The sequence below is a fragment of the Musa acuminata genome, chromosome BXJ2-1 (assembly GCF_036884655.1).
Source record: "Musa acuminata AAA Group cultivar baxijiao chromosome BXJ2-1, Cavendish_Baxijiao_AAA, whole genome shotgun sequence".
NCBI lineage: Eukaryota > Viridiplantae > Streptophyta > Magnoliopsida > Zingiberales > Musaceae > Musa > Musa acuminata.
In genome coordinates, this window is record NC_088338.1 from 35,097,415 (window position 1) to 35,169,503 (window position 72,089).

Here is a 72,089-nt window from a genome sequence, read left to right on the forward strand (position 1 = left end):
AACAATATGGATATTTTTATTTATATTATTCAATTATATAGTTTATTATTGTAAATGAGCAATTCTTGTAATAGGGGTAGATTTTTAATTTCTTCTACAAATGCAAACTCATGTACATAGCACTCACTCTATTAAAGTGTAATTATATTATTGGCTCCCAGGTTCTGATAATGAATATCATATTCGCTAGTTAAATGAACAAATTCTCATTTCAAGTCATAAGAAGGTACCAAGTTGAAACATTCCTCTAAAAGGAAACTATCAACACATTATAAGTTACCTATGATAAAATTGTTAGGATCAAGAGCGGTACTAAGAGGGGGGATAAATTAGTGCAGTGGAAAACTTTCGCGATTTCAAAAGACTTGTTTCGATTAATATTGATTCTGACGAAAATGGTTTCGATTCAATCCGTTTCGGAGAGAATTTGAACTTGAAAGCTTTTGTAAAAGTGCAAGAGAAGATTGAGATATACAGTAATGTATATTGCATAAATGAAAAGCATCGTTTTCGTAAAGTCTTCATATGATTAAAGCTGATCTCGGAAGGTATTTACTTGATAGCATATGTAGGCACAGTAAAAGCATAGTAAGGAGGAGAGGCAGTTTGCTATAAAATAAAATTGCTTAAATTAAATACAAACCGAGTTTTAGAGTAGTTCGATCAATGTGACATACATCTACTTTCGGATTCCTCCTCCGACGAGGTCACCGGCGTCCACTAAAGGCCTTCCTTCAATAGGTGAAGACCGAACACCTCTTTACAGTACTTTCTTCTTTTCCCAAGTTTAGGAGATAACCCTTACAAGTCTCACTCCTCTTTCTTAGATGGTTACAAGACTAAGAGATAAAAGAGGAGAACTCTTCACTTTTACAATACTTTAAGACTCAAGAACTCAATATTATTCCAATAGATTTTGTGCCCTTTCATGTAGAAAAGGATGGGGTTTTTATAGGCCCCAATGGCTTCAAAATTGGAGCCAAAAAGTATCACATCCCTAGAATCCGGGGTACTGGCGGTACCACTGCCATTACTATGTGGTACTACCACCGCTAATATGACACTGGGTGGTACCACCACCAAACAGGGGCAGTGCCACCGCTGGCCATATTTTCAAGGGCTGAATTAGGTGCTCAATTCGGCCCAATTATATCCTATTAATGGCCTAATTGGCCCATAATTATGTTAGTGGGATTATCTCCCAATCCTAACTTAATTTATGCTCTAACTACGATAATTAAGATACAATTTACAGTGCTTCTTGTTTCGATGCATTAATTGCTCTTCCGACGAGCTTCCGGTGTACTTCCGGCGAACATCCGACGAACTCTCGGCAATGTTCCGACAGACTCCCAGCAAGCTCCTAGACTTTACGATGATCTTCTCGGTGAGTTTTGATGAGCTCCTATGGCAAGCTCCTAGACTTCTCGGTTGGTTCCGGTAGAACTTTCGACGAACGTCCGGACTTCTATCAAACTCTCAAACTCCCAATAAGATCTCGATCTTGACTCCGGCACAACACCTGCTTTATGTCTTACTGCTATCGTAGTTAATCCTACACACTTTTTTCAACATATAGATTAGATTAAACAAATTACAATTGACTTCATCATCAAAATCTGAAATTTAACAATCTCCCCCTTTTTGATGATGACAATCAATTGATGACGGAGTTAACCTTAACTCCCCCTATCTATATGTCATACTTGAGAAAAGATATTCTTGAATTCAAGGCCTTTGAATTTAAGAAATAAATTGATAAGATAAGTTAATTAAACTTATCAAATGCACATTATGATTCCTATCATGATCTATCATTCTCAAAATTTGATGCTAAGTATTTTTCAAAATGATGTCAAGGCATGATATCCATTTTCAGGTTATGATTTCAAATATGAAAGATGACAAAGATAGCAAGTCATCATTCTATGGCAAGATATCAATTACAAAATAACAAGTTAAGCTCTAGATATCTTATCATAATGAAAGAAATTTATCAAGGAAACATTTCAAGTATATATGATGAAATACATTGCATACATTTGTCATCAATTTATCACATTTTGGTATTATTTCTCCCCCTTTGTCATCAACAAAAAGGAGAATAATTCAACAATGTAAGTATGGTATAAAAAATCAAGCAAGTTTCAAACTCAAAAGTTCTCATCATTAAATGTTATCAACATTAAAACGATAGATTCCAACAACTTCTCCCCCTTTGTCATCACATTTTACATGAAGAAGAGGAAAGAAGGTAAGGAGGGAATACATTAAGAACTAAATTTGTGAAATAATTTGAATCAAGTCAAAAGTTTTCATTAAAACACGCTTTCATTTTGATAAAGAGGAGGGATTCATGAAAAGGATCGAGATATCCATATGAAATCAAATCCCTATGAAAATTATCACACAAATGCTTTCATTATCATACATGAGAATTCATCTTTCAAGGATGAATATATCCATTGGAATTCCTTCACTTTTCATGAGAAGAATTCATGAGAGAGGAGTATCACATGAAGGAGAAATTCACGAATAAAACTTCATAGTGAGAAGAGCATTACATCAAATCCATTTCTCATTAAAAATTTATAAGAGTCAAATCTGTGAGAGATGCATTTGTCAATTACTTCCATGTATCAAACATTAAGATATGTATAAACACTTCATGCATTTATAAAATGTTTTGTCATAGCCTATCATTACTACTTGTATGAGATAATATCATTAGTACTTGTAGCACTCAAAAGTTAAGAATCCGACGTATGATTAAAACTTCTCAATATTCAATAAAGATCATAATCATTATAGAAATTTTTAGCAAAGTAAACACGATATTGCATCATTGTATGATAATATGTTCATCATTTAAAGAGATCACAACATCATAGAAACTTTCAGCATCAAAGCACAAAATTCCAATATCAAAGTAAACATTTTATTGAAGCACACAACCTTATCATCATGTAAAATTCGCATCATAAAATTATCAGCACAGAATTTAAGTGAGTGATCCAAAGAATCAAGAAAGTCCAAAAATGAAATTTAACAAATTCATGCATTCGGACAAATTAATATTCCTAACTTCGTAAATGATCATCAAATAATGCATCAGGTTATAAGTACCAAAAGTTGAATGTATCAAGGAATTTATTCATTTAAAAGATTTATCAAGTTTAATTCTTAGAGTGATACATTCATCAAAGTAAGCATAGAATTTCACCATCAGAGTAGGCAACATAAGATTACAACATAAAAGAGATTACAACGAAATTTTTGCATCAAAGTAAGCAACATTTTAAGATTACAAACAGCAAGGTAATTAACATAAGATTACAACATAAAAGTAAACATAATACAATAGAGAGATTTCATCCCCTGCTCATTCAGGTGGTGGTAAGTTAAAATGTCTAAACAAGGTATTAAACTATCGATGAATCTACTGCAACTCAGTTAAGATTTGATCTTGGCATTGTTCAAGTCAATCTTGTCGTTGTTCAAAATAATCCATCCGAGTCCTTATGTCATCGATAGATGAGGGAGGTGCTTGCTCTACTAGAGGTGATTCCTTAAAGGGACCAGTTGGAGGAGATTGATTATCCCTAAAAATTGGTGTTTCATGTTCTGGTTCTGGTTGGAGGGGATCAGTCCTTCTAGGCAGTCTAATCCATATTCCATTTCTAAATGTACATCTCATCTATCGAAGTATATTTCTATTTATGATACTAAATCTATCTAGTTTGATAACTTCTTCTTCAGGTGAAATAGCAATATCATAGGCATGGAGTAGTCTTGTGATTAAGCTATCATATAGAAACATCATGTCCCTTTTTGATAGTTCAATCATATTCTGTTGGATTAGGTAACCAAAACAATTGTTATGTCCCTTCATAATCCAATACATAGTACCTAATTCCATTTGGCTTACTTCATCATGATGATATTGCTTTGGGAGAATGATACTTATCAGGATGTGATGAAGTATTTTGGTGCTTAAAGGTAGTAAATGTTCGTAGCTTTTTGGAAGAATCGTTAAATTAGGATTGCCAAAAATTGTTCCTAAGGCATCAACGTAAGTAGTCCTAATTATTTTATCATCCCATTGTCCTTTAAAATAACACTCTCTTTCTTTTATCGGAATTCCTATGATGTTGCAAATGATTCTATCTGTAATGGGTATATGATATCCTAGTAGATAGGTAGATACCCTTTCATCTTCATCTACATGTAAATTGTTATAAAATAGTCTAACAAGTCTAGGGTAGATAGGTTCAACCATTTGAAGAATTAGGAGAATGTCTAGATTTGCAAACCATTGAATAGGTTCCAAATCACTTAATTCGTCTAAATCAATATATTTACCTATATGAACTTGTCTAGACTCTATGGATGAAAATTTTAGGGCATGTTGATTAGAATCAAAAAGTAGAGAGTCATAATTTTCATTTAATCTCCTCTTCCCTTTGTCCCTAGAGGATCTTCTAGAAGCCATGAGACTAAACACATAAATGATGAGAGAACTACACATAAGAGGCAAGATCTATCAATAAATTGAGAGAAGAGGTTTGAGAATTACATTTGCAGTAATCTTCTTGAAAGGTTGAGATTGATCCTTGGATTTGAAGAAGGGGAGGGTTTCCTTGAGTTTCTAGAGGAGGATCAAGGAGAATGAGGGGTGGAGAGGTGTTTAGAGGTGTGAGGAAGGAATGTAGGAGGGCTTAGGGTCGGTTCTACCGCCGACCCTAAGTGCCTTTTTATAGGGCAGAGTTATGGGCGGTGCCACCGCCTACAACCAATGCCCACTAGCAGTGCTACCGCCAATCTGACAATGCCACCACCGGTTCACTGTTTTAAACCCTATGGCTTCTCATTAGAAATAGTGCCATTGCCAGGGCACTGTTTTCCTCAACTTATCGCTTTTCTTTTTAAAGCATTATGGCTTCCCAATAGGCAAGAATTCTTGCTTGCTCTTTCAAGCAGCATCATAGTCATTTTGTGGTGCGAATGCTTGTTCGCGTGAATCTCATACCAAGTCCATTTTCGTAAATGGGAGGGAGAACTCTTATTGAAATTATTAATTCATATAAGATTAATCATATCAATATTCCATGAATCATATTTGTAATGAGAGATAATAGCAAATGAAGACTCATTTTTAAAATGTCAAGAAATCCAAAAATTGTGAGAAAGGAACTCATGCATAAAAATTCTCAAGTTTCAAATATTAAGAGATTATGATCAAGTGTTTATCACTTAAGATTTCAAATAATAATTGCATCATTAAGTCATCAAACATGATCTTATTTTAATTCTAATGATCTTTTCTTTGTGTGTTTCTCCTTTTTTTTGTTTTTGGCTTAGAGAGCTTTATGAGATATTTTGGATCTCTGGTCATAAGCCTTGAGCATCCAAAGTATCATCTCTTGCTCCTAGCTTGTGATGGTACATTTTTCTACAAAAAAAAGGATGATTTTTTGGTACCCATTTGATCTTAGGTGCCTCAAAAATTAATCTACATAGCTTATCATGTTGCATTGAGTCATTTGAGGTTCTTTTAGGAATCCAAATCAATTTATGTGGACTATATTTCTTGAATGGATATTTGTATTCAACATGTCCAAATTTGTAACAAAAGTTACATTTGATGTGAGATGATACATGCAAGGTAGGGCCTTTAATAAAGGTGGTTGGATTTTGGTGAGAGCTACTCATAAATCCGATTTCGTTTTTTCTATGAACGTGACCCTTATTGGCAAGGATCATTTTCAAGGACTTACTAGCAACCTCAGATTTTTTCAAGATTTCTTTGAGTAGCAAGTTTTTCTTTTGAAGTATTTCTAGTTCATGGCATTTTGTGCGGGAAGCTAAACTATCATTGTGCTCAACTTTTAATCTATCAAAATTGTTAATAAGAGAAGCATGTTCCTTTTTTAAAGAGTTATATTTTTTACTCAAAATTCTATATTCATCAAACAATTCATGAAAAGCACTTGAAAGCTCATTGAAAGTTAAATTTGCATCTAATAAACTTGTTACCTCATCTCCAATAGCCATTAGCGCATAGTAAGCAACTCGCTCGGTGTTGGTTGGCTCCTCTTCTTCGAAAGCACTTGAGTCATCCTATGTAGCTTTGAGAGCCTTCTTCTTTGGTTGCCTCCTCTTTGCTTGGGGACATTCGCTTTTGAAGTATCCCAACTTCTTGCATTCATAACATATCACTTGTTCTTTCTTATGTTCAAATTTATTTTTAGTATCATTTTTAATTTTATTTTTTTTAATGAATCTTTTGAACTTATTTGTTAAGAGTGACATATCATCATCAAAGTCCTTATCACTTGAGTTTTCTTTCAAGTGGTCTTCTTATGTTCTCAAGCTCTTCATGAGCTTTATATGTCATTTCATAAGTCATTAGTGACCCAATTAGTTCTTCAAGAGTAAAATTATTTAGATCTTTGGCCTCTTGAATGGTCGTCACTTTAGGGTCCCAACTTTTTAAAATGGATCTTAAAATCTTATTAACAAGTTCAAAATTCGAGAAACTTTTACTAAGTCCTTTTAGACCATTGATGATATCCGTAAATCGAATGTACATGTCTCCAATTGTCTCACTCGATTTCATTTGAAACAACTCATAAGAATATACTAAAAGATTAATTTTTGACTCCTTCACTCTACTAGTGCATTCATGAGTCACTTCGAGTGTGTTCCAAATGTCAAAAGTCATTTTACAAATCGATACTCGATTAAACTCATTTTTATCTATTGCACAAAACAAGACATTCATAGCCTTTGCATTTAAAGCAAAAGTCTTCTCCAAATCATTCCAATCATTCATTAGAAGAAAGACTTTTGAAAGACATTTTCTATAATATTCTATAATTCAAAATCTATTAAAATTAGAAAGCTCATCATTCTAGTCTTCTAATATGTGTAATCTGTCTCATTGAACATGGGCGAACGTGTAATTGAATGGCCCTCTAGGTTGCCGGCAAATGTCATCTCTCTTGGGTTTAAAACCAAATGAGAGTGAACCTTGCTCTGATATTAATTATTAGGATCAAGAGCGGCACTAAGAGGGGGGTGAATTAGTACAGTGGAAAACTTTCACAATTTCAAAAGACTTGTTTCGATTAAAACTGATTGCGACGAAAATGGTTTCGATTTAATCTGTTTCGAAGAGAATTTAAACTTGAAAGCTTTTGTAAAAGTGCAAGAGAAGATTAAGGAGATTTATAGTAATGTAAATTGTACAAATGAAAAGCATTAGTTTCATAAAGTCTTTGTATGATTAAAATCGATCACGGAAGGTATTTACTTGAAAGCGTATGTAGGCATAGTAAAAGCATAGTAAGGAGAGTTCGTTTGCTACAAAAGTAAATTCCTCAAAGTACAAGGTCATCAGCTTCCACTAAAGGTCGTCCTTCAATAGATGAAGACCGAACACCTCTTTACAGTACTCTCTACTTTTCCCGGGTTTAGGAGACAATCCTTACAAGTCTCACTCCTATTTCTTGGATGGTTACAAGGCTAAGAGATGAAGGATGAGAACTCTTCACTTTTACAACACTTTAAGACTCAAGAACTCAAGATTATGCCAATAGATTTCGTGACCTTTCATGCAGAAAAGGGTGGGATTTTTATAGGCCTCAATGGCTTCAAAATTGGAGCTAAAAAGTTTCACATCCCCGGAATCCGGGGTACTGGCGATACCACCACCATTACTGGGTGGTACTACCACCGCTGATATGACACTAGGCGGTACCACCACCAAACAGGGGTGGTACCAAAGCTGGTAGCACTACTGCCGGTGGTACCACCGCCCAGATATCCTGGGGTACTACCTTCCAAGCAGTACCATCGTCGGTCATATTTTTAGGGGCTGAATTGGGTGCTTAATTTGGCCTAATTCAGCCCTGTTAAGGGTCCAATTAGCCCATAATTAAGTTAGTAGGATTACTTCTCAATCCTAACTTAATTTACGCTCTAACTACGATAATTAAGACACAATTTACAATGCTTCCTGTTCCGGTGCGTCAAATGCTCTTCCGACGAGCTTCCGACGTACTTCCGGCGAACATCCTACGAACTCTCGGCAATGTTCCAGCGAACTCCCGGCAAGCTCTTAGACTTTACGACGATATTCTTGGCGAGTTCTGATAAGCTTCTATGGCAAGCTCTTAGACTTCTCGGTTGGTTCGGGTAGAACTTCCGACGAACATCCGGACTTCCGTTGAACTCTCAAACTCCCAATAAGATCAAAATCTTGACTCCGGAACAACACATGTTTTATGTCTTACTGCTATCGTAGTTAATCCTACATACTTTTGTCAACATATAAATTAGATCAAATAAATTATAATTGACTTTATCATCAAAATCCGAGATTCAACAAAAATAATCTTAGAGCATTAGAATATACTCATATTGAAATTTAAGTGGTTGTAATGTCAAAGTAGGCAAAACAAATATTTAAAATATTTTAATAAAATATCAATTTTGTCTTCTTAGATTTTGATTATGTTTGTCTTTTTAGTTTTATCCTTTATACAATTTATTATTAAAATACATCTTTGTTATTTAGCGTGAGGGCAAACAAATTAACACAAAATAAAAGATATATTTTTGTAAATATTTCAAACTCTGCCATACTTGTATACAATAATCATGATAACATCATATTATGACTCAAATTATCATGACAATCTTGATGTTTATTGAAAAGTTTTGTGCTTTTGATATATAATAATGAACGAAGGTCTCGAATAAGTCAAATTGATAATAATTTCATCCATATTTTGATATTTTTAACTTGTACGAAGAGGATCATCAACTAGGTTCATGGAGAAGGTGAACTAGATATTATTCAAATTATAAATTCTGAGAGTGAGAATTTTTGCACCATGTTTAGATTTTCAGAAATTACAAGAATAAAAAATTCATCGTCAAAAAAATTAAGTTGGTTCTATTTTCAAATAAGATTTCTATGTGTGGAAAGTTTAGCACCCTGCCTCGTATACTAACAATCAATTCATCCACATTTTAATATTTTTAACTTGTATGAAGAGGATCATCAACTATATTCCTAAAAAAGGTAAATGAGATATTATTTAAATCATAAATAGTAATAGTGATAATTTTGACTCCACATTTAGATTTTCATGTATTATAAGAATACTAAATTGACCACATAAAAAACTAAGTTGGTTCTCTTTTCAAATAAGAATTCTATGCGTAGAGAGTTTTGCACCATGCTTTCTATACTTCGACTTAAGATGAGCATAACTTATTAAATGACTAAGGTATTACTTCCTAATTCACAAAGTAAATGCTAATTCTTCTTTTAGTTACATTTATTCATTTGAAATATATGAAAAAAAAAATTTAAGTTTACCAAACCATATTCTTAATAGTGTTATATAAAGTATAAATATCATGTTAAAAAATGATTATATTCTCATAAAATATTTACTTTATGGATATAACAAGCATTGTTGATAAATTGTATGAGGGCATAACTCTTTACTCAACTTTTTATACATTTCACTTTTATCAGTTTATACATTATTACATACTAAGGAAGTTGTTATATACAATAAAGATTTTAATTTGCTTGTGTAGTTTTAAAATAATATAGACTTATGCATAAAATTCTATTGACACTAATCTTTAGATTACCTCACTCTTGTGATGAATAATTCATCCATTTAGACATGACGTCAATAATAAAAAATTTATTTTTCTATGAATAATCAAGTGTTAGTTCATCATGTTTTGAAGGCAACTTCTTATTAGCCGAACGATCATCCTTCTCTAAACGATAATGTAATTTTTTGCACTAGCATCTAAAGTGATTGTTCCAACATCATCTTGAGAATTAGAATAGTTGACTAAAATCTTATATTAGTAATAATCATTATTCACTTGCTTCTGATATTTGGAATAATATACGATCAAGCATTATGGTAGTTTCGATGTTAAAACTTAAGATTAATAACACCAAGTTCACCTTATTGTAGATCATATAGATAAGTGGTTTGTGAAAATTTGTCTAGTTTTTCTAATGCCATCCAGAAAGCTTTTTTTTATTAATTTGGCTGTATTATTTAACATTTTAGATAGTATCATATGATTATTAAAATTTATATCTTGTTTCAAAATATTTTACTAACATGAATTCTTATATTTTTTAGTCATTGCTATCAAAGAGGCTATAGTTAGAGATGACATCAAATCTGTTGATATTAAACCTTTAATCACACCTTCACTTTATAATTCAATATACCTTACATCTCCTTAAGCTAATTTTTTTAATAACATTAAAAAATAAATTGTAATGCATTATGCATTGTCATTATCTTACTATGTGATGAATAAAAATTGATAAAATAAAAGTCTATAATACTATCGATAAAATTGATATGGTTAGATGTCAACTTAATAAAAAATGACCCAAATGAAATTATAAAAATCATCTTTGAGCAATTATAAATTATCCATAGTAATGGCAAGTATTATTATATCAAAAAATGCTCTTTTCTATTTCTAGAAATAGAAACAACCAAGATTATATGAAAAGAAGTTTTGACATCACAATTACCACATGAAATCAAGTAAATCATTATATTGCATAAATTTTCCAACAAGATGGATATTTTTATAGATATTATTCCATAAATTTTCCTAGATTTTGATTATGTTTGACTTTTTAGTTCACTCCTTTATACAATTGATTATTAAAATTTAAATTTGTTTTTAGCATGAGGGCAAACAAATTAACACAAAACAAAAGACATATTTTTGTAAATATTTCTAACTTTGCCATGCTTATATACAATCATGATAACATCATATTATAACTCAAATTATCATGACATACTTGATGTTTATTGAAATTTTTTGTGCTTTTGATATAAATAATGAACAAAGGTCTAGAATAAGTCAAATTGATAATAATTTCATCCACATTTTGATATTTTTAATTTGTATGAAGAGGATCATCAACTAGGCTCATGGAGAAGGTGAACTAGATATTATTCAAATCATAAATTCTAAGAGTTAGAATTTTTGCACCATGTTTAGATTTTCAGAATTTACAAGAATAAAAAATTGATCGTTAAAAAAATTATGTTGGTTCTATTTTCAAATACTATGCATGGAGAGTTTAGCACTATGCCTCATGTACTTGATCCTAAAAAGAGCATAAAGTATTAGACAACTAAAGGATTACTAGCTAATTAACAAAAGAGATGTATATTTCTCTCTCAATTATATTTATGCACTCGAAGGATATGGACAAGATTTTTTCCAACTTACCATGCAACAATCTTAGTGTGTTATATAAAGTATAAGCATTATGTTAAAAGATGATATTATTTCTCAAAAATATTTAATTAATAAATATAACAAGCATAGTATATAAATTGTACAAGGTCATAATTTTTTATTTGATTTATATAGATTTCACTTCAACCATGAGATACGTTATTGCATACAAAAAAAGTTACAATATACAAAAAAATTTCAGTTTCTAGATGACCATGGTCAGTTTTAAAGGACTAAAACATTATGTATAACGTTTAATTGACCCTAATCTTTAAAACAACTCACTCTTGTGATGAACAATTCATCCATCAAGATATATTACTTTCAATATTATAATTTTTTTTCAAATAATCAAGTGATAGCCCATCATGTTTCTAAGATAACTTCTCATTAGCTTGATGGTCTTCCTTCTCTTAACAACAACATAATTTTTTCCGGTAGTATCTGATGAGATTGTCCCAATATCATCTTCAGCATTAGAAGAGTTGACAAAAATCTTAGGTCAGTAATAATAATTATTTATTTATTTATAGTATTTGTAATAGTATATAATCCAGCATTATGGTAGTTTCGACATTAAAACTAATGATAAACAATATCAAGTTCTACTCAATGTGGACCATGTAGGAAATCTGTAATGTGAAAAGTTATCTTCAATTCTTTTCATGCCAATCTAAAAGCTTGTTTTTTTACTAATTTTTCTATATTAGACCATAGTTTTTATTGCTTCGTATGCTTGTTAAAATTTAGATATTGTTTCAAAATATTTTACTAACTTGAATTAATGTTGTTCTTCAGCCATTGCTATCAAAGAGGCTATAGTTGGAGATTACATCAAATCATTTAATATAAAATATTTTATCATTCCTCCTCTATATAATCATGTACACCCTATACCCCTCATTTTCTTAATATCATAAAAAATAAACTATTTTGCATTATGTGTTATCATTATTTTACTTCGAGATGAACTAAAAATTATTAAAACATATGACTCTCAAATATTATCGATAAAATTGAAATGTTTAAATGTGAACTTCTAGAAAAAATAACCCAAATGAAATTCCAAATATAAACTTTTATTCATGACAAGCATTATTATAACAATTAGGATATAACTATTACCACATAAAATATAGTCATGTCATTATATTGCATAATTATTCTGATATCATATATTCTTTCTAAATATTATTTAATGATATAGTCTATTACCATGAATTGATAATTCTTGAGAGCGGGTTAGAGTTCTAATTTCCATCACAAAAGCAGACCAACACACAAAATCCTCACTCCATTATAATATAACAAAAGTCTTAGCTCTTATATTTTGATAATGAATAACTTTCTTAATAGTTAAATGAAAAAATTTTAATTTCAAGTCACTGGTTGGTAATTAGTTAAAACATTCCTATAAAAAGAAAGTTTTAATACCTTATTAGTTATCTATGATAAACTAGTATTGAACCATTAAAATACACTCAACATGAACTTTAAGTGGTTATAATCTTAGAGTAGGCAAAACTAATGTTTTGTAAAGTTTATATACAATTGTGAAAATGTCAAAATTGTATATAAACTTTACAAAACTTTGGTTTTGCTTACTCTAAGATTATAACCACTTAACTTACCAAAAAAAAAATACAATTGTGACATTTTAGATTTTTAATATGTTTGACTTTCTAGTTCACTCCTTTTAACAATTAATTATTAAAATTTATCTTTTTTGGGATATGAATAAAAGAATTGACATAAAAGCAAAGATAAATAATTGTAAATACTTTCAGGTTTGCTATCCATAAATACAATAATGTTAACATCATATTTTGATTTAAATTATCATGAGATAATAGATGTTTATTGTAAAATCTTATTCTTTTGATATAAAATAATCAACAAAGGATTCAAACAAGTCAAGTTGACAATCAATTCATCCACATGTTAATATTTTTAACTTGTACGAAGAGATCATCAACTATATTTCTGGAAAAGGCGAAGGAGATATTATTCAAATCATAAATAGTAATAGTGAGAATTTTCACTCCACATTTAGATTTTCACATATTACAATAATACTAAATTGACCACATAAAAAACTAAGTTGGTTCTATTTTCAAATAAGAATTCTATGCGTGGAGAGTTTTGCACCATGCTTTCTATACTTTAACTCAAGAAGAGCATAACTTATTAAATGACTAAGGTATTACTTCCTAATTCACAAAGTAAATGCTAATTCCTCTCTTATTACATTTATTCATTCGAAAGATATGAAAAAAAATACTAGTTTAAATTTACCAAACCATATTCTTAATAGTGTTATATAAAGTATAAGTATTATGTTAAAAGATGATAATATTATCATAAAATATTTACTTTATGGATATAAAAAACATTGTTTATAAATTGTATGAGGACCTAATTCTTTACTCAACTTTTATACATTTCACTTCAACCATTTTATACATTATTACATACTAAGGAAGTTGCTATATATGAAGATTTTAATTTGCATGGATAGTTTTAAAATAATATAACATTATGCATAAAATTCAATTGACCCTAATCTTTAGATTACCTCACACTCTTGTGATGAATAATTCATCCATCTAGACATTACATCAATAATGTAAAATTTATTTTTTCTATGACTAATCAAGTGTTAGTCCATCATATTTCGAAGGCAACTTCTTATTAGCCTAATGATCTTCCTTCTCTTAACGATAATGTAATTTTTTACACTAGAATCTAAAGGGATTACTCCAATACCATCTCGAGAATTAGAATAATTGGATAAAATCTTATATTAGTAATAATCATTAGTCACTTGCTTCTGATATTTGGAATAATATACGATCAAGAATTATTGTAGTTTCGATGTTAAAACTTATGATTAATAATACCAAGTTCACCTCAATGTGAATCATATAGACAAGTGGTTTGTGAATATTTATCTATTTTTTTAATGGCATCCAGAAAGCCTTATTTTTTATTAATTTGGCTCTATTATTCAACATTTTAGATAGTATCATATGATTATTAAAATTTAGATTTTGTTTCAAAATATTTTACTAATATGAATTACTTTTACTTTTTAGCCATTGCTATCAAAGAGGCTATAGTTGGAGATGACATCAGATTTGTTGATATTAAACCTTTAATCGTACCTCCACTTTATAATTCAGAACACCTTACATCTCCTTGAGTTAATTTTTCTAATAACATAAAAAAAAATTATAATCCATTATGCATTGTCATTATCTTACTATGTGCTAAATAAAAAATGATAAAATAAAAGTCTATAGTACTATCGATAAAATTGATATGGTTAGATGTCAACTTAAAGAAAAAATAACGCAAATGAAATTATAAATAGCAACTTTGAGCAATTATAGATTGTGCATAGTAATGACAAGTATTATTATATCAAAATATGCTCTCTTACTATTTCTAGAAATAGAAACATCCAAGTTTATAAGAAAAGAAGTTTTGACATCACTATTACCACATAAAATCAAGTTATATCATTATATTGCATAAAATTTCCAACTAGATGGATATTTTTACCGATATTATTCAATTATATAGTTTATTATTGTAAATGTGTAATTTTTTTAGTAGGGGTAAGATTTTTAATTTCCTCTACAAATGCAAACCAATGTACATAACACTCACTCTATTAAAGTACAATTGTATTATTAGCTCCTAGGTTTTGATAATGAATAACTTAGTTGCTAGTTAAATGAAACTATCAATATATTATAAGTTACCTATGATACAATAATCTTAGTGCATTAGAATATGCTCATCTTAAAATTTAAGTTGTTGTAATATCAAAGTAGGCAAAACAAATATTTAAGATATTTTAATAAAATATCAATTTTGTCTTCTTAGATTTTGATTATGTTTGACGTTTTAGTTCACTCCTTTATACAATTGATTTTTAAAATTCATCTTTGTTATTTAGCATGAGGGCAAACAAATTAACACAAAACAAAAGATATATTTTTATAAATATTTATAACTTTGCCATGCTTGTATACAATCATGAAAACATCATATTATGACTCAAATTATCATGATATACTTGATATTTATTGAAAAGTTTTGTGCTTTTGATATAAATTAATAAACAAAGGTCTTGAGCAAGTCAAATTGACAATAATTTCATTCACATTTCGATATTTTTAACTTGTACGAAGAGGATCATCAATTGGGTTCATTGAGAAGGTGAACTAGATATTATTCAAATCATAAATTCTAAGAGTTAGAATTTTTACACCATGTTTAGATTTTCTGAAATTATAAGAATAAAAAATTGATCGTCAAAAAAATTAAGTTTGTTCTATTTTCAAATAAGATTTTGAATTTAGCACCATGCCTAGTATACTTGGTCCCAAAAAGAGCATAAAGTATTAAATGACTAAACGTGACTTGTTTCTAATTTTATATTTTTTTCTAATATTTTTTATAGTAACATGTTTTCCTTTTTAAGTGATTCTCTTACATCCTTACTATTAATAGACTCTTCTAAGCAATGTTTTAGTTTTTTATTCATGACAAGTAATAGTTTATATTTTTTAAAGCATACAATTATAATTAGTTTGAAAATAACTCATTTTTAAGTTCAAGATTAGATGATTCTAAATTTTTCACATTTAGTGCAAGATGTATAAGATGTTGACATATAGTTGTCATACTTATTTTTTAATGTATCAAATTCGAGTAAGACATTATCCCATTTTAGTAAACTATATTTTTTTATCAATCTTTTAAGTTCATTGTATAAATAATCAAATGAAGTTATTCATTATGTGATAAAGAAGTTTCAGGAGAGTCAAATATCTTATCATTGAAAGTTATTGAAGCATAATTTATCACTTCTTTTTTATTGATTTGCTCTTCCTGACTTAGTTGATTCATCTTATGTTACTTTAAGTGCTTTCTTTTTTTTTTAAGTTGATGATTTTCTTTTTAATTATGGATAATTATTTTTTAAGTGTCCCAAATTTTTGTACTCATAGCATAAATTGTATCTTTCTTAGGTTCACTTTTATTCTTACATTCTCTTCTTACTAGATTTGTCTTGTTTCTTTTATAAACTTTTTTGAATCTTTTTATAAGAAGTATCATGTCATCATCATCATTTGAGCTTTCACTCGATTAATCTTCTTTAGATTTAAGAGTAATATCATTCTCTTTTTTTAAAAGGTTTTCCTCTTCTTCATCATATGCTTTATATATCATTTTATAGGTTATTAAATATCCTTTGAGTTCTTCAAGAGGAAGGTTATTTAAGTCACCAACAGCTTTTAATTTATTGACAAATCTATAAAATGAGTGTATATGTCACCAATAGATTCGATTAGCTTCATTTAAATAATTTATAACTATAAACCAAAAAATTGATTTTAGATTTTTTCACTCTACTTGTGTCTTCGTGAGTGACTTCAAGTGTGTGCCATATATAGAAAATCCTCATTCATCACCTAAAGCCCTGGTTGTAGTAGTACTACCTAGGTCGCAGTGGTACCATCTAAAATTTAAATATTACGATGGTATGACCATTGGAGTTTAGATTTATAGGTCATGTTAAAAGTTATAGTGGTAGTACTAGCCTATGTACTACTTGTACCCTAAAATCATAGAGATTTAAATTTTTGACTTTAGTTTTGAAGTCTTTTAGGGTCAATAAATACCTCACTTAGGCTTATTTGATAGAGCATCTATTCTTAAGGTTACAAAGTATTATAAGCTCCAATTTTGAGCATAGCTTGTCTCCTCCTCTTGAGTTTAGTTATAATACTAAGTTATAGGAGATGAGAGATAATTAAAAAAAAATTAAGTGTTAAAGTTCTCTCCTAACTTTTAAAAAGGAGAAAGCTATAAAGTAGCATTGATCTCATCCGTTAGAAGCAAGATCATTAGTGAGAGCTGATAACCGGAAAAGAAATCAAGAGTGGGCATTGGTCAAGATGACCGAACCACTATAAAATTGGCTTACCTCTCTTTACTCATCTTTTACTTGTGACTTATTATTATTATCTTTACTCATAACTTTTACTCTCACTTAATACTCAATCAAGCGAGTTTTCAAAATGTGTTATTTTCTCGATTGAATTCTGAAATATTTAAAATTAATATAGTACTAATTCATCCCTCACTTAGTGCCATTAAGATCCTAATAAAGTTAAGTTATTATTGAGCAATAAAAAGATATTTTGATCATAAGAGATGAAAATAATTTCAAATCATTTTTCTTATTCTAGCAAACAGAATTCTATTGGTTTAATTTTGGATTCTCTGATATATCTTTATTCTAGCCACCCAAAGGAAATGGCATAATAATATCAAATAAGTCCTTACATTTATACGTGGCCATAAAGGATTCAAGGTCTCATGTATAGTTTTGGAATAACGATGAGAATAGTAATGCTATTATCGACTATAATTATCTAATAGTTCAAGTGCAATTGATATAATTGAAGCACAATCTAAATATAGCTTTTTTGGGTAAATACTATCACGTTTCTTTTCTAGTTAAATGTGAGAGATTACCCTTTGATTTACGAGAAGGAATTAGTAGTAGGTTATCAAACCGAATATTCATGTATCAAATTTTATTTATTTTATCTTACTTCTTACCTAATATTTTAGTTTATTCATTATTTATGACAGTTCTTTGCTTTGATATAATTGAAGCACAATCCAAATATAGATTTTTTGGGTAAATATTATCACGTCACCTATAGGATTAATAGTTTTCATAATTTCTTTTCTAGTTAAATGTGAGAGATTACCCTTTGATTTACGAGGAGGAATTAGTAGTAGGTTATCAAACCAAATATTCATGTATCAAATTTTATTTATTTTATCTTACTTCTTACCTAATTTTTTAGTTTCTTCATTATTTATGACAGTTCTTTGCTTTGGTGGGTGAAATTTATCTATTCTGTATATATTGAGCTTTTTCGGAATCAAAAAAGATAATTGAGGTCTTTGGAATGACAATTGGTATCTTTATTACATTAGCTAAAATTTATTTGTCAACTATGATGAGAATAGACTTAGCTATTAAATCTTGGATGAAATTTTCTTTACATATTTCTATTTCTTAGGGTATTCTATTACAACTTCTTCTCAAACTTATTCCACTATAAATGACAAAATCCAATAATGATATTCTAAATTCATAATCACTTTTAAAAAAACATCAATTTATTCATAGATATCTACAATATATTTCCCATCGTGACTAAGTTCATGAATTATGGTCAACAAACAATATGAGCTATAAGGTACGTTGATCAAAGTTTCATAATTATCTTATCCCACACAAACTGTTTATTATTCAATATTCTTATGAGAAATCAATCACGTTAGAGCATTTTTGTTGTCAAATTAAATTTGAATTTGATAAATTGCATTACTTGCGAAGTATGTGTTCGTGTATGCCCAATAAATCTATCTGTTGTTGATTGAAGATTGGAAAGAGATATGAAAAAGAAATAATTAATTAATTATAGTATGGTTTTGTAGTGACTGCATCGAGTGTTGTCCAATAAAATGTTTATAAATGATCGAAGAATATAAACTTTCTACTTATGATCACGATTGTGTTATAATCAAATTACTTTAGATTGGTTACCCTTCACTGTGAGGTCACACAATTCAAACAGTTTCGAATTTGACTTAAATCAAAACAGATAAAGATGAACCCTTTGATTCAAGAACGATTACCAATTAAGAAGATTTTGTATTGATAGCTAAATTTGACAAATTCAGCATATTAACTAACTGAATTAATAAAAAAATAATCATTTAAATTTTAAAAACTAAAAAATATATATTATATTTTTGTCCATCAGTCACCATAGTCAATGTTTCATGAAGTTTGTCTTGATTTGGTTTAATCAAATTTAGATCCGGTTAGGCTGTTATTGAAAAGGACCAAAAATAGTATAAATAGATCTAAGCTTAGATTTTTTAAACCAAACACTCATAATACGTTTCAAACCAATTAACAAGTCAACATATTACAAAAAATTTCATGGAAGCATCAAAAAATTATGAAATTTAACTGAATTTAGAAAAATTCAGCCTATTAACAAGCTGAATTAATTAGTGATCATTTAATTTTTAAAATTAAATATTATTATAATTTTATCCATTTGGGAACATTTCTAAAGTTTCCATAAACTTTGGCCTCGCTTTGACCAAACTCAATTAACTTTTGAAAAGGGATTAAAAAAATAATATAACTAGGTCTAAACATGGGTATTTTTGAATCAAACTTTCAAACTATCTTTAAAATCAATTAACAAGTTCAAATGTTACAATAGATTTCATAAAAGCATCAAAATTTGTGAAACTTAGTAGAATTTAAAAAATTCTGTTAGGACCGAAAATAACACTAAGAGGGGGGAGGGGGGGGGCGTGAATTTGTGTTTTCGTAAAAACATGTTTAACTTAAAAACATTCATAAGTATAGTAAGTAAATCAGTTTGTAATGAAATGAAAAGCATAAACAAAAATACAAACCGAGTTTATAGTAGTTCGGTCATCGCCACTTATATCCACTCCTGATTCCTCTTCCGTCAAGGCCATCGACGTTCACTACCGATCTTTTTTTAACGAGCAAAGATCAACTACCCTCTTACAACTCTTTCTCTTTTTCATAGGCTTAGGAGAGAATCTTTACACCTCTCTTTTATACTAAGACTGACCTCACTCTTCTCTTTAGAAGAACTTTTAAACCTATGAGGAAGAGACTCTAAAGTTTTGAGAGATTACAACTCTTTATTCATAAGGATTTTTCCCCCCTTCTTACTCTTTTTCTTTCTTTCCTAAGCAGAAATAACTAGGGTATTTATAGACCCCAAATGATTTTAAAAAATAGAGTCAAATTTTAAATCCTTTGGATTTCGGGATACTAGCGGTACCACGGCTTGTGCTTAGCAGTACCATCGCCTGACACTAGCGGTACCACCGACGCGACGAGTCTTCTGGAAGAAGTACATTTTATACTTTTTCAACTCACAAGCGGTTCCATCGCCTATCTAGTAGTGCCACCACATGACCCAACTTTTTGATCACTGAATGGGCCTCCCGATGAGCCCATATCAGCCCTGAGTTAGGCCCAATGGACCCCTAATTGAGTTAGCTTGGTTACACTTGAAACTAACTCAATTAGACCTAAACTACTTTGATCTAGACATAACCAATTACAAACATGAATCTTATGTTGTCCGGCATGTCATTGGTTCATCCGGTACTTCGTCCGATCCTTCGACACTTCGTCGATCCTTCGGCACATCATCCTCTCCTTCGGCGTATTGCTCAATCCATCGGCATATTGACCTATCGCAATATCTGATCTTCTTGGCGCAATGTCCGATTCTTCTAGCTCGATGTCCGAACTCATGGCACGAAGTCCTTCCAGCACGTCGACCAGTCCTCCGACCCGATGTTCAATCTTCTAACATGTTCCACTCCGGCCCAACGTATGATTCCTCCTACTTCAATCGATTTGTCTTTCCATGATCGAAGTTAGTCCTGCATCACTCAAATGCTGATTAGATCATAACTTACTCAATTGATTTTAACATCAAAATTGAAGATTCAACAAATTCAATATATTAATAAACTGAATTAATCAAAAACTTATCATTTAAATTATCAAAATAAAAAAAATATATATGTCTATCTTGGACCATTATCAAGTTTGACCTTATTTTGACCATGTTTAGACCTAGTTACACTATTTTTTAAAAGGGACCAAAATAGTATAATTGGGTCTAAACCTAGGTAGCCAATCTTTCATAAATCTTTCAAACCAATTAACAACTCCAAATGCTACAAAAGATTTTATGGAAGCATCAAAATTTGTTTATCTGAATTTTAAAAAAATAGCCTATTAACAAGCTGAATAAACCAGAAAATGGTCATCTAAATTCTTAAAATTAGAAAATACTATATTTTTGTCCATATCGGACCATTGCTAAAGTTTCCATGAAATCTGGCCCCGTTTTTATTAGGTCTAAATATTGATGTTTTTGAATCAAAATTTCATAACATCTTTCCTACCAATTAGCAAGGTTCAAATGTTATCAAATAATGCATAGAAGCATCAAATTTTATGAAATTTAATTGAATTTTAAAAAAAAATCAAACTGTTCACAAGCTAAATTAATTAAAAACTTATCAATTATATTCTTAAAAATAAAAAATATTATATTTTTTTGTTCATCTGGGGCTATTGTCAAAGATTCCATGATGTCTGACCTTATTTTGACCAATTTAATAGTTTGGTTTAATATAATGAATTTGAAAATGGGGAGAGAGAGAGAGAGAGAGAGAGGATAATTTTTAAAAAGAAAAAGATAAAAAGTGATTGATGATTACTTTTACCATTTTAAAATTCAATGCTTTCTCTGAAAATTTTTGAAACATGAGGTGCTAACCGAGAATTTCTTAATCCAAGAAACTTTTTTAAAAAATTTCCCCAAGTTTCAAAGTACTCGTATACTGATTAATACTCACACCGTACTGGAAATTGATAATTGGGCATATCATTATATTCTTTTAGTGATATCCGATTTTAAATCCCTATACCACTTAGTATCTTGATATCGTACGGATCTAGTACGTTAATAAAATCTTAATTATTTCCACCTTTTGCATACCATGACTAAAAAGAACATTACACTTAATTCAGATCGCAGTAGCTAAAGGCACTTTTGAAACTTAAATGATTCAATTTACTAGTGGTTATTCAAACATCACATCATCTTCTGCAGATAGGTAAGTGTGAAGAATTGGACTTACTAGCAACATAAAGCTGACATACTAGTAATAAAAATTTAGCTCACGAAAGAGTGTTATTATGTCCAGGCTAAATATCAAGTTTTAGTTAATCCTCCTCCCCTGCTAAACAAAATTGACAAAGGGCAAAAGAAGGAAAAGAGAAAAAGCTGCTAAATTCACTGGTTTCTTCTGGCACAAGTAATTAGCACTTGCAATAATAGACCAAGTCTTCAAAGCTTGTAGCCTAAAAGGTACATCAGTAGTGATTCAAAAAACAGAAAAAACTAAAAAAAAATGTTTCTCTAAATCTTGTAGTAAATTCCAATTGAAAAAGATGGTAAGAAACCCCCAACACCGGTGAATGATACCCCGTTTTTTCCATGTACATGAAACAAATCAATGCAGTATAACCAAGGAACACGGAGAGAAGAAAAATTATTAACACAAAGTCATCAAACACTTCCATCATAAATCCAAAGCTTTAGTTGTCTGTCGCTGTGCATGAATACAGTTTCCGGGGGATGAGATTCATATAGAACTCTAATCAGACTGTACAAAAGAAGTTAAAATGATTTATATGTACACTGTTCCAGAGCTTCCTGCATGATGGTTAGAAGAGCCAAGGGAACAACAAAATTAATTACGGAGTGTACAACATACTCTACTCTCTTTGATCAGACGAATTTTAATGGCTGGAGCAAAACATCTTGGATCAGCTCATCTTGTAAGCCCAACCATGTTCATCTAGAAATGCTTGAACAGCTTCTTTGATAGCAAGGTTTGGTGCCAACTGGTGTGGATCAAGTGGCTCCCTTGTTACCGGATCAAACTTCCCCACCTAATTTTAAAGATTGATGGTCAGAGTTAGAAGAAAGTTTCTAAACAACAGGATATTTTGTATCATTATATACTTCTTTCTATGCAACGATCACATGCCCCTTTTCCTTCTCCGGATATCCAATGTTTTTTCTTTTTTTTCAGAGAACAAGTAATACTCGTAGTTGTATACATACAAGTCCTAAGTCAAAACATTAAAATAAATAGAAGAATTTGATGACTCTCATTGTCATCATCTCCAAATTCCTAGAAAATTTACAAAGAAGATTAGACAGGCAAAAGGATCTGCAAGTATGCAACAATAGATACAAAGGATAATACTAAATTTTGACATAGGATTAAAATCACCAATTTGAAATGTGATCTAAAGCACAGTAAATCAGAAAAGTAAAACAAAAGTAACTTTAGCATCACAACCACATAAATTGCTTATGGTCCTTCAGTTGCCTCTAGGAAATCAACTGCTACATTATTGTAAAGCCAAACTTTAGTTTATTATTTTATGTCCTATATGGTACAAAACATGGACACAACCGTGAAACAAGCATGACCAGTGTATGAACTCGTACGTGCTGTTAATGGACTTAGCTGATTTTGCTTAAGCCATACAGCAGCACCCTTACGTGTCTGCCGACAAACTTTTAATCTGTCATGCTGCATGGTCCCTCGCTAAACAACCCGTTCCACCTTGCATGGTCTCATCCTTTACCAAGTGTCTTGCTTGCCTTGAGCACCATCAAGTATGGTTGCCAACGTTGAGCCGTAGCACAAACTCAGCCATCCCAACCTTTGTGCGCTACGCATTCTTCCCGGCTTGCTTGTCCTCGTGATGCCTCTTGCGCGAAGGATTGGCTATTCCTCTGAATGTCAATCTTAGATGTCCGCTCCTGTGAGCGACTCTTTTTCCCTACATCTCCATGCGTGTTTTCCCCCAAACGGTTGTTCGTGCTAGCTGCCCTCAACGCAGCCCCGCTAGGTCCCCCACGTTTGCATGTCAAGTGTTTCTATGAGTGCTTGTCCCACTCTGATACCATATGTCACACATTTAGCTGGTTTTGTCTAAGTCGTACAGCACCCTTGCATGTCCGTCCGCAAAGGTCAGCCTCCCCGAAACCTCTTATGGTCCCTTAGGGCCTACAAAAGAGAAAACGAGTTAGAGAAAGCGTCTCACTCAAGATCTACAAGCAATCATTTCAGTAAACACTTCATAGCTAATGCAAATTACAAACAGACTTTACAAGCTCTGAACGGTCGCACAACAAAGGATCCAAAATAGTCCACTACAGACCGAAATCCTCACAAGTGCCCACACGACACAACATTTGTTTGCAAGCCTAGGACGACCACCAAAACCAAAGAAAATGGGGCTGCTAAACCTACTGCCAACCTTTTATATGTTGTGCAAAAGCATAAACAAAACCGAAAGACACTGATATACATAAGCATTACATTGAACACCCCGTTTACAAGTTTTTCCGTGACAACATGTCATTGCTTACACTTTTAAAGCACTCGAAGTGTTGCACTCCTTATACTAAGTTATTATGATTCACCTTCTTGTTGCTATCGAACTTTTGAAATAAAAGATGTATTACCTAAAAAGAGCAAAATTTTGCACCAAGTAAAGCAAGTCCCTAACTGGTTATCTCTTTAGGATTGTACAACTTCCATCGTTTTCGTAACCTATACTGAGCAAAAAAGGGTACAACATCGCATGTTACTTATTTCGTTCCTAGTCGAGCACCATCACATTGACCTAAAATCTCCCACTTTCAATTATCTTGATGAGAAGCCCTTCAATACCAAGTCTTATGAATTTCCCTAACCACTACACTTTTACCTTGTCTTAGTACTTGGAGTCTTCCATTGCATTTTCCACTGTCTCAATATTCCCTTTTTACGATCATGCGCTCTCCTTCCATGAGAGGAAGGGGTCAGTGGCACTATGGAAGTCTCGCCTCTATGATACCATAGTGCTTCCTCATGCCCATGACCCTAGCATCCATATTCCTTCTCTTCATGATCGGCAGATCCACCACTACAGCATTTTGGTACTCCATTTGAATCTACATTCATTCTAATCGATGCTTGATGTTGGGTGGCCAAGTCCCTTTGGAATCATCATCATTTTCTAGCTCCTTTTAACCATATGATTTAACACCTCTGTGTTTCCCAATCAATTCTCCCCTGGTCGATAGAAAGACTAACTACAACTTTGGTAACCATATGATTACACATAGCCTCCACCATCATGTTGTAGGGCTCACAACGATTCTTCTCTTCTCTGCATCTTTGGTAATAATATTCTCTCGCTCGACCTTGTCCACTAACTGCACTGGGCTCCCTTTAGTAAATATAAGCTCTCGAGAAGTCCATCATCCAATAGCTCTAATCATGCCTCCATATGATCAAGTCCCTCATGGAACTTACTAATGCTTACACTTGGAAGGTCCGCCTCTATGGTACAATGCCCCTATCTATTGATTTCCCAAGCATTCATCCGATGCAAATTCGATGCTCATATGGAAGACGCGCCTCTATAGTACCATGACATTCACTCCTTAAATCTATAGTCCTTCTTGTTAGGTTACTCGTCAAAATAGAGTTCTCAGTAGCTCCAACCGTCCTTCCAGATCATTAAGTCACTTAATCCCTCATAGGAATTCTTGATTTATCGCATTGCCTCGAATTGTTCCACCATGATCTGCTGCATCGCATCGTCTCATAGTGACGTCTTTATTGCCCTTTAAGCTTGGTGTGGTGAACTTGGACTACGATCTCTCCTTGTGCGGCCTCAACCAACACACAATATGGCCTCCGTCACTTTTAATTATGTTCACTCCTTTGACAACCGACCTTCATCCACTTGAACTCGGGTCACTCATGAATTAAGTATAGCTTTAGGTTTGTCCATCTATCACCCAACAGCTCTTAAAGTCCCCTGACTTTATTGAAATTTAGTATACCATAGCTAGGATCCTAAGCCTCAGCCCGTAGCACAATCTTCATTATACACAACTTTCTTTACAACTTGAATAGCAGCACTTCGACATATTCTCCAAGAGCACCCTATTATGGACTTAGCTGAAATTGTCTAGGTCATGAGGCACCCTTGCGATATTCATCCTCAATGGGATAAGTCTAGAAGCAACCACATACAAGTCCCGAAGGACCTGCAAGTGAGAAAGTTGATTCGATTTTAGAAAATGAGTGGTGGACGAGTCTCGACGTCTCACATAAACGTGCAACAAACAAGCAATTCAACAAACACTTAAAGAGCAAAGAACAACAAGGACTTTGGAAGGGAAAAAGGCAATCGCAAGACCATAAATGGCCACTCAATTGGGTGTTAGGGTGTTAGGCAAGTCTACGCACACTTTGCATATAAACTAGTAATCCAAAAAGGGCCCAACACAACACCAAAGCCCCATCTAGCCCTATGCCACCTGAGGGGTTCTAAGGGGCTGATACTAGCTGACATTTTGCACCACGCTATAGGCTTGAGAAGTCAAACTACGACATGCAAAAACGAGGTTGTTTTGGTCCAATTTTGCCCTATACGGTGAGCAATCCTTGAGCAGCCTTGCGAACTATCTATGCTTTCAAAAACCAAGGAAAACACACAAAAATAGGCAAAACATAATGCCAAATAAATATATAAGCAAACATAAGCGATGAATAGTCCATTGACGAAGAAGTTGCCCCCTCCATGTCCTCTTGCCCCCTATTGAGACTTTACTGCTACAAGTTGAGTTGATCCCTAACCTTAATCTTTCCTAAATTTATTGCTGAGATAAGGTGCATGTGCACTGAAGCCCCCTTCGACTTTTGCATCATGTTAGATTAGTCTAGCCCATCAAATGAGGAAACTAAGGAACAACATGATTCTACACCATGTCCTCGACCTTTGTCCAATGAATGCTCCACGAGATTGGTGCTTCCGCTCCATGTTCAATATTCAACATCAACTCCCTTCATCCCTAAATCATCGAGTCTCACCCAAGTTGCTCCGCTCCTCAATTCGCATTGAGATCACAATGTTCATTGAGACCATAGTTCCATGAGCAAATCCTTCGTCGAGCTTGATGTTCTCATTGTTGAATCTCGGATTTTGATGATGAAGTCAATTGTCATTTGTTATCTAATCTATATGTTGAGATAAGTGTGCAGGATTAACTACGATGAAAGTAAGACATGCAGCAGGAGTTGCGCCGGAGTCAAGACAATGATCACGTTGGGAGTTCGAGAGTTCGACGGAAGTTCGGACAATCGTCGAAGGTTCTGCGGGAACAAATCCGAAAAGTCCATGAGCTTGCCAAAGAAGCTCGTCGGAACTCGCCAAGTGGATCGTCGCAAGTCCAGGAGTTTGCCGGAAGTCCGCAGGAACATCACCGAGGGTTCATCGGATGATCGACGGAAGTTCGCCGGAAGCTCGCCAGAAGAAGCGAATGATGCACCGGAGCAAGTTGCAGTAAATGTCTTAGGGAATATCGTAGTTAGCACACTGATTAAGTTGGAAATGGGAGGTGATCTCATTAACTTAATCTTGGGGCAATTGGGCCCCTGAAAAACCCAAATTGGGCCGAATGGATCAACCCATTCGGACCCTGATTTCTGCCAGGCGGTTGAACCGCCCAAGGCAGGAGGTTGCACTGCCTGGGCTCAGCCTCCGAGTGAGACTGGGAGGTGCAACCGCTCCAGCCAAGCGGTGGCACCGCCTGGGCTCAGTCTCCGAGCGAGACTGGGAGGTACAACCGCTCCAGCCAGGCGGTGGCACCGCCTGGGCTCAGTCTCCGAGCGAGACTGGGCGGTGCAACCTCCCCTGACAGGAGGTGGCACCGCCTGAGCTCGGTCTTCGAGCTCTGCCAGGAGGTGCAACCGCCTCAGTCAAGCGGTGGCACCGCCTGAGCTCGGTCTTCGAGCTCTGGCAGGAGGTGCAACCGCCCTTGACAGGAGGTAGCACCGCCCAGAGGCTCAGTCTTCGAGCTCTGCCAGGCGGTGCAACCGCCTCAGTCAGGAGGTGCAACCGCCTGATCCCGGAATTCCGGGAATTGATAGTTTTGACCTCCAAATTTGAACTGGGTTGGAGCCTATAAATACCCCACCCATTCAGCACTGAAAGGGCATGAACTCACACCGAAATCCTGATCTTGTTCTATGATTTTTAGAGCTCAAAATTGTTGTAAAGGCCAAAAGTTCTTCTCCCTCTTTTCTTCCAAGTTCTGAGCTGTAAAGAGAGGAGAGAAAATTCTGTAAGGGTTGTCTCCTAAGCCCGTCAAAAGGAGTGAAACTGTAAAAGGGTGGTTGGCTTTCGCCTATTGAAGGAAGGCCTCTAGTTGACGTCGGTGACCTCGTCGGTGGAGGAAGCCAAAAGTGGAGTAGGTCAAGATTGACCGAACCACTCTAAATCTCGGTTTGCATTTACTTTGAGCATATTATCTTTACTGCAAACCTCCTCAAAAGCTTACTGCTTTCTGCGCATATACGATCGGGTTTCAAGCTTTGCACTTTCCGAATCGGCGTTTAGACGTAAATCAGTTTTTTCGTACGATCAACATATTTCAGTTTGCGTTTACGTTTTGATTTCTATCATAACTGCAAACTGCCTTTATATCCTTGCTTAAACTGCATCTCGCTTAATCAAGTGATTTACGAATCATCATTTAGACGTAAATCAGTTTCTTCGTACGAATATCATATTTCAGTTTGCGCCTGCTATCTGATTTGAATCATAACTGCAAACTGCATTTATATCATTACTGCATTTCGCTTAATCAAAAGTTAAAGTGATTTACGAATCGGCTTTCTTACCGAAATTACTTTTATCGAACGAACGCAGTTTTTTAATCGTAAAAGGTTTTCCGCTGCACTAATTCACCCCCCCCTCTTAGTGCTCTTGATCCTAACACTCACTGACTCCAAGTGTCTTTATCTTTGATGTTGCCTTCGGTTGCTCCCCCAGCTGATCTCGTAATACATCCACCAATGTATTACCCCATATGCGATCTTGTGATAACTCCTCACCACTTACTCAATTCTTAGCCCCCTTCGAGCTTTATAGAGCTTTCACCTTGAGGTACCTCCCTCAGAACATGCGATATTGTTGCACATGAATCCTCCACTAAAAACCCAAGAAACATTCGTTGGATACTTGTCTTGTTGAAGCAACTTTCATCTTGGTATACTTCTCCTGAAAGTTTCGAAGACCATTATCTCCTAAGAATACTTCGTCTTTCCAAGACACAATAGAGTACTATTTCGTCACTATGAAAATGCACATACTAAATTGTAACTCTTCACCAATGTAGGGTGCATTTGAGAACACATTTAAAATGTACATTGAGGGCCTAATGCATATTTCAAATATGACTTAGTGATTAATATTTTTTTTTCAAATTACATTTAGACTTTATGCTGCATTGCAAATGCTCACATTTAGCCTTTTGCGGGAAGCTAATATAATTTTTCAAGTACGCAAAATACCTTATAACATTATCTAAAATCATAGGATTGTCAACATGATTCAATGAGAAACCAACATGATTTATCTTCTATAGGGTGAAATTTTATTTATTTATTATATTCATTTATATGATTATAATTTTTATTTATTATATATTAGGCCATACGTTTTTTGTAAGATTATATACATTCATTTATTTATTTTATTTATTTACTTATTAATTTAATAAAAATATGTATTTGTTTTTGAATAAATATTAAAAATATTAGAAGGGTAGATTTGTCACATAATATTCAATAGACTTTTGAAATATAATTTTACCTAAATAACACTTACATCAATGCATTTTTAAAATATAGTTTTCACCTATTTTTATCAAACAATCAAGGTATTCTATAATTGCATATTCACTCAAGCTTTTTCTCCAAATGCATACTAAAAATACAAATGTGTTCCCAAATACAATTGTCGTCTACCAATGTACCCAACAAGGCCTAGCAATATAATGAAGTCCCTACACAGATTAAAGTCATCCTTTTCCCTCCTATCGAAGAAAAAATTTCAATGCTCCATGACATCGAATTTCATTCACCTTGGGATAATCATGGACACCTCCCATTCATACACAAGTCATTACTTTAGCATCGAATTCCTCAAGTTGGCAATTCCGCTCGCTCTCCGCGAGCTTTACATAAATTCTTTCAATCATCACGCAATCAATCCCAGCTTGCATGGTCTCATCTTTTGTCAAACACTCTTGCTCGCATTGAGCACCATCAAGTTAGGTTTATGATGACAAACTATAGCTAAAACTAAGCCATCCCAACCTTTTTGCACTGCATGTTCTTCCAAGTTCACTTATCCTTATAGTGCCACTCGTACGAAGGGTTGGCTATTCCTATGAATGTCAATCTCTGATACTCGCTCCACTGAGCAACTCCTTTCTCTGTCTTTACACCTATTTCTATGACTTATTTAGTTTTCCTCAAACGATCGGATGTGTAGACCACTCTTTATACAGCTTCGCTAGGTCCCCACATTGTATCATAAGTGTTTCTTGGTGTGCTTGTCTCATCTGATACCATACTTTGTTTGCCAAGTCATGTGACACCCTTGCATATTCATTTGTAAAGATACAACCCTGTAACCTCGGAAAGCCCCTAAGAACCCTACAAAAGAGAAAACAAGTTACAAAACAAGCGAACGTACAAGCATACTACCGCCACTACTCCGCCGAAGCCTAAACTCAGGATCCCACAAGCAGACATTAATGTAAACACTTAATAGGCACTGAAAGGTCTAAACTATCGAACGACGAAAGGTCCAAGTCATTCTGCCATATGCAAGTCCTAGCGCACAAGTGTCATGCAATATTACTACGGAACCAAACGACGAACCAACCCAAGGCACTACTCGAGAGCCCCATCCAGTCATATGCCACCTAGGGTTCTAAGGGTCTGAGATGGCTGATGTTTTGGGCCACTCTCCTCTCATGGAAATCCTTATAAGTTGCAGGCTAGAGGTTTCGTTTTTGGGCAATTTTGCCTCCACACAATGATCACACACAAGCTACACATACTAGAAAGAGCCACAAAACCCAACCAAAATAGGGTTGCCAAGCCTATTACGAGCCCCTTGTGTGTCCGTCCGTAAAGGTCAGCCTCCCTGAAACCTCCTATCGTCCCTTAGGACTTACAAAAGAGAAAATAGGTTAGAGAAAGCGTCTCACTCAGGATCCACAAGTAATAATTTTCGTAAACACTTCATAGTCAATCCAAATTACAAATAGACTTCACAAGCTCTGAACGATCACACAACAAAGGGTCCAAAATGGTCCACTACAGACCGAAATCTTCCACAAGTGTCCACATGACACAACCTTTATTTACAAGCTGAAAACGGCCACCAACCCAACTAAATGGGGCTGTTAAGCCTTCGATCGTCCCTCTACATGTTGTGCAAAGCATGAACAAACCAAAAGACATAGACATACATAAGCATTACATCGAACACCCCGTTTACAATTTTGTCTGTGACTTTCTCCCCCACTTATTCCTTCAACGTCCTCGTTGAAGCCTTTGTCGACGTTGCAACTCGTCGCCTTTGTAGAGTCTTCAATCTACTGCTCCAACTGCAATGCGTCTCTTGGCTCCCAACTGCTCTCCACTACTGTTGTTGAGTAGTCAAACTTTTAATCTGTCATGCTGCTTCAACTTACCAATGACTCTGACTCTAGTGCGAGGTTGGCTGAGTTGTGTTGATAACTGTTGGTTCCTGCGGATCCTTCGGATAAAGGAAAAGACAATTCTTAATATGCGCCAGTCTCTCAAATGCCTCATACCGCTTGAATTGGATGGATGTCTGTTGGAGCTTTAACGAGCATCGCCTCACAAACTTTTGAAGTTTTTGGGTCCTTCCTCCATAAAATTTGCCCATCGACTCTTCTTTCACGTAGTTGTCACTTTCAAGTAGGTTTGCATCACTTCCGCTTTCGATTGGTATTCTGTTAGGAAATGAAGCGGACAATCTACTTTCAATAGTATCGATCAACATTGGTGAGGATTTGACAACTATTATCTTCCATTAGATTTCTTAGAAAGGTCTATGAACCTGTGCAGAGCTCCTCTGCTGGATATATAAGAGAATTGTGGCACTCGGTTTCGCCCATTCTCTTAAGAGTTGATAAGGCAATGGTTATTCAACTTCGCCTGCCTCCTCGAGGGTTGTATTTCATGCATCGAGCTGGTTACTAGCCTTCGCCTGCTCTTTGCTCACACTTCTGAAGCACTCGAAGTGTTTGTACTCCTTGCGTTGAGTTAACTACTGTGATTCACCTTCTCAATGCCATCGAACTTTTGGAATGCAGGAAGTTTTCACCTCAACTTAGAGCAAGTCTCTAGTAGTTTTGGTCGCCTTTTAGATTGTACTGTCTTCTCCATCATCTTTATCGCCTACTCCTTTGAGTCGCAAAGGTCCAACACCGCATACTGTCTATTTCGTTCCTTGGTCGTGCACTCTTACATCGACCCGAAGTCCTTCACTTTCGGCTATCTTGATGAGAAGCTCGTTAACACCGGTCTTACGAAGTTTCATAGCCTCTGGCCTTCAGCCTTGTCTCGGTACTTGGAGTTTGCCTCTGCATTCTCCACCTCCTCGACCCCTTTCACAACCAAGCGCTCTCCCCTTATGAGACCAAGGGATCGATGACTTCATAGAAGTCCCGCCTCTGCGGTACTATGGCGTTGTCATGCCCACAGCCCTACTATCCGTCGCCTCGTATCTACGTACCTTTCTTCGCGATCGGTAGATTTGCCTCTATGGCACTGTGGCACTCCTCCAAGTCCACCTTCATTCTAACCGATGCTTGGATTTTTGGGTAGCTAAGTCTCTCTGGACTCATCGTTGCTTCCTCGCCACTTTCGACCCCCTGCATCAACACCTTTGTGTTCTCCAAATAGTTCCCCTTGGTCAATGGAAAGACAGACTGCAACTCTCATGCATGGCCTCCACCATCATGTTGCAAGGTTTGCATTGATTTTGTTCTCCTTAGCTTCCTTGATAGCAACGTTCGCTTACTCGGCCTTATCCTCTGACTTGTCGGGCTCCCTTAAGCGAATATGAGCTCTGAAGCAGTCCAAGTCTCCTGTCGCTCCGATCATACCTCTCCATTATCAAGTCCCCCCCCCCCCCATGAGACTCATTGGTTTTTGGGTAGCTAAGTCTTTCTAGACTCGTCACCGCTTCCTCGCCCTTTTCGATCCCCTGCTTCCACACCTTTGTGTTCTCCGAGCAGTTCCCCTTGGTCGATGGAAAGACATACTACAACTCTCATGCATGGCCTCCGCCATCATGTTACAGGTTTCGCACCGATTCTGTTCTCCTTAGCTTCTTCGGTAGCAACGTTCGCTTACTCGGCCTTGTCCTCTGACTTGTCGGGCTCCCTTAAGCAAATATGAGATCTGGAGCAGTCCAACTCTCCAGCCGCTCTGATCATACCTCTACATGATCAAGTCCCTCTCATGGGACTCACTGGTACTTGCATTCGGTATACGCCCTCGATGGTACACAGTCCCCATATGCTGATGACCAAGGCTTTTATCTAATGCAAAATTCGATGCACGCATGGAAGACTCGCCTCTTCGATACCATGGCATTCACTCCTTGAATCCATAGTCTTTCTTGTCGTCGTGTTGTTCACCGAAGTGGAGCTCCCAGTAATTCTCGATCATACCTTCGTATGATCTAGTCCCTCGCGGGACTAGTTTCATGTGTATCGCATTGCCACGAACTATTCCACCACGATCCACTGCACCATGTCGCCTCCTGGTGACATCTTCATTGCATTCTGATCATTATGGGATGAACTCGGATTGCGATCCTTCCATATGTGGCCTCTGCCAACATATCACAGGGCCTCTTCCACCTTCGATTGTGTTCACTCCACTGGCAATCGACCTTCGTCCACCCGCTCTCGGATCACACCCAAACGAAGCACAGTTTTATGACAGTCCATCGACTAGTATCTCCCGAAGTCCATCGATTTCGTTGAAATTGGTGCACCATTGTCTAGATCCTGGGCCTTTGCCCCCACCAGCACAATCTCCACTGTGCATCGCTTCCTTCATGGCAACTTGAATGGCAGCACTGTGGCATATTCTTCAAGAGTACCCGCCTCCGCATCCTCTTGCCCCGTACCAAAGCCTTATGAACTCAACTTCACCTCCGTAGGTTGAGTCGCCTTAGTTCCTCCGTCAAATGCTTCTCCGAGATAAGGTGCATGTGCCTCGAAGCTCCCTTCGACTTTGGCACCATGCAGGATGAGTCTGCTTCATCAGAATGAGGGACCCATGGAACGACATAATCCCGCTCTTGCCTCCACAAGAATTTATGTCCCGAACCTCTGTCGAAGGAAAGCTTCGTGTCTTCGCTCCATGTTCCATCTTCTATACCAACTCCCTTCATGCGGCTTAGGTCCTTCACCAAGTTACACCCAAGTTGCTCCGCTCCTCGATTTGCATTGAGTTGATGGTGGCCCTCGCACCCACCATTCCACGGGTCAGCCCTTTGTTGTGTCCGATCTCCATATCAGCTCCAAGTGTGCCTTCATTTGTGTTGCCTTGGGTCGCTCCCTCACTTGATATCACAATGCATCCCCCAATGCATTATCTCAAGCGAGATCATGCGATGACTCCTCATCGCTCCCTCGGTCCGTTGAGCTTTGTGGAGCTGTTGTTTTGAGGTACTCCTCCTCAACATGTGTGGTCCGTTGCACATGATCCTCCCTCTAAAGAACCGGGACTAATCCCTCCAAGGTATCTGTCCCATTAGAACAACTTCTCTCTTCGCATCCTTCCCTGTGGAAGTTTCGGAGACCACCATCCCCTTAGACTATTCCGCCCTACTGAACAAACTTTGCATTGTTCTACCTCCACAAACGCACTTGCTAGATTGCGACTCCACATCAATACAGCTCTCGCTGCACCTCTCAAGGTCTAGCAACATGCTGAACTCGCTGCACACTTCAGCCTCCTACGGACGTATCATTCTCATGCCAAAGAGAAAGTTTCAATGCTCTATGGCACATTGTTTCGATTGCCTTGGGATGGCCATGAACATTCCATCGTCCGCATACAAGCCCTTACATGAGTACCGAATTCTTCGAGTTAGCAATTCCCCTCACCTATGTGAGCTTTACACAACTCTTTCGGTCGCTGAACAACTCATTCCACCTTATATAGTCTTATCCTTTACCAAACGCCTCACTTGCCTTGAGCACCATCAAGTATGATTGCCAACGTCAAGCCATAGCTCGAACTCAACCATCCCAACCATTGTGCACTATGCATTCTTCCAAGCTTACTTTTCCTCGTGGTGCCTCTTGCACGAAGGGTTGGTCATTCCTCTGAATGCTAATCTTAGATGCACGCTCCTCTTAGCGATTCTTTTTTCCCACATCTCCATGCATATTTTTCCTCAAACAGTTGCGCATGATGGCTGCCCTCAACGCAGCCCCGCTAAGTCCCCCACGTTTGCATGTCAAGTGTTTCTATGAGTGCTTGTCCCGCTCTTATACCATATGTCACGCACTTAGCTGGTTTTGCCTAAGTTGTACAGCACCCTTGCGTATCCATCCGCAAAGGTAAGCCTCCCCTAAACCTCCTATGGTCCCTTAGAACCTACAAAAGAAAAAACGAGTTAAAGAAAGTATCTCACTCGGATCCACAAACAATCATTTGAGTAAACACTTCATAGTCAATGCAAATTACAAACAGACTTCACAAGCTCTGAACGGTCGCATAACAAAGGGTCCAAAATGGTCCACTACAGACCGAAATCTCCCACAAGTGTCTATATGACACATCCTTTATTTACAAGCCGAAAACGGCCACCAAACCCAACTAAAATGGGATTGTTAAGCCTTCGACCGTCCCTCTACATACTGTACAAAACATGAACAAACCAAAAGACACGGATATACATAAGCATTACATCGAACACCCCGTTTACAATTTTTTCGGTGATACCAAGCCTATTGCGAGCCCCTTATATGCTGCCGAAGGCATGAACAATATGGAAAAGCCTATTGCGAGCCTATTACATCGAACACCTTCGATATGAACAATTCATGACAAAATGACAATTCTTTGAAATATAGAACACAACATAGTATGGACTTGGCAGTTAATGTTACCAACATTCCATGTATTAGTATACTAATGTATAATAGACAATCAACAGAAATCATAATATATGTAACTTAACCAAAAGTCAACTATAGAATCGTATTGCACATATTATATAGGTGTCATACATATGTCAGATATAATAAGTTAGAAGTAATAATCTTTCTTATCAGTATAGGTGATACATATGTCTTAATATATTTCAAAGAATCCCACATATTTCAAGATGTATTTGACAAGTACCAGTCTCTCTCCATGCTACATAGCGCTCCTATATGTGCTACAAATATGTAGTCCACTAGTTCCTAAACCAAAAGAACAAAGTATGTAAGAATTTAAAAACAAGATCTTGAGAATTTTTCTCCCTCGTTTCCTATTTTTTTCCCAACAAGCTGAGATGTAAAAGGTGATGCCGATGAGGGAGATGGACCTAACCTTGAGAAACAAATTTTTCCTCCTAGTAAAAGTGGTGACTAGAGAAAGAAAGAGGAATCTGTCTTCCAACAAGGGGCACATCATGGTGGTGATGGTAATTGTGCTAATGATAGGCAACTAGCAGAAAAAAAGGAAGGCAGGAGCCATCACTTGTATTTTCACACATCCTCCACTTTCCAATTTGAATATTTTTGACTTCATGAGATAAAAGGTTTAGTCCATTTAAAGAAACAATTCTTCAAGAGAAAAAGTGACTCATTTTTTCAAAACTAGATAAAAAGTAGTTTATTGTGTCAATACCCCCAAGAAATATTGGCACAATTAGTAAAGAATGAGATACACTACCTTCTGAAGATGATCAAGAAGCACAGCCCTCTCGTAGGTAATGCCACTTGGAGTGATCACGGGATCCCGGAATATATCAAGTGTAATTTTACAGCATAGGAAATCAGGCACCTGAAACATCACTATGAAGTTACAGTTACCAACTTACCAGTTTTATAAAATGACAAAAGATGCTGTCTAGAAAAGTTAATTTGAAGTCTCACCTCTGTAGGTTGGTCAGCCTGTGCAGCTTTGTTAAATACCTCTTCAAGATGTCCCAACTGTTGCAAGTGTCCATTTGCAATTTCTTCAGAGATATTTTCCACTTGAGAGTCCTCAATTGCATAATAATGTATAAGAGCTCTTTCACATGCTTCCCTGAAACAAGCAAATAGTGGCAAAAAGATTAGGCATAGATGACTCAAAACGTCATAATGAGGATATCAAGAAATGCATCTGTCAACAACTTGCAGATAAGATGTGACCTACTTCAATTTCTGCAGTCTTGATGCCCGCTTGCTAGACGAATCCTCCCATTCCATGTACTTTGCTTTGGCAAGAATCTGCCAGATCTCCTCGACCATGTAGCTCGCAGGATTTGCACCCCTTCCAAGTTCCAGTGCCTACATCAATAAGTTCCTACTGTTAAAATTCTAGTAACTAAAATTCTAGTAAATACTTTTGTATTTACAGCATGAAACTAAAAGTGCTGACAAAATCAAAGATAGACTAGATGCTCGAAGAGTATTTAAAAAGAACACCAAAAGAGACGGAAAGTCTAGCATGTATTTTAAATTCAGACTTGAGCTGGCTAAATGCATCGAAGCTTCTTATTCCCATTTGCCCTTATTCCAACTTATGGTCCTCTATCAACTTCGAAGAGAACAATCTTTTACCATTCAAAAAGTGACCAACCACAAGATTACTTGTTCAAGATATCACCTTGAAGGCTTGAACAATGAATAATCTGCCTAACAACGAATAACAAAGAAAAGTAAGTCATGTGCATGTCCCAAAGTGTTCTTTATTTGATACAAAAGTGTCTCAGATAGAAGTACTACATCGAAATCACTTTCCAAAATTTAAGGTGCAAATATAAAAAAGATCAATAAGGTCTACCCTGCAAAAATCCTACTTTAAAAATGATATCCGAATATGTTATACATCTGCTGTAAACCGAGATTAGCCAAAAAAAAGACAATTTGTGCAGTTTGGTTTAGTGAAGTTCTTTTTTTGTATTTGGAAGTTAAACGAAAAAAATTGTTCAATTCAGTTCGGTCTCAGTCTATTTACAAAACCAAAAGGTACTGAATGCAATGGAATAACAGATCCATATATGTTTAAATATATTATACATTATTTTTCAAGTTTTTTACAGAAACATATCAGGTTATTTTTTTCAATTTGTCCGATACACGTACACTTGAACCTTACCTAGTACATAAGTTGCACGTGCTATGTGATGTCAAGCTCCTCTCATCTCTCACTATCCTCAAGTTGTAAACCCAACTCCTCGCCACCATTATATACTCTCTCTCTCTCTCTCTCTCTCTCTCTCTCTCTCTTTCTCAATTTCCCACTTTCCAAAGCTAGATCGTTCATCTCCCATTGACCAGAAACCCACCTCCTTGATCTCTCTCCCAATTAACCAAGCATCACTGTTGCAGGCCACTCAAAGTGCTTGTTCCACCTAAAACCACTACAGACAATCCTCCAACTGGAATTCCATAATCTGGAACTCCTGCTAAAAGTCACCAAAATGATTAGCATAGGCTAGAAATAATAGCAAGAAAAAAGTAAGGCAGCTAAAATGACCTCTAGGGCATGGAAGCTCGCCACCAAGATGCCTTATGAAGGTTACTTGTCTACTGTGCCTGACTATAGGTGGAACTAGTTCTGCATGAAACCATCTATATAAGTGGAACTACTTCTGCATGAAACCATCTAAATAAATGCCCAAAGTACCCACTGACTAATGTAAACAAAGAACACTAGTTTTTCAACATCAATTAATTATGGAAGAGTGAAGCTAATAATAGCAGTAAACTTGCATGGTAATCTGATCAAGATATGGAAATTTTTGGTTAATGAATTCCCTTTTGGGAGTTGGAGCATAACAGATTTTGTAAATTTTACAATGGCATACAACCTCAATTCTATATTCCATCTCACTGTTATTCAGAAATGTTTTAACACCTATGCTAGTGAAAAGGGCTGAAGACATGTTTGACAAAATCAGCCCAAAGATTTTGTCTTATATGGACTTCAAGGAAAAGCCTTAGTTATATGTGCCTCATGGCTAACTTAATTTATAAAAGTTAAAAATTACATAAAAGACCATTTAATTACATTCCCATATAGGCATTCAGGAGAAATTATTGGAAAACCAAATGGCCTTGGTACTGGGAAATTGATAGGGTTCTTACAATCACAGTTGACAATGTGAACTCTAGTGGCCTTGGTATTCAATTTTAAAGACTTTTAAGCAATGATAAGAAAGTATGCCAAAGAGTGAGGATCTTCACCAAAGCATTCTGCAGACATACAGGTCAACTGTTAAGGAGGATTTGAAAGATTGAGGTTTTATAATAGCAAAAGCCATGTATGCATGGATATTGAAATTAGGTGATACTTTACACACATGATGCTAGAGAGTGTTGTAAAGTTTCAAAGATCATTTGTCAGGTCAGAAGAACATGATACAACACAGATCTGAGATGTGGACAGAAAGGATGAGAGGTTTTCCCAATGAGGACTGGAATTCTGCCTGTGCTGTGTTACCCGTTTAAACATCTCTTTGTGATAGAAAATTGTGTGTTTCATGCTAAAGTCAAGTATATTTTGTTTCATTTGAATACTAAGCATCTGCTCTAGGAACTTCTATTGAAGGATCAAACAAGAAGATCCAGGATATATAACAATAGTGTGCCAGACATGGATGAAGTAGATGATCTCCAAGCCTAGATTATCTAAAGACATACGAGAAAAAAGGCAAAAGAAAAATAAGTACTCTGAAGGCAAATCAGAGCTGGACAGACACTTGGAAAAAGCAATTGAAAAATTTTATAAAAATTTTGATACAATCAATTGGCGGAAGGTGAATTTTTCTAGATTTTCGTTGTTTGTTTTATGGCACTAGATTTATTAGTTATCCCTGACTCAACTGTTATACCTGAATATGCTTTTACACATCTTTGTCATTGTGTATGTGGTTTGTGCATGGAAATTTAAAAAGCTTGAAGAAGTAGTAGTATTGACTCATATTTCTATTATTGTTGCTTTAAAATGATATATTGTTCATTGTTCACAAAGTTATTCTTATTTCATTGCTAGCAAACTTGTGTTAAAATAAATGAATCTGTTCTTGCTGATTGAAGAGGTAATCCATCCAAAACTCAAGTGTTAAAAAAGGCATGAAGATGAATTATATAATTTTCCTGTCCTTGTTCTGTTTATAGCATGGTCAATGCATATTTGTTTTGTTTTCATCTATTCCTGAATATGTGACTGATGTGTACTGTTATGTGTTGAATTATGCACTGTGGTCCTTTGGATGTGAACTTCAACGTTGGGCAGGATTCTCATAGAAATAGAAGCTTCATGTGCCATAAATATGTTGGAAAAACCTTAATTGTCATGATAACCTGAGTGCCTGCAGTATTCACAATAACCTTTAGTGAAATGTATGACAATTTAAGACTTAATGTTCATGTAAAGGCCATGAACAGAGATCATACCTAAAGAGGAAATAAAGAACAGAGATCATACCAACAAGTCAAAAACATACCTTCTCCAATTCCTTGATTCCCCCAGCAAAATCTTGCCACTCCAACAACGCAAGCCCCAACATATAGTGTGCCTGCAACTCAATCAAGGAATTCAACTTAAGTTCTCAACCACCAGAGTAACTAAATTATGGCCATAGCAAACATTCAAAGATAGGATAAAAGAACAAATTGCGAAAACCAACCAACAACTTAGTTATAGATGAATATCCTTGTATTCTAATTGATTGAAATGATAAAAGCTCTATATAACAAGGCTTGAATTCCAACACAATGATTGTTATGATCAAGGTTTTAAATACAAGTTTGATTTGGGTTTTGGTAAACCATTGGACTGGTATTGGATATTACACTGATCTATAATGTATCATTGAAAAATTAATTAAAAATATAAAAAGATATATGTACCAGTATAGATTATATGCTTGATACTGGTACTTGGTCGGACTTGTAAGTATCAGTTGGTTTGTATAAACCTTAATTCTGACACTATAGGAGCACTTTGATAGTTTCTCTCTGTTACTATTTGATGTGTACATAGCCAATGGTAGGAAAAGGTGCTATAGAAGGCTGTAAAAGTCTCAATAGCAGCACTAACATCAAATCAAGGACTGTCGTACCACCCAAAATGATACAAAACTGATGGTACATTTCAGTCCACGGTACGTGGACCGCTCCATTTGATCATTAATGGCTGGATTCTGCCTAAGGACCAGTACATATCACCCAATCCACTAGATACGATTGAAATTCGCTCATTACCGACTTGTATTGATCATTAATGGTCGGATTTAGACCATATCGATTCAATCAGATCAAATCAGGGGTCCTCAATTGAAGGTATTATACTCTTTCTATGTTTTAGTTATCATTTAACATAATTAGATGCTTATCATTCTACAAATGGCAATAGGTAAAGGTGATTAGTGTATTTCTCTTAAGATTAGGATCAAATAGGTCTACTATCTTATTTTTAGGCTCAAATTAGGGTTAATTTTGCCTAATCACAGCTTGTTAATGACGATTGGTATCTTTCTTTTAAGTTTAGGCGTAATTAGGGCCATTATCTAACTTTTAGGTCGAAATTGGGGATAATTATGTCTAATCACAGCTTGTTAAGGGTGACTAGTGTGTCTCTCTTATTTTTAGGCTCAAGTCTATTGTCTTACTTTTAGGCCCAAATTGGAGGTAATTAGGCTTAATAGCTAGTGCCTTTGTCGTAAGATTAGACACCATTAGGTCCATTATCTTACTTTTGGTCCAAATTAAGAGTAATTAAGCCTAATCATGGCTTGTCGTTAGTGTTTCATTATAAATTTATTTGTTGATTAACGATTTTCCTCGTATTTAATATGATTAAATTGTAATTAGAGGCAATTAGTGTCATTTTTCATACTTAGACCCAACTAGGGGCCATTAGCCAGGCTTAATCACAGTTTCTTATTATTTGTTTCATTATAAATTTAGTTGTTTAAGAATCTTTTCTTGTATTTGATATTTTTTAAAAAAGAACGGAAGGAATTTCTATTACATCAAATGGCGTACATGATACTCACATGTGAACTCATGCTTGAGACTTATCAGTTATCACTTGTGCAACAATACACTAACCAACTCAAATGATGAAATATGATTAACCAACTCTTGTATTTAATATGATTAAAGTGTAATTAGAGCCAATTAGTATACCTAATCCAATTAGAGGCTTTAGCTTAATTAAGCTTGTTATTAGTTGTTTGATTCAAGGTATATAATTTCGAATAATACCGGGCGGTACGTACAGGTCCGTCAGCTTACCGATACACGGACCGCCAGTTACCGGACGGAACGAAATAAATAAATAAATATATATATATATATATATATATATATATATATATATATATATATATATATATATATATATATATATATATATATATATATATATATATATATATATATATTTATTTATTTATTTATTTATATATAAATATTTTATAAAAGGCGATGTCGTGTCGCCTTTTTCGGCGACGTTGCCTTATATATATAAGAATATTTATATATAAATATAATCTTATATATATATATATATATATATATATATATATATATATATATATATATATATATATACACCGAACGGTATACCGCTCGGTATACAGTTTCGTACCGTACCGAGCGAACGTCGAAACTCACGGTACGGTACGAAATTGCATACCTTGGTTTGATTAAGAATTGATAGGTTGATTAAGGATCTTTCATGTATTTAATATGACTAAAGTTAAATAAAATCAATTAGCGTTATTTTCTTACTTTTAGAGCCAACAAAGGATCATCTAGGCTTAATCACAGTACAATTCTTTGTAAAAAAATGATCCCAAACCAACAATCAAGCGATTAGGCTTGAGAGCATACTCGGGGCTTGGACAACCACCATCATTGGCAGTTGCTACGTAGAAAAAGGCTACAAGAAGAAAATTTGAAAAACTATGGAATAATATAGGTTTGCTATGCAAGAACTAGTTTATGATAAATATGAGGGTCATGGTAATGATATCGACCCAGACCTTGGAATTGGCATCCCTAGCTCATCGAAGCATTAGCATATATATTATGTGACTATGAGACATCGATCAAGCAACTCACAATAGAAGCATGGCAATGACAGCAGCACTAGACCACAAAGACTGGATAGGAGTGAGGTTGCCAACTACCCCAACTCAATTGAGTAGAATCAATAGCATGAGATAGGATGGCTTACAAGGTTTCATGGGAGGCTTTGCTAGGAGGAACACCTAATATTGTCGATATTGATCAGTAAGCTTATCCACTAAAAAAACAAACAAGGATTATTGATGCATATACAAAGGAAAAAAGTGGCATATTGGCAAAGTCATTACCAACTGGTTTAACTTTCACATTATTCTAATGCTTATATCCAAGTTCCAATGCTTACAAATGCTTACATCTAGGTTCCAATGCTTATAGAGTTCAATTCAAAAGGCTGGCATAGGCAATTAACCTCCTACATCGAAGGAGATACATGGCGTATATGAGTTGCAAAACTAAAAGATTGGATAAAATGAGCATCGTCGACTTCTTAATATATTGAAACACAAGGGTCATCTTTCACATGTCCGTTAATGCATCAAATAAAAGTCAAGATGCGAACTACATAAAGAACCAAAAGGACACTATGGTAGAGGAGATTGACTCACAATATGTTGTGCAAATTATTAACAACAATGTAGTAAATTTCAAGAAGTTGGATTTGCAATCGATAGATCTGAAAGGATTTTTTTTTTCTTTTGCTCCAAATGCAACATACTACATAGACCTCATTATCAAGGATACTGGTGAGCTACAATAAATAAGAGGCAAGGCACAATCGATCAAGAAGTTTATCTACAACCATCACTAGATACTACAACCATCACTAGATACACTCCTCAATGTAAAAGTACACAAATAGAAGGATCCGCATCACTTGACTTGCAATGAACTTTATCATTTTGAAGTCCATTCAACAAAAGAGACATGGATTAAAGGCAACATTTACATCACAAGAATAAGTTGATTCTCATTATTCGAATTCATCGAAAGGGGAGAAAGTGGAGAAGTAGGATTCAGTCTCTAAGATTATACTCATGGTTAGAGCCACGATTTGGAGACACAACCATAGGTAACCTAAAAGTGGTTGAGCTACTTTAAGGCATCCTCCACAAAGTCGATTTGGTTTACTTGACATATATATATATATATATATATATATATATATATATATATATATATTGATTTCGACAGAAGAGGAGGTTACAAAAGCATTAAACAATGAGTGGAATACTGATCAGTATGTGTAGGACCCATATGGACCAAGATATTTACAATGCAAGTATGTTAAATGTCGACTTCAATTAGAATTTAGATAATCTATATTAATAACATGTTATATTGACCAAAATAAGTCGTTTGTCTTGCAATCTATTACCTAAATCCTAGTATTATAGCCTTGTCACTTCTTTAGATATGTTGCAGACACTACATAATGTTATATATAGGCTCCTACCAAAAAGCGACAAGGTGTCGGATTATTCTCTAATAATATAGTTATATTGTGTCGATTATAAATTCAAATGATCATTAATGATTTGTTATAGTAATAATTATATTTTCCTACATCTGAATGGTGGCTATAATTTAGAGAGTCTGTGCCCAATCTAACAAAGGTTGCAGCATATGTGCTTTCATAGATGATGGTATCGAGTGAATGTGAATATAATTGGTCAACGTTCGAGTTGATTCATATGAAGGTGTAATAAACTACCATATAGATGGCTAGAGAAGCTTGTATATATGCACTACAATAAATGTTAAGACTGCAATGCGCCTGGCGTGACAAGGAACCAAAGAAGCCGCCAAAGATAGATCCTTTTGATCTCCAATTCTATAACAAGGATTCTCAATTGATGCTAGAATGAGTCGAAAGAGCATCTACCTGGGATCCTTTACTCGATGAGGTGGGTGATAAGATCCTAGGGTTTTATCATAGAAGAAAGAGGGGAAAAGGGGATGATTACTTCGGGGGGATCAGCCTCCTTTTGATCTCCAATTCTATAACAAGGATTCTCAATTGATGCTAGAATGAGTCGAAAGAGCATCTACCTAGGATCCTTTGCTCGATGAGGTGGGTGATAAGATCCTAGGGTTTTATCATAGAAGAAAGAGGGGAAAAGGGGATGATTACTTCGGGGGGATCAACCTCCTTGATCACTTCGAGGGGATCGGCCTCCTAGGGTTTGTCAAAAGACTGAATAATATTTCATTGTCTGATTTAAAGAAACAAATACATCCCTATTTATAGAATTCCACCCCGAGTCCATCAGGAGTTAGACTCTTAATAATAATTAAATATTAAATAAACCCCTATATGACTCTTACTAAACTAAACAAACTCAATAAACATCATTCAAAAGCTCAAAAAATAAAAGAATCCTAACAATTCCTCCTTTAAATCAGCCTTGTCCTTAAGGCTGAACAACATCAAACTCGGGAAGTTTCTCTTTCAGCACTTCAGTCACAGGGTATTTGCGGCGCATCACAACCTGTTGATCAAGTAAGTATGATCTCCATTTCTTGATAGTGTAAGCAATAGGTCGGCCTTTCGGTGTAGTAGTCATTGCAGTCTTCTGAAGAACCCTCTCCATCCAATGGCTGATGGCAGTTGTGACCTTACTTTCATGTCTTCCCTTTATGATCATTTGCTTTCCATTAATAAAAAACTTCATGATTAGTTTAGAAAAATTCCAAGAAACATCACCCAGGGTTGATAGTCATTTAATTCTAAGCACCACTTCGAAATCTTCCAAAGGTAACAAAAAGAAGTCCACAAGCAACTCTTGGCCTTGTATAATCAACTTTATCTTCGAACATTTGCTATCACAAGTTAAAATTCGTCCATCAGCGACATTTACTTCGAATTTGTTACAGTCTTCAATGTGATAGGCCAATCGGTCAGCAACCTTACTGTCCATAAAATTGTTAGTGCTACCAATATCAAAACTGTAACATGCTTATGTTCCAAAGTTCCTCCAACTTTCATAATTTGCAGGTTAGAGTAGCCGGCTAATGCATGCACTGTATGTATGATAGGTCCAACATCTTCATCAGAGTCCATACCTTCAGGATCAGAGTCCACATTGCTAGCTTTTGGTTCCTCCCCAATTGGTTCAATCATCAGAAGTTGCCCTTGTTTACATCGGTGCTCCCTACTCCACTTTTCATCATAGTGCCAACACAAACCTTTCGCTGATCTTTCTTTGAGTTATTCTAGGGTTAGTCTTCTAGTGTTAGGGTTCCGGTTGGGAATAGATGGGGCGGGTGGCTTGTTGATCATATGTTTGTTGTCACTTTTGTTTCGAAGATTTTCCCTGCTGATTTTTTCTTCATGTAAACGTGCAAATAATATTACGGCTATCATAGTGCAGGGTTGGCGAGCTTTGACTTCACACTGGATATCTAGATTAAGTCCTTCGATAAATGTACTCACCAGTTGTCGTTCGGACCAATCTCTGGCTTGATTTGACAATCGTTCAAATCTGCTTTGATATTCTAACACTGTGGAAGTTTGACGAATTTTAATGAGCTGCCCATCAACATTCTCATATTCAGATAGTCCAAAGCAAATAAGAAGTCCTCTCTTGAATTGCTCCCACGAGGGAACCCGATGGCAAGTTTCGTACCAATCATACCATTGGATTGCATCTCCATCTAGTTGGATTAAGGCTATTTCCACCTTCAATTCTTCTGGGGTTCTATGAAAACGGAAAAATATTTCTGCCCTAGAGATCCAACTGGTCGGATCTCCATCTTCCCATCTTGAAAATTTCACCTTCATGCGTGGGTAGCTTGTGCCCTGTTCTTGGTTTCTTTTTCCTGTGTCTCCAGATCGGTTCAATGTAAGACTTGAACTTTCATCTTGTTGAAGTTTGTTGAAGCTCTCCAGTATGCTCTTTTTGAAATCATTAAGTGTTTCTTGCAGCCGGTTTTCAATTCTGGTTTCCAATGCTTCGATTTAGGCTTTTACTGAGTCGTCGGTAGTCATTGCGTCATACTGCAAATCTGTAATCTCAACTCTTGTTTCTGATGTCGGGACAAGGGCATCAACACTGCCCTATTTGGTGTTGTTGCTGTGACGTAGTCGATAGCAACACTGTGGGAGTGAAGGGTTGCTGCGAGGATACGGGGATGTAACTGCAGTTGCTACGTGGGAGGCAGCGATGCTTGCTGCGGTCGCTGCGTGGAGGGATCGCTACTGCTAAGGGCTGGGAGGCAACAATGGTGGTGCAGCTGGGGGCAGCGCCGCCAAGGGCTCGCCGCTACGATGGCTACGGCGGTTGAGGACTAGGCTGCGGCGGCGCGAATGGAGGGAAGCGTTGCCCTGTCTCTGTCGCATCGCGAAAGGAGGCGCTGGCGACGCCGAGGGATCGCGGGCGATTGAGGAAACTGCAACGGCTGCGGTGGTTGAGCACTAGGCTACAGCGGTTGCTGTCGATGCCGGCAGCGAAGAGGGGAGGAAACAGTGGCGGCTGCAGCGGTCGTGGTTGCCTTGTTTCGGTCGCTGCGAGGGATGGTCGAGCGACTACAGTTGCGACCCAAGAGGAGGTAGCGATGGTGGTGCGGCTGGGGGCAGCGTCACCAATGGTAGAAGCGACGAGGGGGGTGGCCCACTGGCCAGGAAACAACGATCGTGGCCCTTCTCGCCCGAGTAGGTTGGGGCAGCGAGGAGGGAAGGTTGCTAGTCGAGGAGGAAATAGCGACAACTGCGGCGGTCGTGGTTGCCCTGTTTCGGTAGCCGCGAGGAGGGATGGTCGAGCGGCTGCGGCTGCGACCCAAGGGGAGGCAACGATGGTGGTGCGGCCGGGGGCAGCGTCGCCGACGGTAAAAGCGACGAGGGGGGTGGCCCGCTAGTCGGGAAACAGCGGTCGCGGCCCTTCTTGCTCGAGCAAGTTAGGGCAGCGAGGAGGGAAGGTTACTGGCTGGGGAGCGACGGCGGCGGTGGAGAAGGGGAAGCGGTGGTCGCTAGTCGGGAAGTAGGGGTTCTTTCTCAATCGAGAAGGATTGGCGTGCGTGGCTACCGGCTTCACCCTTTCTCTCTTTTTTTTTTTTGAGATGATGATAGCTACGGCAACACTACAGCGAGAACGCCAAGGATCGCCGCTTTGATATCAAATGATAAGACCCTAGGGTTTTATAATAGAAGAAAGTGGGAAAATGGGATGATCACTTCGAGGGGATCGGCCTCTTAGGTTTTGTCAAAAGACTGAATAATATTTTATTATCTGATTAAAAGAAATAGATACATCCCTATTTACAGAGTTCCACCCAGAGTCCACTAAGACTTGAGACTCTTAATAATAAATAAATATTAAATAAACCCCTATCCGACTCTTACTAACTAAAAGAACTCAATAAACATTATTTAAAAGCTCAGAAAATAAAGGAATCCTAACAGTGGGAGTCCCCATGTTTCTCTTGTTTCATCATTAAGGCTATAGAAGAAGAGGAACAACATCTCAATAGCAAAGTTAATCTAGTAGGGGTCGTGGCACCGAACAATGATAGACATTTGCCTAGCATAGGAAGGGGAAGGAGAAAGCAGTAGCATCGACTCATCTATTGGGAAGAATTATTGGGCAACAGTTTTAATCCGATGACAAGACAACTCCCTTACATTCAACACTCCATAAGATCCATAGAGATAGTAGTGAAGTCAACAGTAGTGCCCTGACCTATGATGGTGATGGCGATGACCAATCAATTGTTCCATCTACTCAACCTCAAGGTGAGGCATGGATGAAGCAACACTTTACACATACCGCTAAGATTCAGATTACAGAGAACAATGTGTTAGGTTTCGAATTTTGATAATGAAATCAATTGATAAATTTGAGGAACTAATGTTATTAAAAGTAATGCAAAAAATACTTCGTCTAAGGATTCGAACCATTTGAGGACAAAACTTCGAGCCGAAGAATCAAACAGTATGTTGAAAGATTGTCATGTAGGGAGTTGGATATTGAACCATGTCGAAAAATTAAACACCATGCCAGAGGTTTGGCTATTATGTCAAAAGATCAAAAATTGTGTTAGAGGATCAGATGTCATGACACTGCTGCGGAACAAAGCAATGAACTAGTCCTAGACACTACTCCAGAGGCCCATCCAACCATGTGACACCCAGGTAGCTCTTGGGTGTTGTATTGGCTGACACTCCACATCACTCTATGGAGCTAAAAACCCCCAAAATGACTGTCTGGATGGCCTGTTTTTAGAAAGTTTTGTCTCTATACGACGATTCCATACAACCTGCGTTTATATGAGTAAGACGACTACAAAAATCAACCAAAATAGGACTGTCAAGCCTACTGCAAGCCCTCTACATGTTGTACGAAGCATGAACAAAATTGAAAGACACAAACATTACATTGAACATCCTTTGTACAAATTTGTTCATGGCAACTAGTACCACTATTTTAAGGTATTTATTCTTTATTTATTCCATCTTTTAAGATGCTTTGAGCCTATATATATATATATATATATATATATATATATATATATATATCATTAGCTTCGTGAGTTGAGGTAAGTGCTCTCAAGAGTGAAGCTCACCTTGTGAGAAGTCCTCTTTTGTGTGATAAAGTTTGCTCCATGTTGAGAAAGGAATGTTTCAACTTTCAAGTGTAATCCTTATCCTGAACCATTAGAAATTGTAATAGATAGCTGATCTTGACCCATTGGAAGGAAAGTCGATGGCCTTAAGAAAAAAGATCAAAGTGTTGAATCTCGGATTTTGATGATGAAATCAATTGATGTGTTTAATCTAATATGCATTTTAAGTGACGTAGGACTAGCTTCGATCAGAACAAGCAAAACGATTAAAGCAGGAGGAATTAGACGTTGGGTCAGAGCAAACATGTCAGTAGATTGGACGTCGGGCCGGAAGATCGGTCGACGTGTCGGTAGAAGTCTTCATGCCGTGAATTCGAGCATCGGGCCTAGAAGAGCAAACATTACGCCAAGGAGATCGGAGTTGCGGATTCAATATACCGATTGGGCAAAAGGCCGCAAAAGAGGACGATGTGCCGAAGGATCGGACGAAGCGCCAGATGAATCAATGATATGCCGGACAATATAGGATTTGCTTGTAATCGTTTATGTCTAGATCGAGTTAGTTTAGGTCTAATTGAGTCGGTATTGGGGTGAAACAATGCCAACTCAATTAAGGGTCAATTGGGCCTAAATTGGGAGTGATTTGGGCTCATTGGGAGGCCCATTCAATGACCCAAATGTTGGGCCAGGCGGTGACACTGCTAGAACAGGCGATAGAACTGCTTGTGAGTTGGAAAACTCCAAAAACTCGATCTCCGAGGCTGTCAGGCAATGATACCGCCCAATGACAGTGTGTCAGGCGATGGTACCGCCAGACTGGGCGATGGTACCACCCAGTGTCAGGCTGCAGGCGGTGGTACCGCCCGTATCCAGAAGACTCGGAAGTTTAAATTTTTGGCTCCATTTTTTAAACCATTTGGAGCTTATAAATACCCCACTTGGCCAGCAAGAAAGGAGCAAGAATTCTAGAGAAAAAAACTGAGTAAACTCTTCCAAAACTTTGAGTTCCCTCCTCCTAGTGTTTAGAGTTAGTCTGAAGGGAGGTGTGTGAGGGAATAGTTGTAAAAGAGTGACTTGTAAAGGTTATCTCCTAAACCCGTGAAAAGGAGAAAGTGTTATAAGAGGATAGTTGGTCATCACCCATTGAAGGAAGACCGATAGTGGATGCTGGTAGCCTCGACGGAGGAGGAATCAGGAGTGGATGTAGGTCACGACGACCGAACCACTATAAATCGGTTTGTATTTCTTTTTGAGCAATTTACCTTTACTGCAAACTGTTTTACTTCCTCATTACTTTAGTTGCACATTCTTACGAGCGTTTTCAAAGTTAAATACTTTCCAATATCGGTTTTATCGAAATGAAGATTTTTCAAAACCGACGTTTTTATCAGTTGCACTAATTCACCCCCCCCCCCCCTCTTAGTGTCGACTCATTCCTAACAATTGGTATCAGAGCCTGGTTTTTCTCATTTGGTTTAACACCCAAGAGAAATGGCTCTTTTCGGCTTTCAAGAGGGTCACTCTCTCATTCATCCTCCCATGTTCAATGGGATGGACTACACATATTGGAAAACTCGAATGAGAGTTTTCTTGCTTTCTTTGGATTTGAATTTATGGAATATTATCGAAAACGATTTTCAAAGGTCTAACCATTGGAATGATTTGGAGAAGAATACTTTTTCTTTAAATGCTAGAGCTATGAATGCTCTATTTTGCGCCTTAAATAAAAATGAATTCAATCGGGTTTATACTTACGAAACGGCTTTCGATATTTGGCACACTCTTGAAATCACACACGAAGGCACAAGTAGGGTTAAAGATTCTAAAGTTAATCTTTTGATGCGTGATTTTGAATTATTTCGTATGAAATCAAGTGAAACCATTAGAGACATGTACACCCGTTTTACGGATGTCGTCAATGGTTTAAAAGCACTTGGTAAAAATTTTTCGAATCTTGAACTTGTTAATAAAGTTTTACGATCTCTTTCTAAAAATTGAGATTCGAAAGTAACTACAATACAAGAAACAAAGGATTTAAATAAATTTTCACTTGAAGAAATTATCAGATCTTTGATGACCTATGAAATGACTTATGTGGCACTTGAACTTAAGAACAACCTTCCAAAGAACAGGAAGGATTTGACACTTAGAACAAATAAAGACCACTCGAGTGAAAGCTCAAGTGATGAGGACTTTGAACTCTTAACTATAAAGCTTAAAAAATTCTTAAAACAAGAATCAAAGAAGAAAAATGAACCTAAAAAGAAGCTACAAAAGAAAAAAAAAACACTCAAGGTGGCTTGGGACGAATCGAGTTCATCCAAAGATGAAGAAAAAACCAAGACGAGGTGACAAACTACGCCTTAACGGCTTTCGACGACGAGGTAATCAAAATCCCCTTTAGTTTATTTTGAAATAACTTGATGCTTTTTCATGAGTTATTTTTTTTAATTAGTTAGTAAAAAATAAAAATAAAAATACAAAAATATATCTTTTTTTTTTTCGGCTAATTTTGAAAATAATAATGAAAATTACATGTTTCATGATAAAGGAACAAAATGTTAGATCTAATGCTTATACACCTAATAAGATTAATCTTATGTATGTTTTTAAGAAGCAATAATGTGTATCTTAATGATTTCCATATTGCTTTTCGATTTTGACTAAAAATATTTTATGTTTAATGAAATCATACTTGATGATTTGATGATGCATAATGATTTGAAATCCTATGTTTTTTTAATTACGTGTTATACTTTTGATCTTTTATCTTTCATGACATGATTCCTTTGTATTTATGATTTGTATATCTCATGATATGATTGAATCATTGATGTAAAGAAGGAAAATACAATACCAAAACAAACAAAATGATTTTGATTAAAAACGTTTATGAAATCATGCTTGATGAAATAATATAATGATGAATTGAAATCATGCTTAATAAGTTTATATTTCGAAATTATGCTCGATGAGTTATGGCTTATTGATCTTTGTCGTAATGAAAGTTGCTTTTTCGATTTTAAACATTGATGCATGTTTTTATTTGGCATAAAAATTTGGGCATGCTTATATAAAATCAATCATGTGATATTGAACGTAAATCACATAAATTGAAACGCGTAAAAAAAGAAAATCTTTCTACTTGAAAATTTTCTTTTTCTCTATCTTATCAATTTTTTAAAAAGAGATTAATGAATCTATTTGTGTTATTTTATGAATCTCTTGAACTATTAAAGTGAGGCTCATTCAATAACCCAAATGTTGGGCCAGGCGGTGGCACCGCCTGTAAGTTGGAAAAATCGAAAAACTCGGTCTCTGAGGCTGTAGGCGATAATACCGCCTAGTGTCAGGCTGCAGGTGGTGGTACCGCCCGTACCCGGAAGACCTAGAAGTTTGAATTTTTGGCTCCATTTTTTAAACCATTTGGGGCTTATAAATACCCCACTTGGCCAGCAAGAAAGGAGCAAGAATTCTAGAGGAAAAAACTGAGTAAACTCTTCCAAAACTTTGAGTTCCCTCCTCCTAGTGCTTAGAGTTAGTCTTAAGGGAGGTGTGTGAGGGAATAGTTGTAAAAGAGTGACTTATAAAGGTTATCTCCTAAACCCGTAAAAAGGAGAAAGTGTTATAAGAGGGTAGTTAGTCTTCACCCATTGAAGGAAGACCGATAGTGGATGTTGATGGCCTCGACGGAGGAGGAATCGGGAGTGGATGTAGGCCACGACGACCGAACCACTATAAATCGGTTTGCATTTCTTTTTGAACAATTTACTTTTACTGCAAACTGCTTTACTTCCTCATTACTTTAGCTGCACATTCTTACGAACGTTTTCAAAGTTAAATACTTTCCGATATCGGTTTTATCGAAATGAAGATTTTTCAAAACCGACGTTTTTATCCGCTGCACTAATTCACCCCCCCTCTTAGTGCCGACTCATTCCTAACACAAAGATGAACCTACGTCGAGATAACAAAACCATTATAAGTATATTTATCTTTCTCATTGTAATAGATAGCTGATATTGACCCATTTGAAGGAAAGTCGATGGCCTTAAGAAAAAAGATCAAAGATGAACCTATGTCGAGATAACAAAACCATTATAAGTATATTTATCTTTCTCTCTTAATTGTACTTATTTGCTTTATTCAATTAAATTTCATATACTTGCCTATTTACTTTATCAAAATTTTAAAATTTATTAAATTTTGCATATGCACTAATTCACCCCTCTTAGTGTCATTACCAATCCTAATACGAGGATCCACATATATCGCTTATGGTCAAAAGGATAGAGAAAAGGGGAAGGCAATCGATGATTTGAGCAGACGTGACAAAGCCTTTATGATGTCGACACCAATAGTAGCCTATCACATTTGTAGTTCTGATAGTAACTTGTCATATTCATAGTTTTCATATTATGGAGAATCCTACCAAAAAAATATATACAATGATAGTTGGTCATTTTTTTTAATCTAATCATTCTTGAGATAAAGAGCACTAGATCTAAGGTGATAAAAGTTTCAATATACTCCAACCTCCCCACCCTACATGTCATAATCGCCACATGAGGCTCCTCAGACGTGTTAGCAATGACCATCAGACAACAATGACTATTACCACGTCAATGCATCAACGATACACGGTTTATCTATATAATATGTCATTGGAGCAGTTTCAAGATTGGGTTAGACTGACATGTCATATTAATATACAAATTTATAGGATCATTGACCCTAATCCACCAGTTGTGGAGCCTCGTTCATATTGGTGGTAGAAGTAGGTTTATATAATTTACTTTTGTCTATTATTTAATTTGGTTGAAATCATAAAGTTTCAACACTTAATACAACATTTTAACTCTTTATCTTTCTAGGTAAGTCAAGATCAATAAAAGCAACTTCCCACTATGGAGGACTATGTGACAAAGTCACTCCATGATGATTCAAAAAAGATAAATTCACTTTCTCATCCTAATAACCTATAAAAACTACTCATTTTGTCCTTATTTACACTTTATTCTTATTTAAATAGAATTAAAATATCATTGAATTAGAATTTCTAGTTTTTTTTCTCGAAGACCGATTTGTATCACATACCGATCTGGTCCAGAACTGATACCACCAATCAACACTATATGGTAGACCTTGTGTCAAACTTATAATACCAAAATGAATCAAACAATTTACTGTAACAAATATATAGGCACTAAATGTACCTAGAGAATGTACCACAAAAGTTTTATGTAAATAAAGATCATACAATACCAAAATATCAAAATGCAATATGATTATCAATAAATGTACCAAAATTATCAAAATATGCTTTGCGGCCAATTTATTATATCAACATAAAAAAAGGTAAGAAATATAATAAAATTAGAATCAAATAAAGTTGATTTTACCCGAGAGGGATTAGAGATGGATAAGTGATATCATCATCCATTAGGAAATATACAACTTGCTTATCTTGACTTTGGCATTTTTATTTGAGTAAAAAAGTTCATTTTCTTTTATCATACTACATAGAGAGAATTTTCATTAGATAGAATGGTAAATATTGGTCCATAGCCTAGTAGTCGCTATAGCAGTGGAGTGCTCTCTATAAACCCAAAATGCTTCTTGAAGGTAAGTTTGCACGTGTGCATGCACTAGAAAAAGAAAAAGATAAAGAAAAAAGAGACGAAATCAATACATCATGCAAACATAAAATAGAACTTGGACATCATCACCTCCTTGTTATCAGATTTTAAACTACCTTACTTGCATACCATATGCTATCCTTTTCTGATCCCATCTATTTAGAAAACTGTTATTTGACATCGGCAATTCTAATCCCTACTAAGAAACTAAGTATGATAGCGAAACTATTAGTTTTTTTTTTCCAATGCAAAACTATTAGTTAAGTTATACAATTAAGATATTCAGGAACCTAGTAATAAATAACACTCCCATTTGAAAGATACAATAAAATAATCTTACACCAAAGGTAACAAGCTTTCTGAAGTGCATTGCAACGCCTATCTCCATAAACTACCTACTTTTCAATTTTTTATTCTTCTCCATTACATGTACAACCTCATATCCCTAGAAATGCTATGACAGGGTGCACCGTCTATCTCCCATGTTCTGTTGAACATAAATCACCATCCAATATCTTCCTTCCACAAGAGATGAACCAATTGTCCTATTTAGCAGCAAGTAATATGCATTCCTTCCAAAGTAGGAAATCATCTACAAAAAGATGAAAAAACAAGAAAGAAAATCACAAAGGTTCATGAATTGGATCCTCAATCTGTGGCCCTAAGTTCTACTAGTACACAAAAGAAAGAAAAGGCAAACTAAGTTCCATATGTTTCTAGGGAACCTAAAACTTAGACCAACTTGAATGATCATTTCTAAGGCTGATTTGTGAGTCTTACGGAATTCCTAAAAAATTCCATGGAAAGCCATAAAGAATTATTACAATTTACAAACATGATTTCCTGCTTTGTTGCTTCGTAATCATTGCTACAAAATTTCCATTAAGTAAAAATATAGATGGTACTGTCAAATCAGACGCTGTGGAACAGGTAGTGATCTCAAAAGTAACACAAAAAACAATAATTTAATTATCAGTGATAAAAGGGAAACAAAAGAATTTTGCTATGCTGATATCTTTAAAACAAGCAAGAAGAAGAGAACGTAAAAGGGACATGATAAAACAGTCTCTCTGATGTATTCATGACATAGCAAAACAATAGTTTTCTAAATACCTTTACAATTTGGAGTTTCAACATATTGTCTAAATCATAATTTCTCACATTGGACACACTAAGTTCTATTTAAATATAATAAATTCAAAACCTTTCTCCTACTATTGGTTCACTAGGTTGTGCTTAACATTGTTTTCAGCAAGCAACGGAGCACAGACAAAATTGTTCTAGTGGTTCAATAACTTAAGAATTCCCAATATTTCCATCATTTTTCGTTTAGGGAGGAAAGAAAATCTTCAACTATATGCCAATTGGATGGTTGGCAAATATATGGGATTACATAGAAAAGATATAGACTTAATCTCAGGAGAAACCCAAGTTCAAAAGAAGAATTGTGATTATTGTTCAAGAAAATGATCAAGAACAAGCAGCATACAGCAAGATGAATCACAATTAATGTCCAAGAAAATGGTCAAGAACATCCCCAGCACAGCAAATCTAAAAGGATCGTGAAGATTAAGAGGAGAAAAACAAATGCATGTACCTTAACCGAATGACTATCCAGCTGAAGAGCTCTTTTACAGTCCTCTTCAACCTTATTCCACTCACTGCAATCCTCGAAAAGCAAGACAGTCTAATGTTCATTAAGATAACTGATCCAATTGATACAAATAAAGAAAAATAAGCATAGAGTGGCTGTCACAAACTTCCGCTTCCGGTAGCATAGCGCTCGGTTCGTCCAATAAACCGCCACATTAGGGCACAAGGTAATAGCCTAGATTGTCAAATCACACAATCAAATTAAAACCAATAAACGCAAGAAAACAACAATTTATGAGGCAATATTCTAACATCAAAAAGAAAATCAATGCCAATCGTTCTCTCTTTTTTTAACAACTAAAAGAATCAACGACAATAAACAACAAATTGATTGCAATCAAAAGGAAAAAAGCAAAAGAATCTGAATTTTAGAGAAAATTCAAATTCGCTAGCCATTAATAAGAACAAAGGAGGGGCGCGACCAAAATGATCGGACCGACTAGGGTTAGAGGGGCACATGTGCCAAATTATCCTCGCGATAAAGAGATCAAGAGTGGGATGCATACCTCGGTGTAGGCGTCGATGGCGGCGCCGAGGCGTTCCTTCTTGAAGTAGCTGTTGCCGTCTTGCTTCAGGAGCTCCGCCTGCCTTGCCACGCTTGCCGGCACCGGCGCCATCGTCCCGCCGTTCGCCTTCCGCCTCTCTCGATCCTTGTTCCGTCGACACCCTTTCGTCCCAACTCCGAAACTCGAAAGAGGGGAGACGAAACGACCCGCAAGAATTAATAACGCAAAATGGAATTGCGCAAATAAAAGGAGTTCATGGGTGTTACTGCAAATTTTATTTTTCCCATCGCCTATCCTTCGAAAAATTTTCCACATACCCTTTAACTCCAAGAAATAAATGTTCATGTATTTTCTCATATACCTCTAGTAATATACCTTATTTTAAAACTTAAAAAACATTATAATAATTCAAAATTTAGCAAAGATAATATTTTATAAATTAAATTTTAAAAAAAAAAGATACTTTTCATAATTGCGGGATTTAGATGATATTATTTTCCTGGTCAATGGTTTAAATGGGAGCCTGGAAGATTTGACCTGCGAAACTTTGTGACGACATCAGTCAAATATGTCAAACATTCATATATTTTATTTTTCATATAATAATGCAGTAATGGATAAGGTGCTGCAGCGGTGTGACATGGAAAAGAAAATGATGCATTAAAATGGAAGAGAGTGATCGACGTGTCCAAAAAGACGCAAATATGAGCATAAGGAATAATGGAAAGAGTTCGGCATGTAAAATAGGTAGAATTTAGTTTAAAAAATAAATGTTTATTTCCATCATGAGATTATAAAAAATATTTTCCTTTAAAAACCCATAATCTTCTCAATTAAAAGTGTCATCAACCATTCTCTTGTGTTTTTCTCATTTTTTTGTTAATTCACCCAATTGAAACAATACATTCACCGACACTTTTAATTGAACGTGTTTAATCAACACAAATGTCGTATTGGTCCAAAATAAATTGTATCTAAAAATTAAATAATATTAATGTATATCAATTTATACTATACTAACAAGAATATAAAGTAATTATATCAAAATTGATCTTATAATTATAAATAAATCATAAATATAAAAGTCTGACATTTTTTATTTTAGTTTTGACCAATTGAAGCTGAAATTATAACTTCTATGATCAAAATTTTTATGAACTCTTAAAAATATATAATGAAGCCCTAAGTGACCAGTTTTCCCATTTATGGACAGTCTTATTTTAAGTTAATTTAGCCTCTAAAATGATAAAACTTTTTTTTTCTTTTTTTACAAATTTTAAGTGAATCTATAATCAATTTGGGTCAACAATCACTTGAATATAATCAGATATAGTTTTATAATTTTAAAAATAAAATTATCTCGACCTGAGTTATACTATTTTTTGTTCCTATTCAAAAATAGTATAACTGTGATTTTTTATCCAAAAAATTATTTTTTATAAAATCCTTAAAATATCTAAGAAGTCCTAGATAATATTTTTTAATTTTTATGTCATTAAAATAACTATTTTTAGTTAATTCAATCTTAAAAGTTGAAATTTTTCTCATTTTCAATTTTTTGGCTAATTAAAGTTGAAATTACAACTTTATTTGGCCAAAATTTTCCTACGATCTTGAAAATATAATATGAAGCCTTAAAAGGCCATTTTATATTGTTTAGATATTTATAAATCTTGTTTTTAGTTAATTTAGCCCTGGGTAAAATTTTTTATTTTCATTTTTCACCAACTTAATATTTATATCATCACTTATCACCGTAATATAAAAAACCATGGTCATCTAAATCAATTCATCTATTAGATTATTTGGTCCTATTTAATTATATAAGATATATTATGTATATAATTGGATTTTGATTACGATTATTAGCCAATAGAAATGAAGTCCAATTATAGTAGGATTCATTATGAGATAAACTTGATGGGAGGAACTCTCCTAATTACTTATTCTAAACTCTATGCTCTTACCTATAAAAAGACATAACCTCCTAAGGATTAAAGAAACATGATAATTATATAATAATTGAATATGTGAACATACCAGTATGTGAATGTGTGGATACGTAACATAATTGAGAGATTATAAATCTTCTCTCATCCCTAAATCCATTAATTATAGTGGTCCCATGAAAGATAAGAAAAGAGAAGAAGATAAGTCTAGTTTTCCCATGCAAATCCCCATTACGATAGATCTAGGATCCGACGATGGTGCACTCATATATCAGAGAAAAGGTTTTTTGAACGGCATCAAAGATACGCATCGTAATATTTAGATATATTTTTATTTGATTTCAGATTTTTAGCATTAATGTTCTTTCGCTTAATAATATCATATTATTGTTTTATGCTAACAATTGGTATCAGAGCCGGATTTTAAGATCAAATACTTTATACCTATCTATTAGCACCCTTCGCTTGCAAAAAGGTGTTAATCAATTTTTATTTACGATAAATGAACGACTCGTCGATATTGTTGATATGTTTTTTTCTATCTATTTTGTCTTATCGCTTGCTTGTGAGTGATGTAAAGTTTCTTATGTTTGATTGATGGATCACTATCGACAGCTTGCTGTCGATGATAGTATCGTTGAAGGTCACGATCTTTAGTGCTCCTCAACCCTACGACAATTGTATTATTGGCACAATAGCATTGTGCATGGTGGTAGTAGCAATATCGTTGCCGATGATAGTCATAACGACTGTAGCAACACTATTGCGTGTGACCGCTATAACAGATTTGCTAGCTACGAGCAGTTGTGCCGAGTAGCGCATGCGCCCTATAGCAACATCAACAACCAATTATGCATAGCGATGGTTGCACATCACAACAGCCATGCAAGTGATGACCGCACATGGTGGTGGTTGTGCCATGCTGTCACGGACAAACTTCTAAACAAGGTGTTTGATATAATGCTTATATCTGTCCGTGTCTGTTGGCATGTTCATGCCTTGTACATAATGTAAAGGGGCGGCCGAAGGCTTAATAGTCCCATTTTAGTTGGGTTGGTGGCCTCTTTAGGCTTGTAAATAAAAGTTGTGTCATGTGGACACGTGCGAGAGCTTTTCGGTCTGTAATGGACCATTTTACCCTTTGTTGTGCCACTGTTCAGAGCTTGTAAAGTCTGTTTGTAATTTGCATTGTCTATGAAGTGTTTTTCGGAGATGTTTGCTTGTGGATCCCGATTGAGGCGTTCTCTCTTGCCCGTTCTCTCTTTTGTTGGTCCTAAGGGACAATGGGAGTCTTCGGGGAGGCTGACCTTTGCGGACGGACACGCAAGGGTGCCGCACGACTTAGGCAAAACCAGCTAAGTCTGTGTCATATGGTATCAGAGCGGGACAAGCACTCATAGAAACACTTAGCATGCAAACGTGGGGGACCTAGCGGGACTGCGTTGAGGGCAGTCAGCACACGCGCGACCGTTTGGGGGAAAACGGGCATGGAGATGTAGGGAAAAGAGTCGCTCAGAGGAGCGGGCATCTGAGATTGGCATTCAGAGGAATGGCCAACCCTTCGCGCAAGAGGCACCACGAGAACAGGCAAGCTTGGAAGAATTTGGAGCGCACAAAGGTTGGGATGGCTGAGTTTGAGCTACGGCTCAACGTTGACAACTATACTTGATGGTGCTCTAGGCAAGCGAGGCGCTTGGCAAGAATGAGACCATCCAAGGTGGAATGAGTTGCTCAACGACCAAAAGAGTTATGCAAAGCTCACAGAGGTGAGGGGAATTGCTAACTCGAAGAATTTAGTACTCATGCATGGGCTTGTATGCGGACGATGGAATGTTCGTGGCCATCCCAAGGCGACCGAAACTCGGTGCCATGGAGCATTGAAACTTTCTCTTCGGCATGCGAAGGATACGTCCGGAGGAGGCTGAAGTGTGCAACGAGTTCAGCATGTTGCTAGGCCTTGAGGGGTGCAGCGGTGGCTGTATTGACGTGGAGGCACAATCTAGCAAGTGCGTTTGCAAGAGGCAGAACAATGCACAGTTTGTTCAGCAGATCGGAGTAGTCCAAGGGGATGGTGGTCTCCGAAACGAAGAGAGATGTTGCTTCAACGGGATAGTTATCCAGGAGGGATAAGTCTCGGCACTCCAGAGGGAGAATCATGTGAGACGGACTTCACATGTTGAGGAGGAGTACCTCACAAACAACAACTCCATGAAGCTCAATGGACCGAGCAAGCAGCGAGGAGTTGCCGCATGATCTCACTCGAGAGAATGCATTGGTGGATGCATTGCGAGATCAAGTGGGGGAGCGACCTAAAGCAACTTAAATAAAGGCACACTTGGAGTCGATGTGGAGATCGGACTCAAGGGAGGGCTGACCCGTGGAATGGTGGGCACGAGGGCCACCATCGACTCAATGCAAAAACGAGGAGCGGAGCAACTTGGGTGTAACTTGGCGAAGTACCCAAGCCGCATGAAGGGAGCCAGCAGAGAAGTTGGAACATGGAGCAGAGGCACAGTGCTTTTCTTAAACAGAGGTCAAGGACATGAGCTCTTGCAGAGGCAAGAGCAGGATCATGTTGTTCCATGGGTCCTTCATTCTGATAGAGTGGACTCATCTTGCATGGTGCCAAAGACGAAGGGAGCTTCGGGGCACATGCACCTTATCTCGGAGAAGCATTTGATGGAGGAACTAAGGCGACTCAATTTGCAGAGGCGAAGTTGGGTTCAGAAGGCCTTAGCACGGGGCAAGAGGATGCAGAGGCGGGTACTCTTGAAGAATATGCCACAGGGTTGCCATTCTAGTTGCTATGAAGGAAGCGGTGCGCAGCGGAGATTGTGCTGGTAGGGGCAGAGGCCCAGGATCCAGACAATGGTGCACAAATTACAGTGAAGTCGATGGACTTCGGGAGCTACTAGGCGACGGACTGTCCTAGAGCGGTGCTTCATCTAGGTGTGACCCAAGAGTGGGTGGATGAAGGTCGATTGCCAAAGGAGCGAACAAAATCGAAGGTGGAAGAGACCCGACGATGTATTGGCAGAGGCCACACATGGAGGGTTCACAATTCGAGTTTATTCCCCAAGGATCAGAATGCAATGGAGATGTCACCAGGAGGCGACATGGTGCAGCGGATCGTGGTGGAACAGTTCGATGGCAATGCGATACACACGACCTGGTCCCGTGAGGGATGAGATCATATGGAGGTATGATCGGGAGCTACTGGGAGCTCCGCTTTGGTGAACAACACGACGGCAAGAAGGGCTATGGATTCAAGGAGTGAAGGCCATGGTACCGCAGAGGCGGGTCTTCCGGGCGTGCATCGAATTTTGCATCGGATGAAAACCTTGGTCATCAGCATATGGTGGCTGGGTTCCACCAAGGGAAAAGTTCGAATGCAAGTACCAGTGAGTTCCATGGGAGGAACTTGATCATGCAGAGGTATGATCGAAGCAGCTGGAGAGTTGGACTGCTCCAGAGCTCATATTCGCTTAAGGGAGCCCGACAAGTCAGAGGACAAGGTCGAGTAAGCGAACGTTGCTACCAAGGAAGCTAAGGAGAACAGAATTGGTGCAAACCCTACAACGCGATGGCAGAGGCCATGCATGGGAGTTGCAGTCTGTCTTTCCATCGACCAAACAGACTGCTTGGAGAACACAGAGGTGTTGAAGCAGGGGGTCGAAAGGGGCGAGGAAGCGACGACGAGTCCAGAGGGACTTAGCTACCCAAAATCAAGCATCAGTTAGAATGGAGGTGGACTCAGAGGAGTGCCACGGAGACATATCTACTGATCGTGAAGAAAAGGGATGCAGATGCGAGGCGACGGATAGTAGGGCCATGGGCATGGCAGCGCCATGGTACCGCAGAGGCGGGACTTCCGTCAAAGTCATTGATCCCTTGCTCTCACGGAGGGAGAGCGCTTGGTCGTGAAAGAGGCCGAGGAGGTGGAGCATGTAGAGGCAATCTCCAAGTACCGAGACAAGGCTGAAAGGCAGAGGCCAAGAAACTTCGTAAGACCGGTGTCAACAAGTTTCTCATCAAGATAACCGTAAGTGAAGGACTTCGGGTCATGCAAGAGTGCACGACCAAGGAACGAAGCAGGCAGTACACGGTGCTGTACCTTCGCTACTTAGTGGAGTAGGCGGCAGGGTTGATGGAGAAGATGGTACAATCCCAGAGGCGACCTCATCTATCAGAGAATTACTCTAAGTTGGGGTGAAAACTTCCTGCATTCCAGAAGTTCAATGGCATTGAGAAGGTGAATCATAGTAGCTAACTCAACGCAAGGAGTGCAAACACTTCAAGTGCTTCAGAAGTGTGAGCAAAGAGCAGGCGAAGGCCAGTAACCAGCTCGATGCATGAAGTACAACCTCGAGGAGGCGGGCGAAGTCAAGTAACCTTTGCCTTCTCAACTCTTAAGAGAATGGGCGAAACCGAGTACCCCAGTTCTCTTATCTATCCAGCAGAGGAGCTCTGCACAAGTTCAAAGACCCTTCGAAGATAAAGGAAGACAATAGTTGTCAAATCCTCACCAACGGTGATCAGTGCTACTGAGAGTAGATTGTCCGCTTCATTTCCCAACGAAATGCCAATCGAAAGCGGAAGTGATGCGAACCTACTTGGATGTGACAACTAACTGAAAGAAGAGTCAATGAGCAGATTTTGTGGAGGAAGGACCCAAAACTTCAGAAGTTTGCGAGGCGATGCTCGTTAAAGCTCCAACAAGCATCCACCCAGTTCAAGCAGCATGTGGAAATTTTGAGAAACTGGCGCAGTAAGAATGGTCTTTTCCTTCATTTGGTGGATCCGCAAGAATCAACGAGGATCAATACAACTTAGCCAACCCCACACCAGAGTCAGAGTCATTGGTGAGTTGAAGCAGCATGGCGGATTAAAGTTCGACTACTCAAAAACAGCAGTGGAGAGCAGTTGGGAGGCAGGAGGCGCATTGCAGCTGGAGCAGAAGATTGAAGACTCAGCAAAGGCGAAGAGTTGCAGTGTTCACAAAGGCTTCGACGAGGACGTCGAAGGGATAAGTGGGGGAGAATGTCACGGACAAACTTCTAAACAAGGTGTTTGATATAATGCTTATATCTGTCCGTGTCTGTTGGCATGTTCATGCCTTGTACAGAATGTAAAGGGGCGGCCAAAGGCTTAATAGTCCCATTTTAGTTGGGTTGGTGGCCTCTTTAGGCTTGTAAATAAAGGTTGTGTCATGTGGACACGTGCGAGAGCTTTTCGGTATGTAATGGACCATTTTACCCTTTGTTGTGCCACTGTTCAGAGCTTGTAAAGTCTGTTTGTAATTTGCATTATCTATGAAGTGTTTTTCGGAGATGTTTGCTTGTGGATCCCGATTGAGGCGTTCTCTCTTGCCCGTTCTCTCTTTTGTTGGTCCTAAGGGACAATGGGAGTCTTCGGGGAGGCTGACCTTTGCGGACGGACACGCAAGGGTGCCGCACGACTTAGGCAAAACCAGCTAAGTCCGTGTCAATGCGTAGGCGATGGTCGCAAATAGTGGTTGTGCTGCCATGCCAAGGGTCACTCATAGAAAGAGACAACTAGGGTTTTCTGACACTTTTAGCCTTCTAGAATATAAAAATTTTAGCCTCTATCCTTTTACCCAATTTTCATTTCTGCCCTTCATAATTTAGAAAATCTTTTCACATATCTTTTATCAAAATTATAGTTTTACCCTTATAAAATTTAATTTTTAATTTATGTCCTTAATTATAAAATTAATTAATTTATTTTATTTTAATCAAATATTTTGATCATAACAGTATTTTGTTTACTTGATTATTTAGATTTGATCAATCAAGTCTTGATTGAATTTAGGAAAGATCAATTTTTAATTTTGATCTATTTTAATTTTTGAGTGATTTAATTGGGATAATATTTAGCCTAATTTTAAGCTTGTTCAAATAAATAAAATTGACTAGTATAAGGGTTCTATACGAAATTGATAAAAAAAATATAAATTATAATTTTCCTTTATAGTTTTCTCATATGATTTAATGATTATATTTTGTATATAGTAAATAAAAATCTAATTATTATTCCTAGATATTTATTTTATTCACATTCATATGTATGAAATTATGAAATAATATTTATTTTTTAATAAAGGTATGATTTATTTTTCATCATTATTACAGTCGTCATATAAGTTTTTCTTTATGTTGATTAATGTTCACTAATTATTACAGTTATTATTTTATTATTGAACTATTTTGGTATAAATTAGATTAAAAAATTTGATGAATATTATTTGTAAATCATATCCCTAAGTTTGATCTAACCGGTAACTGCCAAAGTAACCTGATATGCTTTATGCATTATGAATTATAATAAATATCTTATCATTTATAGAATATTTTAAATTATATTTTATTTTATTGTATTAATCTTGTAGTCACCAATGACACATATGATTAGGAGATTTAGATGATCTTAAAGGAAAATATATTTTGAATAATTGTGTGATGAGATTGGATAATATTAGTTTGGATATCCTTGTAGTTTATGGTATACCCAAAGGTAGGAACACTATTCCATGAGGATAATATTAGTCCTATATAAATATTTTGTGTGAACACTAGATATATCAATATTTCACCCAATGGTGAAATATAGATGATATCAATAGAACTCAAAGTAATAATATTATAATATTACAATGGTACTTCTTTCATTATATTCTTACAAATATCCCTATATTTTCTGGATTAAATGGCATGAGCATAAACAATTTATACTAGGTGTAGTAGAACTTGATCAGATCAGTTCAAAGGATCATAGACTTAATTACTAAAAGTTTTATAGAATAAATAATTAAAATAATTGATCAAGAAAGGTCTAAAAGATCATGTTTTGTGATACTTGCTAGTAATATTTAGACTTTATTATAATTTACAACTAGAGCACTAAAATATTTAAAATTAATTTAAATTTACTAATAAGTCATTAACTATCACCTTAATGAAAGAACTGACTGAAATTTAAGTGATAGTATTTGAGGAATTCAAGATTATATCCTTAATATAGCTAATAAAATTTTAAACTCAAGAATATTGCGTATGATTGTAATTGAGTCCTTTCTCGTATAATTTATTATTAATTCTCTTTTTTTTTTACTTATTTAAAATTCACTATAATAAAATTAAAGATAAATAAAACTTAAATGAGCTGACTAGTATATGTATTTAGAAAGAATTAATATTAAAATAAAAAAGACTCATAATATTTTGGGTACTACTCAACGAGTTGGTAACAATAAAAGAAACTTGAAGCATAAATCACTTGAGTTTTATATAAACTCATAAAAGAAAAAAATCTTCATAGTTAAATTCTACTTTTGTGATAAGGAAGGTCATGTGAAGTAGATCATAAGGTTTGGTTTGAAAAGAAAAGGTATAAGTCTTATCTTTAAATTAAATATTATATATAAAAAATTAATACTTTGTGAAGTAATTCTAACGCTTCAACATATGTTGCCAATAATATAGATTCATTTTAATATGAAAACCAAAGGAGAATAAAATATTTATCATTATAAGGAATCATCTTAAAGTGAAAGCAATAGTAGTTGGTACTTATCGCTTATGCCTAAAGACGATTCGTTTGATTAATCTTAAGGATACATGCTATGTTCTTATAATTCTAGGAATTTATCTTCTTTACCTAGAATTATTAGGATATTATTTCTCTATTAGTAGTTGTGAACTTAAAATGTTTCAATAAAAGTTAATCTTTGAATTCTATATGACAATCTATATATAATTAATATAAATCTTGAGTTTACAGTGATCTTGTAAACAAATATTAAAATAAAATATAGTTTTATAAACTTCTTGAATTAATGCTTATATTTGTGGGTCACTCTATATTTTTATTTTATTAAAAAGAGATATGTTATCATCTTATAGATAACATATTAAGATATAATCATATATATCTAATTTATATAAGGTCTCAAGCCGTTAATACATTTAGGTGTATATAAATGAAATCAAAAGATAATTAGATAGAAAAGTCAAAATTATCATATCAAACAGGGATGATAAATTTTATGATATTTATGATGAACTCGATCATAATTCTAGTTCTTTTGTTAGATTCTTAAAAAAATAGGATATATGTGTTCAGTATGATTAATCATTTGTGTCATAACAGAATAGGATTGTTGAAAGATGAAATCATACTCTCATAGATATAGTTAGGAGCATAATGAGTTATTATTTTATACTCGAATCAATGTGATAAAAAGCAATAAATATGATTATGTGTATATTAAATAGGGTTTCTAATAAATTAATTTTATTAACTTTTTTTTAGTTATGGATGGATAGAAAACTGATATTTATATATTTGGGATTGTCATGCAAAGATAAGGATGTTCAATTCATATAAAAAGAAATTAGATTCAATAACTATTTTTGAATATTTTATTCAAAAAAGTTCAAAGGGGTATATATATCTTATTACTTTAATTAGAGTATGAATCTAGTAATGTAAAATTCCCAGAAATAATAGCAAATCAGCAAGAGTGAAAATCTTAAAATTTAATTTTGATAGTGAGAAAATATAAATTAATATTCCTTTATCATTCAAGATATTGTTATTACTCAAATCATTAAATAATTTGATAAAGGTGAATAATAAAATAATAATTATTAAACTCTCACATAATATTGATGTCATTGTTAATGATCTTGTAAAACAACCACAATCGATAGTTTTGAGAATTTCTTAAAGGAAAAGAAATTATGTCATTTATGACTATTATGTGATATATTTATAAGAATCAATTTATAATATACGAATCAAAGGGATCCCTCACTATTTTCATAAGTCATAAAAGGTTATTCTAAAAAAGGTGGTATGATGCAATAAACGAAGAGTTAAAATCAGTGACCAAAGTGGTGTTTGAGAACTCGTCGAATTGCCCAATAACTTTAAAAGAGTCTATTACGTAAACATGTTGAATATTAGATTTTGATGATAAAACCAATTGATATTGTTTATGATTTGATCTGCATTTTGAGTGACACAGGAAGCTTCGATCAGGGAGAGATAATTAAAGTAGGAAGAATCATGTTGGGCCGGAGTGGAACATGTTAGAAGATTGGACGTCGAGCCGGGATATCGAGCCAAAGGATCGGTCGACGTATTGACAGAAGGCTTCGGGCCATGGGTTTGGGCATCGAGCTAAGAAGAGCAAAAATTACGCCAAGGAAATCAGAGTTGCGAATGTCAACTGGCCGATTGGGCAATAGGCTGCATGAGAGGATGATGTACTGAAGAATCAGATGAAGCATCGATGAACCAATGACATGCCATACAACATTTGATTCAAGTTTTCTAATAATTGTCTAGATCGAAGTAAGTTTTCAGTGTGTAGGATTAAATATGATAGTGATTAAGGCATAAAGCAAAATGAAGTCTCGGAGTCAAGAATGAGATTTCGTTAGGAGTTTGAGAGTTCATCGGAAGTCTGAACATTCGTCGAAAGTTCTACCGGAAATGACCGAGAAGTCTAGAAGCTTGCCAAAGAAGCTCATCGAAACTCACTAAGAAGATCGTCATGAAGTCTAGGAGTTTACCGGGAATTCGCTGGAATATTGTCGAGAGATCGTTAGAAGTTTGCCGAAAACTCGCTAGAAGAAACCTAGACTTACTGGACTTATTTAGCTTAGTGTATGTTGTTGAATCTCGGATTTTGATGATGAAACTAATTGATTCTGTTTAGATGTTTAACTGCATTTTGAGTGATGTAGGTCTACTCGATCAGGATTAGACAATTAATGCAGTAGGAATTGACGTTGCGCTGGAGGAGATCACGTTAGGACATTGGATGGTAGAAGGCTTCGGACGTCGGGCATCGGGCCAAGAGCAGAATTGCACCAAGGATATCGGGGTTGCGGAGGTCAACCGCCGATTGGGCAAAAAGCCGCAAGAGAGGACGATGCACTGAAGAATCAAACGAAGCGCCAACCAATGACATGCCGGGCAACAGAATGTCAATTCGCGTTGTAATAATTGTATAGATCGGAGTAGAGTTTTGGCTTGTATGTGCAGGATTAACTATGATAATGATGAAGACATAAAGCGAAACAAAGTGTTGGAGTCAAGCACGAAGGATTTGTTGCGAGTTTGAGAGTTCAACAGAAGTCCGAAGGTTCGTCGGGAATTCTACCGGAACTAGCCGAGAATGAGTAGGGAGCTCGCCGGAGGGTTTTTCGGAAGCTCGCCGGAAGGTTCGTTGGAAGTTCGCAAAGCTCACCGAGAAAGATCAGAGCTTGCTGAAGAAGCTCGTTGGAACTCGCCAAGATCAAATCGTGAAGTCTAGGAGCTTGCTGGGAGTCCGTAGAACGGTTTTCGAGAGTTTATCGGAAGACCGTCGAAAGTTCGTTGGAAGCTCACCGGAAGAAGTCTTGACTTGTGGACTTTGTAATTGTTGGGAAATCTTGTGGGCGACATCACATGCGCAGCGGAAGAGCAAGAAAACAAAATCCCTGATTCCCAAAAAGATGTTCGTCGTCGTGCGAAGATTGGTGCACAAAATCCGCGAAACTCAAAACTGTGTATAAAGTAGATTGTGTTACCTAGGGAGATCGCATACCCCTGTTTCCTTACAGATCCTTAGGAGAGGGTGAAGGAGGTCAAGCGTCCTCCTCTCTAGCGGTGATCCACACAGCAGGGTTGCGACGACGCTCCTCAAAACTCCAGGCCTGCTCTGAGGTGGAGAGGGAGAGGAGAATAGGAAAGGCAAGCAAAGACTCTAGCCTATGAGGCTCTAAATCTCTCCTATTTATAGAGGTTCCCTGTCAAACCCTAATGGGTCCTCCCCTAGTGGGTATTGGATCTGCATCCAATAAGACAAGGGCTCCGTCGGATATCTCATATCCGAACCTCTACTCATCGCAATACCTACCATATGTGTGTGACCCTCTAGGCCCAATATCGAGCTGGCCGTGAGTCATACCCGTCAGAACTCCTTCTAACTCAGTGAATTATTATCTCTGTAATAATTCACTTGACTCATCGACTACGGACGTACTAGGCCACTACGTCGTAGTCCCCATACGATACAGGAGAATCCAATCCATTGGACCTATCTGTCCTCAGTTACCGTGTACCTATAGTCCCTCATCCATCTAATATCCTAGAGACCGTATATCGAGCATGGTGTTGTCAGACCCATACGGTTTCTACTCGAGTCTCGCTCTAATCGGATTCTCCCGGAGAACTCTTTCTCTCTCAACCCGAATGACCCTAGCCAGGGATTTGTCTGAGCAAGAACACATGGGATATTCCTCTCATGACGCCGAGAGTGGATGATCCTCCATCGACACTCAATAGCCCTCGTAAGGTCGACTATCACTCCCAATGACCAACTGTACTAGATCTGAGATAGCCAAACCTATAAGTCTGGTATCAAAGAGTGGAGCACTCATACAGGACATCTTTGGTGTCTCAAGTCTAAGGACCAGATACACCACTATGACTACGGAATCGCTGTCTGACAATAAGGCATTATCAACCATCCAGCATTCCGTAAGCGAATCAATCAGTGAACTCATTCTCCAATGAGCACCTGTACTGTATCCCTAGTGTCCCTACACGAGCAACTATGAGACCAGCTGCATCCATCATATGGACAGGTATACAGCACACCAGTCTGTCCGGTTATCACGATGTCCATCTCGAGTAACCTATGACCGAGATTATTTAAGATATGTATTTAAAGGTGAATCGATCTCATTATCGTGATCTCATCACGATCCGATTCCCATTGCACAAATCCAAGGACATCATAATATATATATATGCATTTATGCAATAGTTATAAAGTGATATATGCCAAAATATAATAAGCAAAAAGATTATGTATCAAGTCACACGCGCCATCACTCACGTGATTGGCTTGCTGGGCACTTATGACTAGCAATCTCTCACTTGACCTAAAGCCAATCACCTATGTGTCTGATCCCCATCAAACCCCTGTGACACTCAAAGACAATATGAGACAATGGCTTTGTCAGTGGATCTGCAATGTTATCTTCAGATGGAACTATTTCCACTGCTACATCTCCTCGGGTTACGATCTCTCTGATAAGCTGGAACCTCCTCAGAACACTTCTGATGAGACCCAGGTTCCCTTATTTGAGTAATCACCCCATAGTTGTCGCAATATAAGGAAGTCGACTTCTCGCTATCTGAAACGACTCCCAAATCTGTGATGATCATCTTCAACCAGACTCCCTCCTTTGCTACATCTAATGCAGCAATGTACTCCGCCTCTGTGGTCGAGTCAGCAGTGGTATCTTGCTTGGAACTCTTCCAGCATACTGCTCCTCCATTTAAGGTATACACATACCCTAAATTCGACTTGCTATCATCGACATCAGACTGAAAACTTGAGTCAGTATAGCCTTCAACCTTAAGGCTATTACCTCCATATACTAGTAAAAGATCCTTAGTCCTTCTCAAGTACTTAAGGATACACTTTACTGCTTTCTAGTGCTCCAAGCCTGGATC

The 72,089-nt window shown here is 36.3% G+C and overlaps 1 protein-coding gene across 2 annotated transcripts; it reads right to left on the reverse strand.

The window, feature by feature from the left end:
- Positions 1-22,577: 22,577 nt before the first annotated feature.
- On the reverse strand, positions 22,578-57,797 carry LOC135599128 (E3 ubiquitin-protein ligase CHIP-like). Of its 2 annotated transcripts, none has more exons than XM_065093889.1 (8): positions 57,604-57,797; positions 57,205-57,272; positions 57,042-57,105; positions 40,655-40,726; positions 37,357-37,490; positions 37,092-37,245; positions 36,889-36,999; positions 22,578-22,963 (listed from the first exon to the last, which is right to left on the reverse strand). In XM_065093889.1, exons 1-8 carry the CDS (start codon positions 57,712-57,714, stop codon positions 22,838-22,840), a joined length of 840 nt encoding a protein of 279 aa, XP_064949961.1. In that variant the 5' UTR covers positions 57,715-57,797; the 3' UTR covers positions 22,578-22,837. The 2 variants fall into 2 exon arrangements, with proteins under 2 accessions (XP_064949961.1, XP_064949962.1); XM_065093890.1 differs by lacking the exon at positions 22,578-22,963 and adding an exon at positions 23,952-24,096.
- Between the last annotated feature and the right edge of the window lie 14,292 nt (positions 57,798-72,089).

Coding starts and splice junctions, on each gene's coding strand:
- LOC135599128 (XM_065093889.1), bottom strand. CDS start 57,714: ATGGCGCCGGTGCCGGCAAGCGTGGCAAGGCAGGCGGAGCTCCTGAAG. Junction 37,491..40,654: donor GAATCAAGGAATTGGAGAAG/GTATGTTTTTGA, acceptor TTATTGATGTAG/GCACTGGAACTTGGAAGGGG. Junction 37,246..37,356: donor TCAAGACTGCAGAAATTGAA/GTAGGTCACATC, acceptor TGCTTGTTTCAG/GGAAGCATGTGAAAGAGCTC.